Here is a 61,156-nt window from a genome sequence, read left to right on the forward strand (position 1 = left end):
GAAACTCACCTTTAAAGACCTAATATATGGTAGCTTTTTCCCTCTGAACAGCCCCATGAAGCAGGGACTATCATTTCTGTCTTGTAGATGAGGAAACTGAGCCCCAAAGAAGGGAAGAGATTTGCCCAAGTCTTCTTAGCTAGGAACTAGGGGTGCTCAGTTGCAAACTTAAGTCTGTCTGATTTCTAAAACCCTTTATTTATTTGCATACCTCAAATGCATTAATAATAAGATCATATATGGAGTTGATGCTAGTGGGTGAGAAGGGGCCTAAAATTGAGGGAGACCCCACCCACCCACCTCACAGTTTTTTTCTATGAGGTATGTACCTGAGGTCCCAGGCTAACAAAGAGGGGTGGAGATAGACAGTGAATAAAAGGAGGTATGTGGCCCTGAGACCATGGCTGCAGGGTATGGGAGAGTAGGGAGACTTGAGCTCTGAAAAACCTACCAGCTTACCCTGATGACATTACAAACTGAGGTGGGTGACTGGCTTTGGAGCACTAGGAACAGGACAGGTAAGGTCAAGCGGTTAAGTCAGTTATTGGGCCATGGATAATTTTATAAAGCCTGGGGATAATGGTGAGAGAAGAGTTGAGGGTTGAGGCAAGGGTTCTAAACTGGGTGGGGCAGAGATGACGGGAAAAGGTTTAACCTAAAGGGATAGGGAATCCATGGGTTCCAAGGAGGTGCTGGGAATCAAAGGGACTTCTGTATTGAAGTGGTCCTGGGGAATAAACCAGTTGTCCACCAAAGAGGACTTGCCCTGGAAATGACTATTTCCTGCCATCTCTTTGATTTCATTTTACTTGAAATGTTCTTTGTAATGTCACCTCTTTATTTAATCAGTAGATGTCATTCAACATCCATTTCCTGTGTAACTCTGTTGCCTAAGCATAAGGCGTGAGTCTGAGGGGAGATCACGTATAAAGGACTGTGAGGAGGTTGAACTTCATCTAAAAGGCTGACAGGTAGAATTGAGGGCCTGCCCCATGAGACTAATGTCAGAATGCTTAGGGATGATAACTTGACACCACAAAACAACATTCTGCTGACCTAGCAACTGCCAGACCAGAGCCACCTCATTAGTCCACACATTCTGAACTAAGGAAGTTGCCTCTACCAAATTCCCAGTCGTGATATAGGTGGAGTTTATACATTGAAGCACAGATAAATGCAAATGTGGTGTGAAAGTTCATAGCTAAAGTCTAGTTGTGATCCTTTGGAATCCCTGAGCAAGAGGAGGAGATTAGGGAAGGCTTCCCAGAAAGTAGAATTTTGAAGGTCAAGCAGAACAGCATATGCAAAGTCACCAAGCTGTGAAATGGCCTGATGTTTTGGAAACCATCTCTGAGCCCTAAAATGAGATGGAGTAGGAATTGGAAGAATGGGGCCCATCAGTAAAGAGCCTGATGGTAAGGGGTGGGGGGCAAGGGCTGGCATCCAGGCTTTTTGATGTGGGCCCTCAATCTTCCCCCAATATTTGTCACCCACAGACCTGGCATATCCTCCTGCTCATAAAAATAGTTCTGCTCCAATCAATCAAGATGAACCTCATGGACATCACCAAGATTTTCTCCCTCCTGCAGCCTGACAAGGAGGAGGAGGACACCGACATGGGGGAGAAGCAGGCTCTCAATCAAGCAGTGTATGACAACGACTCCTATACCTTGGGCCAGCTTTTGTGCCAGGAGCGTTATAAACGTTTCATCAACAGTAGAAGTGGCTGGGGTGTTCCTGGGACACCCTTGCGCTTGGCTGCTTCTTATGGCCACCTCAGGTGTTTGCAGGTCCTCCTGGCACATGGTGCTGATGTTGACAGTTTGGATGTCAAGGCACAGACGCCACTTTTCACTGCTGTCAGTCATGGCCATCTGGACTGTGTGCGTGTGCTTTTGGAAGCTGGTGCCTGTCCTGGTGGTAGCATCTACAACAACTGTTCTCCCGTACTCACAGCTGCCCGTGATGGTGCTGCTGCCATCCTTCAGGAACTCCTGGGCCATGGTGCAGAGGCCAATGTCAAAGCTAAACTACCAGTCTGGGCATCAAACATAGCTTCATGTTCTGGCCCCCTCTATTTGGCTGCAGTCTATGGGCACCTTGACTGTTTTCGCCTGCTTTTGCTCCATGGGGCAGACCCCAACTACAACTGTACTGACCAGCTCCTATTGGCTCGTGTCCCACGGCCCCGCACCCTCCTCGAAATCTGTCTCCACCATAATTGTGAACCAGAGTACATCCAGCTGTTAATTGATTTTGGTGCTAACATCTACCTTCCATCTCTCTCCCTGGACCTGAACTTGCAAGATGATAAAGGCACCGCATTGTTGCTACAGGCCCGAGGTGAGTTTCAAACAGCTCAGCTCTATGGACCTTCTGGCTTTGAGGTCCAAGGGCCACAAATCACCCCCCAAGCCAATCCTCCTAGGATGATTTGGAGAAACTACCATCTTCCTCCCTCTCCTAGGACCCCAGTGGAGAAAAGTTACAGATTCCTTATTAGGAAAGGGATCACTAAAATAAGGTGGGGGATAGCACTAGCAGAATTTCTGGTTCTGGCTCTGCCAATGACTGTTTTGTGGCCTTGAGCATGCCCTATTTAGGCCTCAGTGTGTTCCCATTGGCACCATGCATTGAGGACAGAGTAGGGGGAGGATTTCTTAGAAGGGAGAAAGCAATTAGGGCTGCAGGAGCCAGGGCAGGGTGGATGCAGGCTTGGATGGGAGAATTACACTGAGAATTGCTTCTTATGACCTGTTTCTCCTTGTAGCCACTCCACGGTCACTACTATCACAGGCCCGTTTAGTCATCCGCAGAGCTCTGCGCCAGGCCAGCCAACCACAAGCCATCAACCAGCTGGATATTCCCCCTGTGTTGATTAGCTACCTCAAACACCAACTGTAACCTTGCAGCCTTACCAGAAACCCACAATGCCTACAAAAACCACCTGGGGATCCAGGTAGCTGGAGGACACTACAGCTCCATCTATTCACCTGGAGCTGCTGTCCTGTATTATCTTCCACAATAAGATACTCATCAAAATAAATCCTGGTGGCTGCTCTCCTGTATTATCCTCCACAATAAAATCCTCATCAAAATAAATCCTGGTGGCTGCTATGACTGCTATGTGTGTGGGGGAGGGAGATTCACTGGGGAAAGGGGTCTGGTTGGCCAAGGGTAAAGATGGTAATTATCTGGCATTTGACAGGCATAGGAGTCCTGGCCACTGAAAGAGAAAAAAAAAAAAAAAGTAACCCAATGGCTTATACTTCCTTCAAGATTCTCAAGGAAATTTAGAACTGTGTTGTCCTTAGAAACAAGGTCCTGAAGAATTCAAGTGGATGGAAGGGTAGCATCTGCTTGCTAAGCCTTGTACCTCCATTCACTTCTTTGGCTGCTACAAGGAACCCTTTCTGGGGCTGTCACCAAACCCCCTATTCCTCCGAGTCAAGTAACTAACAATCCTCCCATTCATTCACCTTTAATCATAGACTGCATTCCCACTAGTCCAGTTTATAGTCAAGATCTAACTGGGAAAACAAACTACCAAATATTTATAGCAGATAATTTAAAGCAGATAAAAAATATGTTACATAGTGGATAGGTTGAGAAGCCAAGCAGGACAGGAATGTAACCCAGAGATTAGTTACAGCAGGATGCCAACACCATCCCTCCTCTGAAAGGGTGAAGGAGGAGGTACGGTCCGAGTTCAGGGACAGAGGTCACCTGATGGAAAGCAGAATCGTAGGCTTGTCCATGGGTGCTAGAACCATAGAAGAAATACACTGTTCAAATCAGAAGAAAGGAAGAAATACCCTCCCCTTTTCCTCATTGCTGCCCTTCAGTCTGTCTCCAATGTCACTCTCATTGGGGGAAACTAGAAGTCAACTAATATGAGAGCCTGGGAAATACAGCCTAGAGGGGTCAGTACCCTTGATGCATAAGGCAGAACAAGGAAGGTGAAGAATAGAGGGGCAGTGGGAAAGAGTGGTATGATCTGAGCCATGAGCTGGGATCACACAGAGGAATTGGAAGTATATTGACATTGGGAGCCACAGAAGAGCCACTGCAGAGACACCACAGAGGCACAAAAGATAGAGGCTAAATACCATGGTTTCTCCATTTTTTCTAATCTCTCACCCAGTGCCTCATTGAACCCAGCCAGATGATTGATGGAGGGGCCTGGGAAATGCATCCTATAATGGTCAGTCCCCCCATGATGTGGAGAAGAACAGGAGAAGGAGGCAGACATGCCCTGGACCAGCACAGATAACCACCAAAATTCAGATCTAGGCATCTACAGTACTCTTTCTCTTGCACAACTGTGGGTGGAGATGTGGACAAATAGTGCAAGAGACACAAGGTGAAGGAGTGGAGGAGGAGAACCCAGATAATCTTTAGATGTTTAGAGCTCTTCCTAGGAGCTGCCTTGACAGTCCCTCTACATCATGATCTCCTATTATGAGGAAATGGAGGCAGGGAATAAGGTCTTAAGCTGACTTGCCTCTCCCCTCCTTACCTCCCCCACTCTCCCTAGTTCCTAGTGCCTGAGAGACTTTAGGAAGGAAGGTAAGAAAATTGAACATCTATCTCCACAATCCTGTTCCACTCAGATTCCAGACTTTCATTCTTGTTTTGGGGAGTAATGCAACTGTTTATCTATAAGGAGCAAAAGAACTGAAGGACTTAGCTGTAAGCACAGACAGAGGGCTTCAGGGAAGACAGCCCTAGCTCTTTTCTACCTTTCTTTCAATCTGGGCTCCTGAGGAATGAACTGTCCAGGACCCCATGCTTGGCTCTGTCCCCCACCCCCTTAGGGCCCTTGGGGATTAGGAGTCAACTTCAGCAGCTCCATCTTCTACAGGCCCCTGGGAAAGTACATCCTTCCAAATGGGGCCTGGCCAGGGTGGCCTCTCCTGTGGCATCTGGGACATGGATTCTCTGGCTGACCCATGAAAGCATGTAGATACTCTGGGCATTTCAAAAAGAATTGCATTTGAGAAGGATGTAAAAGCATACCAAATTCTAGGCAGAAAAGAAGGGCTGGAACTCAGATGAGCAGACTGAGAACCTGACAAAGTCAAGGTCCCATATTGTCCCAGCTCTCCAGACTGCCCCTAGCTGTTATTTTTCCAGTTGCCTGTGTTGCAGGTGAGCAGAGACAACTTCAAAGACAACCCATACCCTCCCCAGGCCTGACCATTCCCATTTGGACAACAGGCTAGGGGTTGGAATGGGTCATCTCAAATTCTGATGATAAATCTTCTGAGGTAACTTTCACTAGGAGGTATGAGGAGGAGGAGGCAGCAGAGATAATGTGTCTGTTCCTGGAGTGAAATCCCCCCTTGGCCTTTAGTTTCTTGTTGGAATTGGCCCCAGGTGATAACCTAGTCTCCTTACCGCCACCACACTCCCACTTCCCCTGACAACAACCACCAGCTTCCAAGAAGCCATATCTTAACCCTTTCAGGAGATTTAGGCCACTTCCCTCCCTTCTTCCCTCCCTCTTTACCTCTTTATCTTCTTTCCTTCCTGACATTGTCATGAATCTGGGGCTGGCTCAGCTCTGCACTTGCAGTTTGTGTTCTCTCCTGCAATGTGAAAATTCTTTTGCTTTATTCAGAAAGGTGGACCTCAAAGACTAGATCCAAAGTAGAAAATGGCCCACTGGACTTCAGACACCAGAGAGGGCCCCTTCAGTTGCTAACAGGGAAAGTCTGATGGAAGAGGTTGTACTTGATCTTGGCCTTGAATGGTGGAAAGAGTTTTAATCAGTAGAGAGGAAAGAAAGGTATGAGTGGAGGGAACTCTGTGAGCAAAGATATAGAAATAGGAAAAAGCAGGCCATTGTTTGGCTAACCAGTTTAGTTTGGTTTGAGTTCAATGTATTTGAACAAGGGTTAGGCTGGGAACTAGACTGGAGAGGGCCCTGAATACTCTGGTATTTTGGACTTAAAGATTTCAATTCTTAGAACAGGGTATGCACAGTCATAGGAATGACTTGTTGCATGAATGGAGAACATGTTCCCTGATTTCCCAGGGAAAATCTGGCATCATTATATTTTTAAATTGAGATATAATTGACACATAACATTTTATTAGTTTCAGATGTACAACATTGCTTCAATATTTGTATATATTATGAAATGATCACCACAACGTCTAGTTAACATCCATAACCATACATAGTTACAAAATCTTTTTTTATGATGAGAACTTCTAAGATCTACTCTCTTAGCAACTTCCAAACATGCAATACAGTATAATTAACTATAGTCACTATGGTGTACATTATATTTCCCCATGAATTATTTATTTTATAAATGGAAGTTTGTACTTTTGGATCTCTTCACCCTTTTCAACCAACTCCCACCTCCCACTTCTGGAAACAACCAATCTTTCCTCTGTACCCTATAAGTTCATTAAAAAAATTAGTTTCTACATATAAGGGAGATCATATGATATTTGTCTTTTTGTGTCTGACTTATTTTACTTAACATAATGCCTTCAAGGTTGCTTCAAATAGCAATATTTCATTCTTCTTTATAGCTGAATTCAGCTATATGTGTTTGTGTGTGTGTGTGTATAATCACATTTTCTTTATTCATCCATCAATGGACATTTAGGTTTCTTCCATGTTTTGACTATTGTAAATAATGCTGCAGTGAACATGGGGGTGCATATATCTTTTCAAGTTTGTGTTTTCTTTTTCTTTGGATGCTCAGAATTGCAATTTCTGGATCATATGTAGTTGTATTTTTAGTTTTTTGTGGAAACTCCATACCATTTTCCATAGTGGCCACAGCATTTACTCACCAACAGTGCATAAGAGTTCCCTTTTCTCTACATCTTTACCAACACTTGTTATTTCTTGCCTTTTTTATAATAGCCATTCTAACAAGGTGTGAGGTGATATCTCATTTTTTTAATTTAAATTCAATTAGTCAAGGTATAGTTTGGTTTTGATTTTCATTTCCCTGATGATTGATGTTGAGCACCTTTTCATGTACCTCTTGGCCATCTGTATGTTTTCTTTTTTTTAATTTAATTTAATTTTTTCCCCTGTGTATTTTTTTTTATTATGTTCAATTAGCTGTCATTAGTTTTTGACGTAGTGTTCAATGATTCATTAGTTGCATATAACACCCAGTGCTCATCACATCACGTGTCCTCCTTAATGCCCATCACCAAGTTACCCCATCCCCCCACCCACCTCCCTTTCTGCAACTCTCAGTTTGTTTCCTGGAGTCGAGAGTCTCATATCGGAAGGGAAGGAAAACTGAAGGGGAAGAAATAAGAGAGGGAGACAAACCATATGAGACTCTGACCATTTTTTAATGATTTTTTTGTGTGGGGTTTTTGTTGTTGTTGTTGTTGTTGTTTCCTATTGAGTTGTATGAGTCCTTTATATATTTTGGCTATTAACCCTTTATCAGTTATACGACTTACAGGTATTTTCTCCCATCTACTAAGATGACTTTTCATTTTGTTGATGGCTTCCTTTGCTGTGCAGAAGCTTTTTAGTTTGATGTAGTCCCACTTATTTATTTTTGTTTTTGTTGACTTTGCTTTTGGTGTCAAATCCAAAAGAGTCACTGCCAAGACTTATGTCAAGGAGCTTACTGCCCATGTTTTCTTCTAGGATTTTTATGGTTTTAGGTCTTATATTCAAGTCTTTAATCCATATTGTGCTAATTTTTGTGTATAGTGTAAGATAGTGGTCTAGTTTCACTCTTTTGTTAGTGGCTGTCCAGTTTTCCCAACACCATTTATTAAAGAAACTGTCCTTTCCCCATTTTATAACTTGGCTCTTTTGTCATAAATTAATTGACCATATATTCCTGGATTTATTCTGGCAGCATTAATTTAGCCATCCTCTTGTAAGCGCAGAGCACTTGACTGCTTACACATTATTTGTGTACTCATCACTTCATTTACTTCTAGAATACTTCCTGAGCTACCTGGGGAAATCCTGGTCTTCCATAGTCAAGCAATCATTCAAGAAGAATGACCATTGGCTTCATCCTGGCACCTTCTAAGCTCTATCCATCGAAGTAGTCACAGAAGACATTAGCTTCCAGACACTAGTCTATTTGATAGCTCCTACTTTGCCAGTTTCCTCCTAGCACAGACTGCCTTCTCCCAATAGAAAAGCAGAGACTGGGCTAATGGCAGGGTCTGGTCCAGTGGCCAGTTCATCTGCAGTTCCTTTACCTCCTTGACTCTTACAACACCATATAACCTCCATTTTACCCCTACTCCCCTGGCCTCACCTGGAAATGCAGGTCCTCCTTTCCAGTCAGAACTGTCTGCTTTTCCAGAAGTGACATTCCTGGAACCCTATGGTTTGACCCCACAAACTCTCCCATTCTTTCACTCAATAAAGATTTATTGAGATCTCATATGTGCCAGGCTCTGAGTTTCAGGTACCACATGATTTCCTACTTTCTCTCCATTTGCCCCTCTCCCTTGTCTTCATGTCCTTCCCTGTCCATCTTTGATTCTGTGTTCATTCAATCACTTCAATCTCTCACCCAGTACCAAACTAACTTTGGATCAAGCCATCATGCTGTTCTAAGCCTGGGCTGGTGAACACCATAGAAGAAATAAAAGTTAAGTAATCATCATAGAAATCCAAAGAGTTAATATACATTTAACACTTACTATGTGCCAAGCAGTGTGCTCAGTAATTGCTAAGCATGGATTAACTTATTTAATTCAATGACCTTATTTTACTCATGTCCACTTTGTAGATGAAGAAACTGAGGCATAGTAAAGTAACTTGCTCAAGGTTACAGCAGGATCTCATGAAACTGAGTGAGATCACAGTACATTCCTGGATGACAAGCCAGCTAGGCCTTTATCAACTTGCCCATTCTCTGTTGTCACTATTTCAAACCTTGTCCAATATTAACAAGCTTCCTTGAACCTACTGCTTTTCCTCTCACTTTGAGGACTATATCTCCCACTTCTCAGAGCACCTAGAGGCATGACATCTTCAACTTGTCATTACAATAGACTCTACTGCATCCACACATCCTTCCCTCTTATCTTGGTCCCTCTTCCTCATCAAGGCCAACTCATCTCTAGGGGCTCTGGATCCCATCCCCCACCTGTATCCAGGGCCTCCTACCTATCAATTATCCTGTCTTCCGTATCTCCAACTTGATTGGTTTTTCCCCTAATCATATAAGTAAACTCACATCCTTCCATCTTGTAAAAACAAATCTGGACTCCAGTGTCCCCTTTAGCCACCATCTCAATAGAAGCCAAACTTCTGGAACAAGAAGGCTACATACATTCTCCCTTTCCTTGCAGACCATTCTCTTGACACTCCACTATAGTCTGGTGTACACCCTCAACCCTGCTCCACAATGGCCTTGCCCACATCATCAGTGACTTCCCAGATAAACACACAAGGTCATCTTTTCTACCTTTGTCTTGCTGGACTTCTGTGCAGCATCTGACACATGCACTCTTAGTAATACCATTTTCCATAAAATCCCCATGTCTTCCTTGGCTTCCGAGAGACCCAGCTCTCCTGGCTCTGGTCTCATCTTGTCAATTCCTTCCTCTCAGGGCTTTGTGAGCTCCTGTTCCTTACTCCTCTCTTTCTCTTACACCCTTCATCTAAGGTGCCATCACCAAGTCTGGCCAGTTCTATCTTCCAAATGCATCCAAAGTTTAACTACTTATCATTTCACTGCCTCCACCCTGGTCTGGGCCACCATTGCCTCTCACCTACATCACTGTAAGAGTTTCTTCACCTCACTGCTTCCTTCCTTGCTATTACAGCTCCCTGGACATTTCACTAAGACCATGCCACTCCTCAGCTCAAAATCCTGCAAAGTCTAAAGTCTTTAAAATGACTCATAAATCCATAGCCATCTGTTTCCCATGTCCTTTCTGACCCCCTCTCCTACCAATTTCCCCCCACACTTACTCTGCTGTAGCTGCACTGGTTGCCTTGTTCCTCTAACATTACAGTATGTTCCCACTTCAGGGTCTTTTTAGTTGCTGTTCCTTTTGCCTAGAATTCTCTTTCTCTAGATATTCTCATAGTTTGCTCCCTCAGTTTCCTCAGATCTTTGCTTGAATGTCACCTTTTTGGTAAGGCCTATCCCAACTGCCTTTTTTAAAATAGCATCCTCCCACCAATGCTTCCTGTACTCCTTTCTTGCTCTATTTTTCTCCATAACATTTATTGCCATCTGATATACTACATATTTTACTTAAATATTTTGTTCGTTGTCAGCCTTCATAGAGATTTCATTATCATGATGGGAAACAGACAATTAAAAGTTGACAATAAATTTCATTCCTTTTATTCTTTTTTATAGTTAATTTTGTATTAAAGTATAATTAGCATGCAGCATTATATTAGTTTCAAGTGTACAATATAATGATTAAACAATTCTATATATTACTAAGTGCTCATCACAATAAGTGTACTCTTAAAACATGGATGGACCTACAGAGTATTATGCTAAGTAAAATAAGTCAGACAAAGACAAATACCATATGATTTCACTTATATATAAAATCTAAAAAAAAACCCCACATGAATAAACAAAATAAAACAGAAACAGACTCATAAATATAGAGAAAAAACTGGTAGTTGCCAGAGGGTGGAGGGTTAGGGGATAAGTGAAATAGGTGAAGGGGATTAAGAGGTACAAACTTCCATTTATAAAATAAATAAGTCATGGGGATGACTTACAGCATAAGGAATATAGTCAATAATATTGTAATAACTTTGATGACAGACAGTAACTAGATTTATCGTCATGATCATTTATTGTGATGATCATGTATATAAATTCAAAATACTATGTTGTGCACCTGAAATTAATATAACACTGTATGTCAACTATATTTCAATTAGAAAAAAGAAAAAAAATGAATTTCTTATTAATAAACTGCTTCAGAGCTTTGGGAAAAATAAAAAATAAAAACTGACAAAAATAAATAACAATAAAAACTCATATGCTAGGAGGTGATATATGTTATGGGTAAGAAAAAAAGGCCAATTAAGGGATTGGAGAGTGAAGGGGGTAGAAATGGAGATTGCTATTTTATATCTTAAGTGTCCAGGGAAAGTCTCATTAATAAGGTGTCATTTGAGCAGACATCTGAAGGAAATGAGAAACAAACCGGGTCAGTATTCAGAGGACAAACACTGTAGACAGAGGGAACAGCAAGTACAAAGCCCTGGAGGTGGGATTTCAGACAAGTCAAACTTAGACTGTCCTAAACAGAATCATTACATTTTCTGACTGACTTATTTCACTTAGCATAATACACTCTAGTCCCATCCATGTTGTTGCATTTTCCTTAATCCCATTCCTATATTTCTCAGTTCAGTGGATGGCAACACTAACCAGCGCCTTGCCTAAGTCAGAAACTGCAGGGCATTGGTCTGATGGGTTATGTGCCTCCTGCATTACACTGGCTGATCTAAGGCCAGAATCTGTGTCTAGTTCACCGTTATGGATGTGGCACCAAATACAGAACCTGACACAGCAGTGTTCAGAGAGTAGAAACATCACTCTGATGGATGCTGGCAATTAAGCTTAATATTAGACCTGAAGATGCCTCATTTGACTATGTTAAACAAATATATGGTGAACATTAAGTTTGTGCTAAATCCTCTGTTGGGTGCTAAGGATACAAAGATGGCCAGAGATCCTCTGCCCTGGGAAACTTGGTCTGGCTCTGTACAATCAAAAGAAACTTCTGGGGGTGCTTACATGGCTCAGTCAGGCGTCTGCTTTTGGCTCAGGTCATGATCTTGGGGTCCTGGGATTGGGCCCTGTGTTGGGCTCCCTGCTCAGCAGGGAGTCTGCTTCTCCCTCTCCTTCTGCCCCTCCCTCCCCTGCTCACAAGCTCACTCTCTCTCTCAAATAAATAAAATTTTTAAAAAAGAAACTTGTGTATAAGAAATCATAGACTCGGGGTGCCTGGGTGGCTCAGTCGTTAAGTGTCTGCCTTCGGCTCAGGTCATGATCCCAGGGTCCTGGGATCGAGCCCCACTTCAGGCTCCCTGCTCAGCGGGAAGCCTGCCTCTCCCTCTCCCACTTCCCCTGCTTGTGTTCCCTCTCTCGCTGTCTCTGTCTGTCAAATAAATAAATCAAATATTAAAAAAAAAAGAAATCATAGACTCATGTGTGTTTATATCAAAAAATGGTTTCAAAGTCATGTAAGTTCTATAACTCTGAAGATCTGTACATTGGATCAGGAGACTAACAATAATAATAACAGCAACAGTAGCTAACATTTATTGAAGGCTTTGGATGTATCGGGTTCTGTGCTAAATACTTAAATTAAATACTTAATTCTTACCCCAGTTCTGTGACATGGGTACTATTATTATTCCCATTTTGCAGAAGAGAAAACTGAGATGCAGAGAGATAGAATAACTTGCTCAGGTCACACCACTCCTAAGTGATGGGGCCAGCATCCCAGCTCAGGCAGTCTAGTAGCAAAGTCACTACACTATTCTGCTTGCTTCACTGAGAAGGACAAACTTAGCTAGCTGAGCCTCAGTCTTTTAGCCAGACAGTCATGGTCTTATACACTTTGGCCCCAGACCTATCTTTTTTAGCCCTAGTTTTCAGTTCTTTCTCTCCCCCTATATCAATATGCACCAGGCCCAGGTGTCCAGAATCCTAGCTCTTGCCCTCTCACATTGATGGGCTTTGAACTGGGCAGAAATCCTTTCCTCACTTTTCCGACTTGATACAATCATCAAGGTCATCCCTCCATAGAACTTTTCTCTGATGCCCCTCCCCACCCTGGGGGGAAGGAAGCTCTTCATTTACAATGCTCCAGATCACTTTTGCCAGACTTCTAGTCTAGCTTTCAGCTCCTCTCAGAACTCCATCCACTGAGTGCCCATTCTCCCAGAGTATTACCACTGTACCCCCTCTTCCCAATGCCTATCACCAGGCCTGGCATAGAGGAGGTAGCCATGGAACATTTAGTAAAGAAAGAAAGAAGCACTGTATTCATGTGGACCAGTCTGTCTACCTGAGTTTATGGAATTGCCTCCATACAGCCTGCACATCTGTTCTCATAAGCTTTTCACTGCAGCCACATGACACCAAGCAGCAGAGGTATTATCTCCATTATGTAGGTGAAGAAACTTAAGACAAGAAAATATTCTTGCTCTCCCATGACTAGGCCCTATAGTGACCAAACAAGTTGACCATGTGTCAGTCAGCATGTGGAAGTGGGGCCTGGAGGACTCCCTCTTTGAGAAGGCATTTTGAGGTAAAAGTTTATGACCACACTTATTCTTCCTATACATTGTCCCTGAAGAAGAGTGGACCATACAAATCAGGATCTGTGCCACCCCACCACCACCCTTTCTTCCTTAATGCACATGTGCATAATCTCATACTGAGACTTAGAAATATCAGGACCAAGAAGAAGGGCACACAGCTGGGAGACATCTTTAGCATGTCAAAGACTACTTTTGTTTTTCTAAAACCCTATATCTTTTGGACCCAGGCCAATGTTCAATATCTGTCCATCCCAAGGCTAACTCGGATGATGGAATGTTTGGCAGCTGGAAAGAGGACATGGAGGACTAGCTCCTGTGACAGGAGTAGCACAGCAGTACCTCCTTGCCTCACGATTATTTCAAGCCCACCACTTGACTGCTTTGCACAGTTCCTCTCTCCCTATTCCCACAGTGGAGACTGCCCTGGCCGTTTTTCCCTGGGCTCCAGATTTGGAAACTGTCTTCTTCAAATTGTAATATTTGGCCTACTTCAGAGAATCAGGGTTCTAGGTGAAACATGAACAAATGGCAGGCAACCAGAGGCACAAGGCAGTTGCAGAAGCATATGGAGGAGGTGCTAGAAAAAAGACACCTCCAAATCAGGTCCAACAAATGAGAATCAGGATTTTGCAAAGCAGGAAAGCACAGCTCCAAGGAAATATTATAGTTCAGACATCCAGATGGGGAAACTAAAGCTAGGGAGGAGAAGGTACTTGCCCAACAAAGTCACACAATGAGCCAGTGGCTCCCGACTACCTGCCATTTACCTAGACCCAGGACCAGAATAGGAGGTCTGATGTTCAAGTTGCTCATTTTGGTTGGAGATGTATAGAATGTCATGGAAGATCATAGAACATCATGGAATATTAGAGAAAGAATTGAGTTCAACTATCAGAGTTGGAAGAGATCAAGGAGCTTGATCAATCTTATACCCTGCTTGTGGAGATGAGGTGATAGACTGTCCCAGAGAGGAAAATGGACTAGTCAAGGTCATACGACAAATCTGAGGTAGAGCTGGAGCCAGATCCCAGCCCTAGCAAGCCATGTCATTTCCTGTGCTCCACACATGGCAGAGGCAACTGTCCTCCTCTTTCCACTCTAGCAGCTGGATCTTTTCAAGGCAGACAGGAATACTCCTTTTGCAATGCAAAAATAGCAGGCATTGTTCTCTAATCTCTTCCCTCTCCTCAACTTTAATCCCCCCACCCTTTTCAGACATTCACAGAGTTTTAGGGTAGGGCCTTCTGGATATTCTTGAGCTAGTGGTAGAACTGGATTCTTTATTGCCTCAGCTCACTAGTTAGTCCTTGGCAGCCACTTACTGCCCTCAGGCTAGTTAAGACCCAAGCTCAGGCTGGCAACCTGCCACATCCCAAACACAGAAGCCAGCAAGGCTGGTACAGGCCTCCTCATTCCACCTTGACCTCCAGTCTGGGCCCAGACAAGATTTTTCTCTCAATTTCTAGACTTTTCAGGGACAGGAAACTGCACAAAGCCTGGCTTACCATGAAAAGGTTGAGGGGCCCTCTAGAGGCCTTGGAGATCCCCTCTGGTTCCATGAAAGTGGGAAATTTGGGTGAGGGTCAAACTACAGGAACAGGTCTCTCCAGAGAAAAATGAAAGCAGCCTAGGACAGGAACCTGGGGTTCTGAATTCCAAATCTGCCCCTGTCGCTGGCAGGCTAGGTGACCTGAGGGAAGTGCCTTCCCTTCTCTGAGCAACAGCAGGCCCTTGGGTAACGGGTGCAAACTGACCTCGATGGTCCCGAAGGGCCCTGGTGTGCCTGAGAGGCCAAAGCTGGGGCATGGACGCTGCAGTTGGCTTTCCTGGCAGGTGAGTCCCCCCTCTGCTTGGCCTGGGGGCGCGCGCCGCGGGGCCCTATCTCTACACCTAAGGTTGGGCCCAGCGAGGCGCCAAGGGGCTTTGCAGTCCCCCAGGTTCCCCAGCCTCTCCGCCCCGCCTCTCCTCGCCCTCCTCTTGCTCTGGAATAAACTGCCGGGTGGCGGCCTGGGCGCCTCAGCACGATTGCATAGCGTCCACGGAAATGGGAGTGTATGCAAAACCGAAACCGAACTCCAGGGCTCCAGCGAGCCCCAGCCGGGCGGGACCGGCCCAGCGAGCTCACTGGGTCTCCCAGCCACGATCCGCCCAGTGTGGGGGCGGGAATGGGGAGTCCCAGCAAGGGGTTCTTCACGCTCTCCGCCTCCTGCAAACACCACGCCCGCGCTTATTTGCATTTAAAGGGCAATGCACCAAGGAAAACAGTGGGCGGGGCAGGACACGCCTTCCCACCGTGGCGATTGGGCCACACTCCTGCCAATCAGGGCGCGGACGCCCCACCCTGTGGCTGTGGAGTCCGTGGGGAGGGGGTATGGGGAAGCTGCCCCAAGCCTGGGGAAGGGGACGCAGTGCAGGAGGTGACTAGAGCCGTGGAGGCGGCGGCGGCGGGAGCAGCGGTGGCGGCGATCTCAGCCACAGCAGCCTAGGCTCGAGCCCCGGCCCGGGCGGCGCAGCAGACAATAACCGGGCTGGAAACCCGACCCGGCCGGGTAAGCGTTGCGCGCAGCCGGGAGCCTCCGCCTGCCCGCCGTCCGGTGCAGTCCCCTGTGCTCCGCTCCGGCCGCCTGAAGAGGGGCTCCAAGGGCTGGGCCAGTGGGCGTCCGGGCCGCTCTCCGTTCCCCCTGGGAACCCGCTTTGAGGACTTGGCTGGTGAGGGGCAAAGCAGAGTCCTCTGGGCGCCGGCGACCGCGGCTAGAGGGGGTTACAGAGGGCGGGCAGGCAAGCAGGCTAGCCTGGGCCATGCCTCCGGGCTCTCGGGAGAGGCGGGGATGAGGCCCCGCACGTGCTACCGCACGGATCCCGGAGGGGAGCCGCCAGCCAGCACCCCCAGCGGTGCATTTGTAGGCCGGGAGCTCTGCAGCTTTGTTGTAGCACATTATTAGCTGGAACAGCTGTGTTACGTGGGTATTGCTCACCCCAGCGGCCCAGCTGCCTCCCCTTCCCTCCCCTGCGCATCCCCTGCCTCCTTCTCCCCTCTGCGGATGGAGGCAGCGCGCTGGCCTGGGCCCAATGGATACTGGCTTTGGCGTGGATTGGGCTGTCCACACTGTCTGCCTCCTCTCCCAGGGAGCTGAGTTGGGCCTGTGTGCTGCCCACTTAGGAACCTCGGCCTTGCGGGCCCCAACCAGCCTCACCCCCTGCTCCTGGGCCTCCAAGCACATCTGGCGCCCGCCCCCGTGGGCAGGCGGGCTGGCAACGGAGTTCTTGCTGGACCTTAGGTTAGAGCTGCAGCTCAAGCTAGTCCTTGGGTTAGATCTGCAAGGCCGCTTTGTCCCCACTCGCCTCACCTCCTCCACTCGGAGAGCACTGGCCGCTTTTTTCTTTCCTGCCTCCCGTTTAAAAATAGCGATAAGCCTCCTGTTGGTGGGGGGGATTTCTGTGCCAGAGGCCAAGGGAGCAATTATTGTAGTAAAGAACTCACCCTTTGGGTCTGTGAGAGAGCTAGAGAGACAGCCAAACCCTCCAACTTCACAGTTACTTAAAATACACAGCCTGCTGAGCTGCTGTCATTGTCTACTGCAGACACCTCTGACACTGGTGACCACCTGACTGCAGGACTTTGCCCAGGTTCCCTGGTGAAGAGGGGCTGTGCCTTCCATGCGCTCCCCAGTCCAGGTGCCCAGGTAGCAGCTGGACTGGCCCTGCAGAGCTGGCCTCGGTTTGGTCAGACTCATCTTGTCATGGCCCACAGGGTCAAGGGGAGCCTCCTCCTACACACAAATATTTCCCTCTGTGGCTCTGTCGGCCTGCTGCATAGGCATGGATATGGGCTAGGTGGAGGGCACTGTGCTATTGGATTCCCTGCCCTACCCGAGGGCATTTTAGCAGAGCCCTCTACCCCCAGTGCAGCTCCCCTCATTCGGCCCCACCCACCGCTCAGTCACTGCACCATGGTTTGCGTCTGGCAATAAACTCTAGGCCTTTCCAAAGAACAGGAGAGAGGGAGTGACCAAGGGGCCTGGCAGGCTCTTCTTGGACCTTTGACAGCTTCTGAGGGTGGAGAACCCTGTGGGCTGCAAAACCTGGGTATTTGAGAGGAGTAAATCCCTCACTTGGGGGAAGGCTAGCTGGGGACCTTTGTGACACCAGCCAGGACTGCAGATAATACACTATAGTCACTTCTTGCCACTTTGACCAGGCACCAAAGGAAACCAACTTTTTGCAGCTGGGTATCTCCACCTCAGGGCTGGACCTGCTGTCTGCCCTGCCTCAGACCAACAGTCTCCTAATATATCTTCCCTATATAACTCCCCTTCTCACACACAAATCCATTCACCCTGCACTGTGCAAATTGTTTTCCCTCTCAGGCCCCAGCTCTGAGCCCACCTTCTCCTGGGTGTCTTTTCTGTCTGTCTCTTGCAACCCATAATGACCTCTTCTTGCTCAGAACTCCTACAAGCTTGCCTGCATCCCTTGGCCATTTGGGGGCTTAAATTTTAATAGGAGGCAAACTATAATTAAGTTTCCCTGCCTCTAATTTGTCTCCTTGATACCATGGATGTCTGGATTCTCTCAGAACCCCTCAGAGGGGTAAATGAAACCTTGAACTCAGCCACAACCCCCTTCAAAGCCTAGCAATGTATAGCAGTTCATGAATGGTCTAGAAAGACTTGCTGTCTTTGTGGAGCTTTCAAGAAGACCTTTACCTCTCCAAGTTGCACTTGTCCCGATCCATATGAAAGTGATTAGAGAAATGATACTCAAGGCTCAGATATTTATTGAGTATGCCTAATGAGAATGGAGAAGGGCGATGGGTTGCAACTACAAGAAAAAAAATTAATCATGATACCTCCCTTCAGCAACAAGCACAAGATCTGTACTGCCCATACCCCAGACTACACATATCTTTGGTTGCTAATTCATGAGCCTAGAGACAACTACTGTGGAGAGAGGAGAAATCTGTATTTGCAGGGTGATCACCCTAGAAGCTTCCAGAAAGTAGAGGGGTTTGGCTAGGCAAAGTAGTGGTATAAGCAAAATTAGGAATTGGAAGGGGTTGTTGGCAGCCAGGCTGAGAAATATGACTTAGTCTTTTCTGGTTGAGATTGTTGGATTTAAGGTAGAGAGGAGGTTAGTGCCCAGTGGTGGGCATTCCCAAATGCTAGGCTATGGAATGGGGGTCTGATCTTGGGAGAATGGGAGAAGGGGCCATTGAAGAATGGAAAATTGGGAGGTTTTGATACTTCTATGTGTGGGTGCAAATATGCGATAATAATATGGAATTTTAGAAAGGGGTCTTAGAGATTGGAAGCATGCTGTAAGTTGGAACTGTAAGAGGTCACCTTTGGATCTGGACATAGAACTGAGGGACAGCTATTTCTGGAGGGAAGTTGTACCATGTTGGCTTCCTTTAAGCCTTGCAGGGGGTGAAGTTGAAGGAGGGTGCCTAGAGTCTACATACCAATGTGGTGGAGGCTAAGCATCCCCCAGGCCTCTGTTGATCCCCATCCTTCCAACTGGACAGGGCTTCAGGGAGCATCAGTTTGGACTCCTGTGCTTACAAGGTGGAAAAACTGAGTCCTGGAAAGCAACAAGGATTTCCTTAAGATCACACAGCATTTAGGGATAGGCTGCTGCCTCCTGTGCAAGGGCTCTTACACTGTGTCCCACTGTCTCCAGTGGCCTCTGTTCAATACAAATCTTATTAACCAACCTCTAACCTTCCTCACCTCTTCCATTCCTCAGGAGTGAGAAGGTGCTGGGTTTAGCTTGGGGGCCCCATCTGGAGAACTCTACCTCCCCTTTCATGTCTATTTTGCTTTTTGGCCTTGGTCTGCAGCCTGTTGGGGGTGAAAGTTTCAGAAGGAGGGGAGGTATCTGGAAGAAGTTGAAAGTCCAATGATTCTCTCTTAGTATAGTGGAAGTGTTAAAAATTCCTCAAGAACTGTTACATTTACACTCTCTGAAAGTGTGTGTATGAGGCATGGGGGCAGCCCTGCTCCCCTGGTCCAGGGGAATAAGGAAATAAATAACAGTAAGCCTGGCAGGTCACTGACTTGCTTGTAGAACCAAAGAGGGAAAAAGGGCTTCCAGTCCCCTCACTTACAGATAGGCTACTTGAGGCTAGAAGAGGGCATGCCCAGTGTTATTCCATCACTTGAATCAGTTATCCAACTTGAATCAATCCAGGCAGATAAACTAGGTGATAAAGGTAAAGCCTCCAGATGAGACATTTCCTCCCTGTGTCACTCATTCCTTGGTCACACATCTCACACTGCCAGGAAGTTCTTTCTCAGGGCTAATCTGAGCCTCTCATGCTATACATAAACCTGTGTGCATGCACATGTGCGTGCGTGCATGAGTGCATGTGTGTGTGTGTGTGTGTGTGTGTAAGTGTTGGGGGGGGTGAGGTTGAGGGCAGCTGGCTATCATTGCTCCCGCTTAACAAACCACTGGAGATTTCATGGGCATTAAATCGTCTCTCCCCACTCCCAACTTCTGTTCTCTGAATTAAATAATCTCAGAGCTTGTCATCTCCTCTCCTTGGTCATATTTTTCAAACCTGTGCATGTGTAAGTGTATCTCCAGGAAGAAAGTTAGGGAAACCAAAACCACTGAGGAGGTGCAGGTGCCATCTGAGTGAGGGTGCATTGCTTCTCCACACCTCCCCTTTTGGGATTAGGGGATAATTATGGACAATGAAAATAATATGAGGGGGCTTGGTGGCAGCAGAGGCAGGCATACTGGTGCTGCAGGGGCATCTGGGACCTTTTGATCTGCAGTTCTTGTTGCAGAGCCTTCAGTGCTTTCATCTCCTACAGTTTTTTTTTTTTTTTTTCCCCTGCTGTGCTTCCAAACAGATACTAACCCAACCCAGCACTCCTCAGCCCTCCCTGCTGGGGGCTACTCAGGGGAGAGAGGGCTGGACCAGACCAGTTCTGGTCCCCCTCCCCTCTGGACATATAGGAAATATTTACTGGCCAGGCCTAGTGCATTTTGAAAAAGTAAAGTGTTGGGCAGGATTCTGTGGAGGGAGGCATGAGAAGTGAGGCTGGGCTGTAGTGCAGTGGTGGACTGAGCCCAACCAGTTAGGCATGCAGGCCTCCCACTGAAGCCTAGGACCCCCAAAATCACATGCCTCCTCTTTCTTTTTTTTTTTTTTTTAGATTTTTTTTTTTTTTTTTTGACAGAGACAGCGAGAGAGGGAACACAAGCGGGGGGAATGGGAGAGGGAGAAGCAGACTGCCCGCTGAGCAGGGAGCCCGATGTGGGGCTCTATCCCAGGGCCCTGGGATCATGACCTGAGCCGAAGGCAGACGCTTAACAACTGAGCCACCCAGGCGCCCCACATGCCTCCTCTTTCTGCAGCCACTAGAAAACTGGGCACAGGACTACCCTTCTCCCAGCTTCTCACACAGCCTGGGGCAAGCAGACCCCCTAGTACAATTTCCCATTTCTAGATAGGGAAACTGAGGCCCTGAACAGGGAGGGGATTTGCTCAAGGTTACACAGGAGCATAAAGTTTTTGCCCCTCAGTTCAAGGTTTCTTCCTCTAAGTACACTGATACACTGATTCTGATCCCCTCCCAAGCTTCAGTTTCCTTACCTGGCCTCTCACATAGGGTATGGTATATATAGGGAAGTGGATACATGGTAAAGTTCAGGATCTCCATTGTTCATTTGGTCCAGCTGTTCCTCTTCAGGCTTTCCTTAGCTGCCTTGTCACATCTGTTTCCCTGAAGTTAGCTCCTCTTATTCATCTGAACTGGGTGGGGGAGGTGGTGCCTGTCTTTGATGTCACCCTTGCTGGGTTAGTATTGACATAGTAGAAGCCTTACTAGGCAGGCATGGCACCCACCTCAGATATATTCTTCTCTAAGGAAGTTTGGGAGCCTGAGAGGGGTGTAGCAAATAGATGGCTTGGCTCCCAGAGCCCCCATCATTCCAGGCAAGCTGGGCAGGGAACTTCAGCAGCCTCAGGAGAAAGTGGGGCATCAAAAAGGCTTACCAGGAAAGCCAATTTCTAGGAAGAAGTGATGTCTGAGTGACCATACCTCCTAGACTGGAGAAGTCCCTATGTATTGGGGGCTAAAGGGTAGAGAAGTGAGGCTAGGAAACCTGCAAGGGGCATGCAGGGAGAGTGAGTCTTGAAGGTCAGGGAAAGGGGTTAGACTCTGACCCTGTAGGTGGTGTGGAGTAATTTGGTAAGTAGAGGAGTGATGCACTGAAATCAGGGTTATAAAAATGAATCTGGCAAGGGTATGGAGGAGATGGAAGAAGGAGAGGGAAGGAGTGGGATTTCAGTGTTGTAGCAGGGAAGGACCAGAGGGAGCTCAGCTAAGAGGCTTGTGTCATCTTCAGAGGACATGGGCGGGCAGCTGAGGAGCTAGAGTAGAGAAGGTGGCTGCAAGAGGCCCCATCACAAGGGTCTTTTATTGAACATCTGCTCAGTAACTAGAGAGCAATTTACCCTTTCCATTTATCATCTCTAATTCTTACAGTGATCCTGCATGATAACATTTTTTTCATTTTCTAGATAAGGTGTTTGAGTCTCAGGGAGATTAGGCCGATTTCTCAAACCCCACCATTTGTAAGGGATGAAGCTGGCATTTTAGTTCTGGGCTGACAAACTCCAGCTGAATTAGATTTCAATTGAACCAATGTTGTTTGAGCTCCTGCTCTGTGCTATATGTAGTGACTATAACATGAAGGAGGGTCCATTTGAGAGAGATGAACAGAAAGACCGAGGCCTGCCAGAATGAATTACCCTAGGATGAGTATGTTAACTCATTTGAGAGGCTGGTGGTGGGCAAATGGGAGCCAAGGCAAGAAGGCCCAATTTAGAGTCTGTGCTGCATCTAGAGGTTATGGGATACCCCCTTGAGAGGAGGTGTTCCTTAATGGTAAGGCTGCAAGTTAGGGGAGATGTGGTTGTAGGAGTAGCTTGGGTAAAGCTCTGCCAGCAGTCTGTATAGCCTCACAAAAGGATGCCAAGCCAGGCGGCCCTTCCTTCAGGCCCTGAACAAATGGTTTTGAGAGTGGACCTTGGCTGTGGGCTTTAGAAATGGGTGATTCCAGTTCCAGATAATCTCATAGGTCATTTCCTTTATTTATTTTTTTAAAGATTTTATTTATTTATTTATTTATTTATTTATTTATTTATTTATTTATTTATCAGAGAGAGAGAGAGCACAAGCAGGGAGAGTGGCAGGCAGAAGGAGAAGCAGGCTCCCCGCTGAGCAAGAAGCCCAATGCAGGACTTGATCCCAGGACACTGGGTTCATGACCTGAGCCAAAGGCAGACACTTAACTGACTGAGCCACCCAGGTGTCCCATAGGTCATTTCCTTTAAATAATAGCTCAAATTCTGCATCTTTGTCCCCAATGGCAAGTTTCTGTTTGAACCTTTTTTGGCCTCTCAAAATTATCTCCCAAGGAAAGGGAGAGTAAAGGAGTGTGTTCCACAATTTGGGAGTGGTGGTGGTGGAGTTGCTGATGAGGAGAGCAGCCACATTCTGGGTTGGCAGCCCTTGTATTCTGAAGTCAGCATGCTTTCTGGAATGTGCTAGATGGGACCAAAACAGTGGCAGCCAAGTGAGGACTGGAAGTGCTTCAGAGAAAGCTCAGCTGGGCTGGGACAGGGGTGCAAGGGGAGGGGGAGATGATGGCTTTCAGGTGTGAGGGGAACCTGTACAGTCCTTGCTCTCAGTCTTCCTCCTTCAATTGGGAGCTATCCCTGTGCAACAAAATGGCATTGGAATGGGGACTCCAGCGGCCTGGGGGCTGGTGTAGCTCTGTCACCATCCCACTGTGTGAACTTAGGTAAAGCCTTTTCCCAAGTCTAGATGGTTTCCTTTTCTGTGACAAGGTGACAAGGAGTTAGCATCTCCCACCAGGACTGATTAATGGATTGCTGGGAATGGCAAATGGGAGGTGAGGGAGTGGGGAGTGTTTTGTAAACTGGTAAGTGCCCCATTGGGTGAAGGGTGTCTATTGACTTGCATTTCCTTTGATGTTGGTACATTTAGGTAAATTTGAATTGTTGACCTTTCTGGCCTAGACTACAGAACATGGCTAGTTGAAATTACCCAGTTAATCCAGAGCTGCTAGCCACTAGCTGACTGGAGGCAACATTTTAGGTCCCTGAATATGAAAGGTGGCTAAAAGAGCAGCTAAAGCCTCCTGTGAGATACCAACATAGTCACCGTCATTTACCATTTGGGGCAACTGAGGCCCAAGGAGTTTTGGTGACTTACACAAACCAAGGAGTTTTGTTGCTGGAAATTGTCCAACTATAGTTTGAAGAAAATATTTTTAAAAATTAGTTGCTATGTTTTTGAGCCTCTGCTATATACTGAATTTTATTTGGTATACATATATACATTGGTTTTGTTCCTTACAATAGTTTTAAGAGGTAGGTACTCTCAATACGCTTATTTTCCAGTTGAGGAAACTGAAAGAACTTGCTAGATTTCCCCCAGGTAGGCAGAACTGATTATAGTGCAGAATTGAGTGCCTCTTGTTGGGGGGAGGGCTCTCTGTCCTCACTGGTGCTTCCTTAGTTACCATGCCCTCATACACAAGGGCAAGATGGGCCCAGAGTAGGCTTGTCCCCAGGAAGACTGCTTGGTGGAGGTCTAGGGAACTATGCCTGGTTGAGGTGATGCCTCTGGAGCTACTGCATAAATCCGCACACTTCTTCCCTGAACTCTAAGTTGGCTGAACTGGCCCCAGGAAGCTGAGCTGGGAGCAAAATATGTAAGGCTCAGGCTGCAGCTGTTTCCTCCTCACTAAGAAGGGTTCCTGGGGCAAGTTTGTGGCTCGTCTCCTGCTTGTGTTTTGAGAGGAAGGGAGGAAAACAAAAGCTCTGCCCTAGTAGCCAGCCTTCCACTGGTCCCAGCATGGCCTGAGGCTGGTCCTGGGAGCAGAGATGGCCACATCCCACTCCCTGCCATGATAGCAGCAGCTGCAACAAACTGCCCCTGCCAGGGACCCCAGAGTAGCTTTAGAGTGTTCCCTTACCCACCAGGCCACCAGAAACTTAGCCACACGTTAAGAAACCCAAGCGTTGAGGGGCCCTGCATTTGGCAGGACCACTTTCTTGGCAGGAACCATGAGGGGACTCAGCTCCAACCTGAAAATGTTGCAGAGTCTGTCCCTTGCAGTCCCCTTTGCCTTCTGCCCCACTTCACTCTCCTGGCCAGTCAATTCTGTGTTCCCAAATGAAGGCACATAGCCCATTGGGGAAGGATAGCACTGGGACCAGGTAGGGTAGCAAGGAGCATGGAGAAGGGATCTGGGCCAGAGGTAGCTAGGTAGGGCTGGGCTAGAGGGATACCAGCTGTGGGTGACCCTGCCACCTCCTGTTCTACTGTCTTGGGAGACATAATAGACATTATGGGTGGCTGTGGGGAGGTACATGGCCCTGGGAAGGACAAGGTAGGGAAATGGGAGACAGCACAGTTTAAAGGCTGGTCTTTGCCAGCAAAGGTGACCCTGGTCCTAGTTAGGAGGAGGGCCTGAAGTTGTGGGAAGAGAATGCCAGTCCCAGAGATACCCCTGCCTAGTTCACCCACTCTCACCACACACACACTTTTAAAACTGCCCTTAAGCAGAAGACTTTGTATAAATTCACACTCTTGCTTTTTTTTTTTTTTTAAAGATTTTATTTATTTATTTGAGAGAGAGAGAATGAGAGAGAGCACATGAGAGGGGGGAGAGTCAGAGGGAGAAGCAGACTCCCTGCCAAGCAGGGAGCCCGATGCGGGACTCAATCCAGGGACTCCAGGATCATGACCTGAGCTGAAGGCAGTCGCTTAACCAACTGAGCCACCCAGGCGCCCCACACTCTTGCTTTTAAAATCCCCTCACACCTGGCTTTTCCTCAGCATGGCCAAGGCAGCTGGTCCCTTGGGCTCCCCACAGTGAATGCCTTTCCCAAATAAGTGGCCTTTTACACATGGTCTGCTACTGCCTAAGAAACTGGGATTTGACTTGGAAGGTGCTAAGAATAACAGTAATGTTAATCTTTCTCATTTGCACTGCACTTTACAGTTTACAAAGTGTGTTTGGTGTCCATTATCTCATCTAATTCTCACACCACTCTAGTGATCTCCATTTCATAAGTGCTCAAGCCTAAGAAGGGTGCCTTGGCTTGTTCAGGGTCCCCTAGCATGGCCTAGAACCCAACCCTGCAGCTCACGGCTCCTTCCACAACACACTTCAGATTCCTGTGGCAGGGAGGGGGACAATGTAGAAAGTAGTGGGCTGGCTTTTACCCCAGTGGAGCACAGGAGCAAGGGAAAGAGAAGGCCCATAGGAACTGCCTTCCAGCCAGGGTATCAAGGTTCTGGAAAGCAACCCTAAGATTCAATTTGCCTAATCCCTCTGTTCATAGGAACTCCATCCCCAAACCCAGCAGGGGAATTCAGCCTTCTATCCACAAGGATGTTTAGGCCCATGAGGTTTTTCACTTGGCCCTTGGTCTTCCTGATGCCCAGCCATACTTACTAGTCTCACTCATCCCTTCCCCTAAATCATTGCCATTTCTACTAACTCCTGTCTGACAAGGCCCAGATTGAATGCCTTCTCCTCAAGGCAGCTTTTCTGAACCTAGGGGGTGTCTTTCTGCTTTTCAGATTTATCCTGGGATATGATAACAAGGTATGAAGAATGATACTCCACCATGCATCTTAAGATGGGGGCTCCTCTTTAAGACTTGTATTATGATGTGTCCTATATATAGGATCCTCTCCCTATTAGGCTAGGCACTCCCCCAAAAGCACTAGCTGGGGTTCCCCCTTCTTGGCCTACCTTGTAGAACTGAGTTTAATGTCCATCACTTACCAAATGTTCAGGAGAGGTTTGTTTCATAAATTCCACAGAGGGGAATATAATTTCATAAACAACTCCACTACTGCTATCCCATCTCTCCCATGTCTAGCACCATAAATGACAACACTGTCAATATTTTCAGGGTTGAAATGAAAACATCTCTGTTTTGAAAAGTGGGGAATTCAGATAGATGATAGGGCCCCTATTCCCATCTGATCCCGAGGAGAGGACTCTGAGTGGTTATGTGTGTGTGCATGATTGTGTATTTCAGGGTGGTGGTGGCACTGTTTACTGTAGGGATAACTCTTGTGGGGGAGGGGGAGCTGAGTTGGAAAAATACCATGTAAAAATATGTCATCCAGAAAAAAAAGAAAAACCTAGCCTGAGCAAATGACATTACATATCTCTGCAGAGAAGGGATCAGATGATATCTTTTCTCTTTTATTTTCTGGATAACCAGCCATTATCTTGCTCCAAGTTTAATATTCAGTTATGCAGAGTGCTCCTGATGGAAGCCTGGTCACACTGATGATTCAAGTGTCAAGCCAAGCAAGGCACAAGGCACAAAATTAATGTTTGCAGAGCAGGATCAGGGGCTCCAGGAAGGTTCCTCCAATTAGGTCAGGGGCTAGTTAGCTGCCAGTCTCTCTCCACCCCCAGTACTGGTCCATAATCTTCCACTGCGAGTGAATATGTGTCTTATTACTATTGTAACCAATTATAGGGTTGATGTGCTGGCAAACTACTCCAGGGACACCAGCAGGGTTTGTCTGTCTCTTTCTGGCTCCCAGCAGTTGTTTTTCCTCCTTTCTGTACCCTAGCTCCCTGTCTGCTGGTGGCTACCCTACAGAGAGGGGCCACAGTGGTGAGGAACTTTCCAGGGATAGGTCATCAGGTTTTAGCAGGCTGGTCACTGATCCATCTGTCAACCAACTGGAGTCACTAGAATGAATATATCAGACTTGGGGTGGAGGACATGTGTTGGGGTGGGTGATGGATAGTCATTTTTATTCCATCTCTGTAGCATTTGGATGTTTGGAGGATTGGAAGCCTAAACCAGAAGGGTGTGCTTTGTACCAGGTTTATAATTTAATAGCTGTTGAGAGCCTAACTTCTAGGCCAGGAACATGAATCATGTGGAGTTATGCCTTCAGGGAGCTCTCTTTCTAGATAGGGAGCTAGATGGGGGCCAAAATAATGAGAAGAAATAGTTTGCCTCACAGTTCTAAAGTGGAACATGGGGGTTCCAGTTGCCAAGAGCCACATTAAAAAATTTTCCCAGCAAAACAGTCAAGAGTCTGACCTAGACCTACCCCTCACATAACCACTAGAGGGGGAAGTATTGCTAGGCCTCTTGGACCAAGGATACTGAAGTCTAGAGAGTGCCTTGCCCCAAGGCCACCATGTGCTTTTAGCAGATCCTGGATTGCAGCTTTGCAATGTGGATCTGTGAGGCTCCTATTCTGGGCTTCTGAAGGTCTGAGCATGTGCAGATAGGCAATCTAGGGAGCCTGTGGGGAAGAGATGAAACTTCGGATCTACTTTTCTTTCTAGCCCCAGGAAAAATGTCAGTGAGAACCCAGACTAATTTGAAATTGAGGCTTGGATCTTGCAGAGCCCAGTGAGGACTCAGTGGGCTGTTTTGCCAGATGATTTTCAGAAATTCTGTGTCATCGGAGCTGACCTCCCTGCTGCCTTTCTTGCCTCCCCCTACCTTAACCACTTTGATAATTCCTCCTGTAGTCAGTAGCACAACTGGGCATTTCCCACATCTGCAGTTCCCCCTGCCCAGTGTTCTGACCTAGGGTGTGCTACTGAAGGGAGTGAACCCAATGAGGGGCTGGGGTGATGGCTGTCTATTGTTCAATGTAGGGTTTTGTTGCCTTGGGGCCCAGAGGAGACTGGCCCAGCAAGCCAACCATATGGAATGCATTAAGGTTTTCCCTACATTTTCTTTTACTTTCTTTCTGGTTCCACTCAAGCCTGAAATAACAGACACCTGTGAAAACAAACCCAGCCTGGCTTCTTGCTTATCAGTATGCTCTATCTTTGTTTCTCTCATCTCCTCTAGACCCAACTGGGATGCTTCCTGACTGATGATGTTATAACAGTGCTTGGAAGCCAGAAGGCTGCTTTTTCAGCTGAACATACCTGAGTTGTCCCCATCACTATGGAGAGTGGAAAGGATGAAGCTTCTCAGGCCAAGGGAGCAGTAGCCTCTATGGACACCCAGGACCAAGGGGCAGAGAAAGGAGCCAAGAACAAGGCAGCTGAGATAACAGAAGGGCCAGTGTCAGAGCCACCCTCATCTGGCCCAGGTAGGCTGAGGAAAACTGCCATGAAACTTTTTGGTGGCAAGAAGGGCATCTGTACCCTGCCTAGTTTCTTTGGAGGGGGCCGAAGCAAAAGTTCTGGGAAAAGCATCTCCAAGAAGGGTCTTAGCAAGAGCAAGACCCACGATGGCCTGACTGAAGCAGCCTGTGGCCCTGAAGACATTGTCAGTGAAGGAACCAGCTTTGCCTTACTCTTGCCTGAATCACCCTGCCAACTTCCCAGTTCCCAGAGTGCCCATGGGGTTTTGGAGACCGGCTCCAGATGCAAGACATCTGCGTCTGGAGCCACAGAGAAAGCTGGGGCTGAGAAGGCTCCCTCTGTGCCCAAGCCAAAGAAAGGCCTGAAAGGTTTTTTCAGCAGTATCCGCCGTCACCGGAAAAGCAAGGTCTCTGGGGTTGAACAAAGTGAGCTAGGGCCCAAGGGGCCTGAAGGGACCAGAGCCAGGCCTCATGAATATGTGAGCTCAGCCATTCTGCCCCATACTGAGGATATCCTCCAAGCCCCCAGAAAAGAAAATGCCAAACCCCAAGATGCTCCTAGGCCAAAAGTTTCTTTAGTACCAGAGCCTTCTCCAGTAGTCACTGAGAAGACAGCCTGTAAAGATCCAGAAAAACCCAAGGAGGCCTATGCCTCAGCAATTCTGCAGCCCAAGCCTGCCTCTGAAGCCAGTGGCCCAGAGGACCCCCACAGTCCAGAAACAGGGGAGAAGGTGGTGGCAGAAGAGGTAAATCCACCAAATGGCCCTGTTGGGGACCAGCTAAGCCTCTTGTTTGGGGATGTCACATCCCTGAAAAGTTTTGACTCACTGACAGGTTGTGGTGACATTATAGCAGAGCAGGACATGGACAGTATGACAGACAGCATGGCCTCTGGAGGCCAGAGGGCCAATCGAGATGGGACCAAGCGAAGTTCCTGCCTGGTGACCTACCAAGGAGGTGGGGAGGAGATGGCTTTGCCAGATGATGATGATGAGGAAGAGGAGGAGGAGGAGGTGGAATTAGAGGAGGAAGAAGAGGATGTCAAGGAGGAAGAAGAATATGACTTAGAATATCTGTGGGCAAGTGCCCAGATGTACCCAAGGTCCAATCTGAATTTGGGCTACCATCCCATCACATCTCCAGGCCACCATGGCTACATGCTTCTTGACTCAGTTCGATCTTATCCTGGCTTAGCCCCTGGGGACCTTTTGACTCCTCAGAGTGACCAGCAAGAGTCTGCCCCCAATAGTGATGAGGGTTATTATGATTCTACAACACCTGGATTTGAGGATGATTCAGGTGAAGCCTTGGGGCTTGTCCGCAGGGAGTGCCTGCCCCGAGACAGCTACAGTGGAGATGCCCTGTATGAGTTCTATGAGCCAGATGATAGTCTTGAGACCTCCCCACCTGTAGATGACTGTCTTTATGACCTCCATGGTCACAACTCTGAGATATTTGATCCCTTCTTGAACTTTGACCCCTTTTCTTCCTCTCGGCCACCTGGGGCAATGGAGACAGAGGAAGAACGGCTAGTGACCATCCAGAAACAGTTGTTGTATTGGGAACTTCGGCGAGAGCAGCTTGAGGCCCGAGAGGCGCAGGAGGCACGTGCCCGAGAAACTCACACCAGGGAGGCCTATACCCAAGAAACTCATGCCAGGGAGACCCATGCCCGAGAAGTTCATGTCAGAGAGGCCCAAGTCCGAGAGGCCTATGCCAGGGAAGCCCAGGCCCGAGAGGACCATGCTCAAGAGGCTCAAGTCCGAGAGGTTCAGACCTGGCAAGAGAAGCCCATCATGGAATATCAGATGAGGCCCTTAGGCCCATCAGTGATGGGCCTGGTAGCAGGGGTATCAGGGGCCTCTCAGACTTCCCACCGGGGAACCACCTCAGCTTTCCCTGCCACTGCAAGCAGTGAGCCAGACTGGAGGGACTTCCGTCCTCTGGAGAAGCGTTTTGAGGGAATCTGCTCCAAGAAGGATCAAAGTACCTGTCTGATGCAGCTCTTCCAAAGTGATGCTATGTTTGAGCCAGACATGCAAGAAGCAAACTTTGGAGGATCTCCCAGGAGGGCCTACCCTACTTATTCACCACCTGAGGAGCCAGAGGAAGAGGAGGTTGAGAAGGAAGGGAATGCCACTGTGAGTTTCTCACAGGCCCTTGTGGAGTTCACCAGCAGTGGGAACCTCTTCTCCAGCATGTCCTGCAGCTCTGACTCTGACTCATCCTTCACTCAAAACCTCCCTGAACTGCCCCCTATGGTGACTTTTGATATCGCTGATGTGGAACGGGATGGGGAAGGCAAGTGTGAAGAGAATCCTGAGTTCCACAATGATGAAGACCTTGCAGCCTCCTTGGAAGCTTTTGAGCTGGGCTACTACCAGAAACACACATTCAACAACTACCACAGTCGATTCTACCAAGGTCTGCCCTGGGGTGTGAGCAGTCTCCCTCGCTACTTGGGACTGCCTGGCATGCACCCTCGGCCTCCACCTGCTGCTATGGCCCTCAACAGGAGGAGTCGCTCCCTGGACACTGCGGAAACCTTGGAACTGGAGCTCTCCAATTCCCACCTTGCCCAGGAATACACAGTGTCTGATGAGCTTCAGGCTCAGCAGGAAGATTCAAATGAAGAAGAGGAGGAGGAAGAATGGGGCCGAGACAGTCCTTTGTCCCTTTATACTGAACCACCAGGGGCCTATGACTGGCCTGCCTGGGCTCCCTGTCCTCTTTCAGTGGGGCCAGGCCCTGCCTGGATAAGTCCCAGCCAGTTGGATTGGTCTTCTGGCCAGTCTCCATATGGGCAGACAGCCTGTTGCATACCTCCTGTGGCCATGTCAATGTTGCTGTCAGTACCAGGTCCAGAGCCAAGGGTACCTGGGATATCCAGGCCTCAGTTATCTCGGCCTTCACACCTACCCCTGCCCATGGTCCCTTGTTATAACTTGCAGCCACAGGCTTCTCAGAGTGTGAGGGCCAGGCCTCAAGATATGCTGCTGCCTGTTGATGAGCCCAGTTGCTCCTCCAGTTCTGGAGGCTTCAGCCCCAGTCCTCTGTCCCAGGCCAAGCCTGTGGGCATCACTCATGGCATCCCTCAGCTGCCCAGGGTCCAGCCTGATCCCCAGCAGCCTCAACCCATTCACTACAGGGCTTCCAGCCTTGACCTGTCAAAGGAGATGGCTGAGCAAGGTGCCTCTCTCCCCCTCCCCACCAGCTACTCCTCCACTGCTGTGAATGGAAAGCTAGCTGAGTAGTCATCTATGCTGGAGTAGGGGCATGGGGCCTGAGCATGTGAATGGGGATCAGGGGTTGGGCAGAGGGGTGGGGGGATGGGGGTTGCTATTTAACTTGAAAATCCTTTTGGCCAAGGAAAGATCCTATGAGTTTTTGCCTTTGTTTTCCCACTTCCCTCTTCTGCTAATCTGTGGTCACATTCGGCTTGAGTACATCTGCCCCAGGAGGCTGCTGCTGCTCTGTTGCTCCAGCTTTTACTTTTGGGTTTTCTTGTTACCCACACAGGGTTTGGGATGCTGTACTTTTGTGCCTATTCCAGTTCCCCAGTTAGTGATTATATATATAGCATGCCTCCTTGACACAGGCTGAACCCTTAGTACCCCTGCCACACCCCTACACACAGTGAATAATGAACCACTGATGAACAGCCAGGTCTGCACTGCTTCCCACTTGAGGACAGGGGGCTTGTTTGCTGTTAACAATGTGAAATAATGGTACAGATCCTCCCCATCCCCACTCCCTTCAGTCTTGGCATAGCTGTCACCATTACATCAGATGATTATAATCCATTCACCCCAGCTAACTGTCCTTAGGATCAAGTAGCTTGTGTCTCACTGCCTATTGCTGTGGACTTTGGCATTGTAACCAGATGGGGGCCCTTTAACCTGGTCTGCCATAGCTTGGGTTAAAGACAAAAATGCTGTCCCCTTAATGGCATGATCAAATTCATTCTGTTGCAAACAGAAGACAAAATAGAGTTCTATTGTAGATACTGCCATAAGGCTTGAGTTGTGGAATGATAGAGTTTTTTCCTTCTTCCTCTCTTAAGCTTGTGACGTCTGAGTTACAGACACTTTTGAATTTTTCTTTTACTCCAAAGGAAACTTTCACAATCTCATCACAAGGAACATATTCTTTTAATTGAGATACAGGAAGAGAAGCAGCCTAAATTAGGCTTGGCTATAGGGGATCAGGGTTTTTGCGGGTTGCAGGGGAAGGATAGGAGAGAGTTCCATTTGTCCCTGATGGCAGGAGAGAATTTTAGACATTGCATAGCTCAAAGTAACCCAGCTTCTTAGAAGAGAAAATTGTTTCTTCCCCCAAAGCAAAAAGTTCCTAATCCTTGCCCACCCCTCCATTTGGATGCTGTAAAGAGCCTCCAGAGACACCAGGCTAGCACTCCCAAGAGACAGGATACCAAAGGCATCTAGGCTGCTGTTCTGGTTCTCTAAAGAGCTTTCATCTTCTCATTAGCCAAGTCCTTAGCATCCTCAAAGGACCAGCCTTCTTGAGAGGACAGTCTGTGACCTGCCCTCACTCTGCCAAGCTGCAGGATTCTGATTGCATGGCAGTTGCAGCCCTTTATGGAGTGAATGGTACACTCACTTCTCCAACCACAGTTTTCATGTTAAACTAGCTTGGAAATACTGGTGAAGAACAGTTGCTGTCAGGAAGACATTGCAACAGGCTAATCTAACCTGGCTCAACCTCTCATGAATCACCAATAAGAGAGGGTTCCTTTTAATTTCTTTATTGGAAATAGAATATGGAACATTTTTTGCCTGGGTGTGTTGACCCAAATTATAAACTTTGCCTTCCTGCCCCTGTCCCTTACCCCACTTATCTCCATGCCTGTCAAGAGAAGAGGTCAACAGGGCTCTTGGGAACAGAGGCTGTTGGCTCTCTGAGTCAAGGGGGCAAACTTTATGGCAAACTTCCTCTTGGCCAGAGTATGTATCTGTGCTGGTTTTTATCACCATTTCTCAGATTGGGGTTGGCAGTGATCCTTCCCACAAAGAGCAAACCTGTCTGATAAAAGCTTCACCCCTGGAAGTACCACATGAGTTTGTGTGACACTAACACCACTGTTCAAGGGACCCAGACCAACTCTCCAGGCTAATTCTGTCTGCATTGTGAAGAAATACATAAGTCATGGAGTTGGAGAAAGAAAGAGCATGAGGAAGGCCCTCCTCACCCCAAGCACAGCATTCCAGGAGAGAAGTGCCCAAATTCCGACCATCTGGCCTCTTACCAAAGCTGCCCTGGGAGGGTGGGACTGAAATAGGCCTGGCTGTTTGGCAGGAAGTAAACACCAAATGCCTTTACAACAGGGGAAACCCCACTACTTGCCTCCTCTCTCTCTGCTTGTCCTTCAGGGCAGTTCAAGCTCCTATCTGTATATGGACTGTGCCAGCCACAGCAGGTAGTAGAGCCATCACCAGCCTCCAGAGCCTGCTGGGCCTCCAGCCTATCTGAGAAGAGAAAAACTAGATGGTCAGCCTTTGGCCAAGGGCAGAGGGCTGCTCTCAGTGAAAAGAAGGCAATAAGAGAGGTGCTGCCCCTGAGGGGAAGTCATCAATCATCCTAATACACTTTGCTGGGCTTTGGAAGGTCAAATACAGAGTAAGGCCTAGAACTGAGCAACATCTCATGGTTTGGGCAACATTGCTGCCTGCAAGTTCTTTCAATGTCCTTGCCAGCCCAAGGACAGGATCCTCACCACCAGAAGTGGGACAGTCAGGGTGAATGGCTACAGAAGCCGGGCTCCTTTGAGTCTCACTCTATATCCAAGCAGTTGATGGCCGAATCCCACCAGCAGCCTGGAAGAGGAAGGAAGATCTAGCTGGGGACATGTGTTGATGGCAGCACAGGCTGACACTGGAGAGCCAACTAATCTCCAGGCCTCTCCCCAAAGATAGCCAGTGCTTGCTTGGCTGGCACCAGATATGCCCCGGACTACTAAAGGTATTGATGTCAAGCCCACATATCTTAGGCTGTGACCAGATGAGCACCATGTCTGCATTGCAGGGTGTTGGAATAATGCTTGTGGATGTGATTTCAAGGGAAGATATGACTTGAAAGGGGGTGTCTGCTGTCATCTTGCTACCCAGCAGGCTTATTCAGTGCCAGACAGCTCTGATCCTGAGAATTCTCAGATGAGACCGGTCTGTGGGGAACCAGTGACTGTGGATAGAGAAGGCCAACTAGCGGGCTTCTTTCAGGGCTACCAGTTTCTCAGTGCTTTAGCACCTTCAAGGAAGCCCTGCCTTGGGGCACTCAGCTTGGGCACCTGTTCATAAGCCTCCTGGGCCAAAGGCTTTGGTCAACACTATTCTCTCTTCCACCTCAATGCTGTACCAAGCAGGGAATTAGCTTCCTACACCCAGGGTGTATTCCTCTCATCCTGTTGCCAGCAACTTTCCCACCCTTGCCAGTGCCACCGCCCCACCCACCCTCGGCCCCTGGGCCCAGTTGCTAGAGGGAGGCATGGGGGATTTAGCAGGGAGACTTCAAGTTTACCCATGTGTATGTTACATCCAAGTTGTTTTTAATATATATATATATATATATATATCAAAAGTCAATTATCTATTTTTGTATTGTTTGCATTTTATATTCATGGAAAACAATGTTTATCAATTGTTCTTTTCTGATATATTTTATTTTTAAGTGGTGCTGTTTATAGTTTTAAACAAAACAAAGATGACACAAAAATTGCTGCTGCTTGTGCAGAGGGCTGGCATCTCAACCACCTAGGGTCCTCACTCTTTCCCCTCTCCTCACCCCAATGTATCTTACTGTCCATCCCCTCCCTCCATGATAGGGACAGCAAAAGATGCCCAGGTACTATGACAAATGCCAGGTGACTCAGGCATGGAGAACCTGGTAGATAGCATGTTGTTTATGGCTTTATTTTTTCTTTTGGACCCTGCCCCTTCCCCATGTGTAGACCTTCTGGAAGTACCCATCTCTCCTCTCTCCCTCCCCCCCTCCTTTTCATGTTTTGTGCTTTCATTTTGAAATGAGTCCCCATGTTGTGCTATTTGTCATTCTGAGTTTCTCCAAAGGAGCATTTTGGGGACATTCTCCACCCAGTGGGGAGGACATGGAGTTTCTATCATGCCCCTTTTCCCTAAGAAGCTGAAGAGACAGATAGTGATGCTTCAGCCACCATGAATTGGCCATCTCATTGGGGAAACCCTTGCATGGGACTTTCCAAGAACTCAGTTGACATTTGCCCAGAAGAGATGTTGGAGAACTCCTTGACCCCTCTTGCTGCTTTGGGGGTATCTCTCCCCCTACCGCCCTTTCCCCTGCCTTGTCCTGCTCCCGTTCACATACGAATGGTATTATGGGGGAACAGTGACTATCAGGGTAATGTCTTGCTGGTCTGATTCCCACTTTTCTATCCTGCAGTCACTCCTAAGAAGAAAATCCACATGGCATGTATATGTGTGAGGGTTGGGCCTACTGAGAGGCGGGGCTTTAATTATTATTCTTGTTACTATTGGTGCTTGTTTTCCCTGCTGTATATGGGGGCGGGGTGGAGAAGAAACGAAGAATGTATATTTAGCTCATTAAATAAAATGGCTGGAGGACAGAGGGAAGAAATCGGTAACTGCAGTACATACCCACCCCAGGTGTAAGAGTTTTCTCTCTCCCAGTGTAAAATGGGGAGCGTGGTCCCTGGATGTGCCCTAGCTTCCCCTTCCTTATCCCTGAGACATCACATAATTGTCCAATCCTAGCTCTCACCGGATATCTTGATGCATTGCCTATTTGTTACAACATATATTTCTTTTGCTGAATGCTAATAAACTGGGTTCAAGAAGGACCCCTCCCCCCGTCACAAAAGTGTACTCTTGTGGTTTGTTCCACAGCAGCATGCCTGTGACCCATGGTTGTTGGGTTTGCCCTTGAAGGAAAATGGAGAAAGCAAGGAGGTTGGCAGGGGCTGGGGATCACCCGCTGGGGAAACAGAAGCCAGAGCTGAAAGTAAAGTAGAGGAAACTTCAGTTCTTCATCCAAGTCATGCCCTGCATCTGTCTGATGCAGTGTTGGTAAACTCTCCATCACACTTTTCACATTTTGAGAACTGCCAGGGGCTGGTTAGCACTTCTAAACTTAGCCTCAGTTCATTCAAGTGTGCTGACATCCCCACCAGCCAGGAGGCAGAGGTGTGGACCTCCTACTGATGGCTCCATCTAAAGGATAGTACTGATAGTGGGACTCTCCAGCCAAGCTGCAGGAATGGCATTCTTCACCCAGGTTTATGGGCAGAGATGCTTCCTGGGCAGCTTACTGCTCCACCTATTCAGCTGTGGGGTTGAGTGGGAAACATGTGTTTTACCCTTGGCTCCTGATAAGCAAGGGCTTCTAACACCTGCTAGTGGGCTCCCTTGAGTTCTTCCCAATTGCCATGCCCAAGCCAGAAGGCCTGAAATAGTAGCTGCTTGAAACTGCTATAGACTGTAGACAGTACTGCCACAGACACATAGGTAAACTCCCTGGGGTTCCTTCCCAGATTAGCAAAGAAGTTTGGTGGCCCCCAACACCGCATGAATCAAGCAAAGCCAAAATAAAAGCAATTTAATGAGAGAGAAAAGAGAGAAGCTCCTGGGAGGGGAGTTAATAATTCATAGATGTTGAATTGTCTGCCAGGGACTGCTCATGGAAGGAAGAGGGTCATGGTTACTCAGAGAGCTTTTGGAGCAAGACCTTCTAGGAAGGTCTTATTACATCCATTGGGAATTCAAGGGGTTGTATAGTATGGGAGGCCTAGATTTCTACCCTAATTTTCATCCCTCATTAATCAGTTGGGCTTGGGAAAATCCCTTCTTCTGAGTTTCAGTTTCTGCATCAATAATATATGGGTGGCATGGGCATAGATTTGACTAGACTAGTTTCCATATGCAAGTCAGAAGACTGGGCTACCACAGAGTAACCCTTGGAACTTTTTCAGCTGCCTAAATCCAGCACTCCCCACCCCTTTCTGACTCAGTTGGCCTGGGGTGGAGTTCTTTTCTGTGGTGTGGATCCCACATGACTGGTGCATTGTACCTGCTGGATAAGATGAGTGGTAAGAGCTCTTCCTATTCTGCTGTGACTGATGGCTGCCTTCACTGTGACCCTCTGGGGAGTCCTTTGCAATACTGGAAGGGGATGTTAGTAGAGGGAACCTCCTAAGACTTTCCTTAGATCACCAAGGAAACCACTTTGGTTAGCTCCAGTCCTGTTCTCTGGTCTGCTTAAGGACTGGGGTTGTGCCTGGTGAACAGGCTGCCTTTGTTCCCAGTGTCTGTTTAGAGCAGAAGTAAACACGACAGATAAGATACCTTTGTACAGATCTTTTGGAGGATGCTGTGGGTAAGCTGCTAGCTCCCCACTGCCCCCACCCTCACTGGGCTCTGGGCCTTACCAACCATGTTCTTTCTCTGGATAATTCCTACACTTTAGCTGGGCTGCATGGCTTCTGGGATCCCTACCTGGCCAATAAAAGCAAGTGACGTGAGGGTAGCACTCTCTAGTCTGCAACCTCCTTCCATCTCCACTATCTTTTAAAAGGCCTCTGAAGCAGGTGGGTAGAGCAGATGATCTTATCCCCACTTTACAGAGGTGGGAAAGGAGCCATGGAAAAGTGAAACGACTTGCTCATGGTAATACAGAACATTGACTGTAAGTCAAAGTGAGAAAGAGAGTGGGCAGGTAGGGGTGGAAGATGTGGTGGAAGAGAAAGAGTACTGCTAATAATTCCTCAAGCCCTGAATGAAAAATATCATTGATATGTGCAGGCACTAGACACTTTAACCACATTATCTTGTGTAATCCTTACCTTAACTCTACGAGGTTAACGTTGTTATGTACATTTTAAGATGAGAAAACCGAGCCTCAGAAAGGTTAAGACCCTTGCCAAAGTTCACACAGACAGATAAGTGGACTCCAAATCTCCTGCATTTTTCTATCATACTAGTAGTGAAGCTTCTGGTTAGTTGCACATTAGGGATGCTAACAGTAAATCCCAGCAATGACCCCAGCAGCAGGCCCAAAATGAGAGCATCCTAAAACTAAAAAGGAACTGTGGCCGCCTCCTTATTCCACTGGGCCCAGCCCACTCTCCCAGCCCCAAGCCCAGATCAGAGGCCCTTGTCAGCCCAGGGAAGGACTTCCTTCCCCCACTTCCACCCCCAGCCTTGGATCTCTGGGAATTGTTCCCAGCCAGGTAGGCCCACTTAATCCTGCTAATAAGTGGCCTGGGAAACATGATGAATAGCAGAGTGAGTCAATAAACATGAGCACTTATATGCCTGGAGAACAGGCCTCCCACCACTCAGACCATCAACTGGAGCACCGCCTCATGAAGAGGTACTTAATTGTAAATCACTTAATAGCCACAGTGGGAAACAGTCTCATTCTCTGGGAGAATAACTGCTGTCTGATGGGCTCTTGAAGGCTGCTTTCCTCGGCTCCTTCAGTTTCTTTCCTGCTTTTCCACTTTCTCTGGATGCCTGAGCATATTTTCCACATTGTTCTCCCAGGACATAGAGCATCTGATGAGGTTTTCCCAGAGCTCCTGTGCTTAACAGGAAGTGGATGCTCTGCCTGGCCACAAATGCTATGATTAAAATTAATGTTATGTTCTTCAAGAAAACAAAAATGGAATGGGCATCTATCTCTGTCCACAAATTCAGATGTGGGTATGTAATAAATAGTCCTTTTTTGTTTTGTTTTGTAACTAAATTCTGACTTCAAGCCCCCCATCCTAACACAGAAGCAAAAATTCCATGTCAGTCATGACTGGGGGCCCCCTTCAAGGGGGGCACTGGAATTCAGGGGACACTATGGTACACAGAAATTAGGGCAAGGGCAACTAATCTCTAACCTATTCCAGTCACCACTAACACCCTCATTTTCCATGCCAGCAGTGGGAGAGGGAAAGCTGAGAGCCTAGGGACTTAAATTCTACCTCCCTCTAGGTATCTTAGAGCCGTCTCCTCCCCATCCTTAAGGATCTGCCCTCAAGCAGTGCTTCAGTTCCTACTGCCCCAGACTCAGGAACTCTTCCTTTCTAGGTGGGGCTGGGAGAGATAAGGATCTCTCTTATTTTTTTTCTCTTTGGGCTTTCCAGTGCCTCTTCCTTTTCCTTTATGACAGTATGTAATAAATGGGATTTTCAGGCTTTTATAAGAGAATGATAGATTTGGTCACTTCAGGCTGCTTCTGCTTTCTGCACTGTGAAATCCCTCTTGCAAGAGGTCTGTCAAGGGCTTGGTTACCTCCAAGAAGCAGGGGAATGGGGAAGGACCTAGAAGGACAACAAACACAAACAAATGTGAATATTTCTAGAAATCACCCTGCCACAAAAATACAGCCTTATTGAAAAAAAAAATCACTGTCCTAAAATGCAGGACACCATGATATTAGTCCCTGCTCTGCCTGCAACTGATGGAAATTTGGGTGATTTCTCAGAGCCTCAGTTTATTCATCTGTAAATGAGGAGGCTGGAGAACAGAATCTCAAGCTGCAGTCCTTTTCTTAACCTTCCGCTTTTGATGCTTAAATTCTTCCTACACCATCTGTCCTTTTCCTACTCACCTCCACGGGCATAGATTCCTGGTAGTTTTAATGCCCAAGATGTGCCTTCTTTTTTGAATTAATTTTTCTTTATTTGATTATAGTTGACCCACAATGTTAGTTTCAGGTATAAACATAGCAATTCAACATCTTTATATGTTATGCTATGCTCGCCACAAGTGTAACTACCATTTGTTGCCATACAACACTATCACAATATCATTGACTATATTCCCTATGCTATAACTTTTATTCCCATGCCTCATTTATTCCAAACTGGAAGCCTTATCTCCCACTCCTCTTCACCCATTTTACCCATTCTCCTACCCATTTTCCCTCTTGCAGCCATCAGTTTGTTCTGTATATTTACTGGTCTGATTCTGTTTTTTGTTTTTTAACTAATTTGTTTTTGTTTTTTTTAGATTCCACATATAAGTAAAATTGTATGGTATTTGTCTTAGTCTGACTTATTTCACTTAACATAATACCCTCTAGGTCCATCCACGTTGTCACAAATGGCAAGAACTCATCCTTTTTTTGTGGTTGCATAATATCCCATTGTATATATATACAATGCATCTTTATCCATTTATCTATCAGTGACATATAAGTTACTTCCTTATCTTGGCTATTGTAAATAATACTGCAATAAACATGGAGGTGCATAAAACTTCTCAAATTAGAGTTTTAATTTTCTTTTGCTAAATATCTAGTACTACAATTACTGGATCATATGATTTCTCTTTTTTTAATTTTTGAGGAACCTCTATACTGTTTCCACAGTGGCTGTACCAATTTATATTCCCACCAACAGTGCACAAGAGCTCCTTTTTCTCTATATCCTCTCCAACACTTGTTATTTCTTGTGTTGTTGATTTAAGCCATTATGACAGGTGTGAGGTGATATCTCATTGTGGTTTTGTTTGCAATTCCCTGATGATGAGTGATGTCGAACATCTTTTCATGTGTCTGTTAGCCATCTGTATGTCTTCTTTGGGGAAAAAAAAAGTCTATTCATTCTTCTGCCCATTTTTTAATTGGATTGCTTGTTTTCTGGTGTTGAGTTGTGAAAGTTCTTTATATTTTGGGGATATTAACCCCTTATTGGATATATCATTTGTAAATATCCTCTCCCATTCAGTATACTGATTGCCTTTTGTTTTGTTGATGGTTTCTTTCTCTGTGCAAAAGTTTTTTTCTTTATTATTTTGACACAGTCCCAATAGTTTAGTTTTGCTTTTGTTTCCCTTGCCTTAAGAGATATATCTAGAGAAAGGTTGCTATGGCCAGTGTTAGAAATTACTGCCTATGCTCTCTTCTAGGATTTTTGTGGTTTCAGGTCTCACATTTAGGTATTTAATCCATTTTGAGTTTATTTTTATGTATGGTGTTAAAAAGTGGTCCAGTTTCATTCTTTTTTATGTAATCATCCACTAAGATGTTCTTTAAGCTGCTATTGACCTATCTTAGTTCCTTGAAACCACATGGATCATTTCTGCTCTCTACTCTCTGTCCTATAACAACCCTTCCAGATCTGAAGGCAAAGATGGTGTTCTTTGGTTCAGCAAACACTGAGTATCTACTATATTCCAGGTTCTGTTCTAGGTGCTGAGTGTGCATCAGTGAGCAAGAAAGTGAGGCATAGCCATTTTGCAGGAGGGTGGGCAGACAAAAAACCAAATAAATAAACAAAACATATAGTATGTCAGATGGTGATAGGTACACTAGAGAGAAATAGAGGGGGAGAGACAGGAGGTTGCAATTTAAAATAAAGTGGTCAAGAGAGGACTCACTGAACGGGTCACATTTGAGAGAGGAGATAATAAAGTCCTGAGGCAAGAGCAGATAACGTATACCAGGAGCAGCCAGGAGTCCAGTGTGGATAAAATGGAATTAGTCAGGAGAATATCATGGGAGATGAGGTCACAGAGGTAATGTTGGGGTTGGGGAGATGGGAAAGGGCCTTGTAGACTATCATAAAGACTTTGGCTCTTATCCTGAGTTAGATGGGAGTGGAGAATGACATGACCTGTCTTATGTCACCCGAAGTCCACTCATTCCAGGCTAAACAGTTCCAGGTCCTTCCAACTTTCCTCTGTGTTCTGGGTCTCAGCCCCCTCCCCAGCCTTCTCACTCCCTCCTGGTCACACTCCAGTGTTTGTGGCCCTCTTCAAGTGTGGGTCCCAGAACAAGACACAATCACTCAAGGGTGGCCTAACCTGGGCAGAGGGGTGTGGAGCCATTGCCTTCCTTGATGTCCTCTAATATTCTCTTAACACTGACAATATTTTAGGAATAAAATCTTTAACAGAGATTAAAAAGTTATCACCATAGATCAGGTAATTCCATTCATTTTAACTTGCCAAGTATGAACACTTTGGACAAATTAACAGGCCCTTTGTCATTACTCTTGGAAATCTGTTAGAGGCTGAGTGGTATTATGAGTTTTGAAGTCAAACAGATCTGGGTCCTATTCTTAGCTCCAGACCTACCAGCTATGTGACCTTGGATAAGTGAGATGTTCTAAGCTTCAGTATCTTCATCTGTAAAATGGGAAAAAGTAATTTGTACCTTGTGGGAATTAGCAATGATATGTATAAAGCCTCTCTGTCCAGTGTCTGGCCCATGCAGATGATGGACAATCTTAGCTGTCATTGTGCCTTGATAGTATCCCTGGCACATAGGCAGCCTCACTTTGGATTCTTAGTAGGTGTGGACCCTGTAGTGGGAGAAAATCCAGTCAACCTGGTATCCCTGTGTAGAGGACCTCAGCAACTGGGGAAGCCCCGTCATGATTTTCTCACTGAGCTATGTGATTGCCTGTTAGTGGCTGCACACAAGAATTCCAGGAGAGCCAAAGCTGTCAGCATCCAGGCTTGCGGTCCAATGTTTCACCCCAGGAAGAAGTGGGAATGGAGACTTCAAAGAGAATGGGTGGCAAGTGTTTCTTTTATCAGAAATTGGAAACATCTGGAAACAGGATACCTGTATCAGTCTGTACCTGGACAAGCAGGTTAAGGTCTGAGATGCATAATCAGGAGTAAAACCATCATCTAAGTAAGGAGCCTAAAGTGCTATGAGAAGCCCAGGTGCAAAGTGACGAGGAAAGTGAGGAACAGTGGGATCAAACAAATGAGTGGAAAAGAGATAACAGTGGCTCATCCTTGGTGTCTGGCTGGGCTTTTATGAGTTTCCAGCAACTTTTTGTGTTGGTAAGTGAGATTTATCTGCCTACAAGTTGCAAAAAGAGGACTCATCAAATTCTTTCCTCAGGGTCCCCACCTTGAGGGATGCTTTCAGGGTAGCCCAGCCTTAAAGCCAAGCATTTTTAGGGTATTTATAATGTCATTTCTGGGGCAAGGCTTAGTGGTAGGCTAGGCTGAAAAGGAACTCTACTCACCTGGAAGTTGAAAAAATGGCTTGGGGCAGGCCTGTGCTGGGAGCAGCCAATGTGTAACAGGCAAGTTTTTATAACCTGGATTGGTCTGTCCCCAGCCCTGAGCATATTTGCTCACCCGCTAATTGGGACCAGTAATACCTACTCAGCCTCCCTCCCACCAATCCTGTGCTCCAATGGAGACCATCTTCATTTTTCCTACTAGAAAATTCAGTAAATACTAGATGTGAGAGTACTTTTTAAAAATCGTAAAAGGCTATAGAAATGCAAGGTGGTAGTATTACTCAAATGCTTTAGCACTGGTTGTCCGCCAAGTCCCTGTCAAAAGCCATTTTTATTTGCCAACAGCAAGACTCTACACTGTGACAACCCAGCTATTAGACACAGTGACTTTAGAGTTTTATTTTTGATGTGTGTATGTGTTTTAGGATTTTTAAAAATTGCCATACTTAAAGGAATTCACTCTTTTAATCCTCCCAGCTCATCAATCTCAGTTTCTCTCTCTCAATCTCTCAATCTTTTGATCTCTTTCTCTCTGTTGGCCTTTCTCTCTCTTTCTCTTTCTCTCTCTCTCTCTTTCTTTCTTAATACCAAGGCTGAGCATGTTCCTGGCCTTGGCAGAGGACCATACAGAGTACAGATGGCTTCATGTGGCTTCCTCCTTATCTGGTTATGGTCATGGCAGCAACAATAATTCAGAGTAATTGTGGCCGGCTGATAGAAATGGTCTGTAGTCTTCCATCCCCTGGCTCAAGAATCAGGGAGTATTTTCTCTATAGCTCAAAGTGGACCTGAGCTTCAGCGAGTAGAGTCCAGCAGTAGTCCAGTCCAGGGTGTCTGCCTGCCCTCCTGGGAGTTATATCAGAGACCTGCCTTTCTGGTTTTTGGCCTGCTGATGACTGTGTGACCTTGGGCATTCCCCTCAATTCTCAGCCTTAGCTTCTTCATCCATCAGGTAAGAATATGAATTTCTGCCCTGTATCACTTCTGTGAAATGGATATAAAAATATTTGGAAAACTGTAAAGGTAGGTGGCAAAATGGTTGCCATTATTACTGCCATTCTCTGTGCAGCTTGGACTCTTCAGAAGTAGGTTGTACCTTCAAATTGACAAAGAATTACCGCCCTCATGCTAGTCTGAGATTCTGCATTTAGTGCTGTAGGGGAAGTAGAGATAAGCAGTGGTTTGCTAGAGCCAGCGTTTGCTAGAGCCAGCTTGTACCAGCTTTCAAGAGCCAGTTGTGCACATCTCTTTTCAACTCCACATTCAGTGACATCACATTGGTAGACAAAACTGGCAATGGTGAGAGTAATTCCCACCATGGAAAATCAGCAAACACTGCAAATCTGCCTTTTCTTTCTCAGATATTCAGAACTGTTTCAGCCGTAAAGGAGCTGCCAATCTACCAGCGGGGTGTGTATGTGTGTGTGTGTGTGCATGTGTGTGTGTGCATGCACATGCATACATGCTATGGAAACGTGTTAAGTAAGCAAACACATGATTATAATAGATAAAAGTACTAAGTTGAACCATGTGATATTGCTATTTGTGCCAGTCAAAATAGCCAAGTATTAACAATTTCATAAGGTTGAACCTAATGGAATGTTATCTGTAGCAGGAAAGAGTACCTGGAATGGAAAAGGATTTCCCAAATCCCCTTAGATGATATAAGACTGAGATAGAGTTAGGCCCCAAAACTACTAGGTCCTTGTCTTAACCCTAAAGGCTCCAAAACCACTTTATTGCCTCTGATTCCTTATCAAAACAGATAAAACTCTGACATGAGAACCATAGTATAGATGGGGTAAGATAGCCACAGGTCTTTCATCTTATTGTCTTCTCTCAGTTAAAGGTTAAAGTTCAGGCCATATCCTTATGCTGTGGCCTCACTGTCTGAGCATACTTTCTCTTTCCTTCACTCTGGCTCTCTTTCTCTCCAATCCTGTGGGAATTCATAATGCCTGGCTAGATAAGATTTAATAAATATATGCCTCCCTGGGTGAGACTAATTGAAAAGCAACGAAGACATGTCTGGAAAACTGGGCCTCCTTTGCAGTTTCTGGGTTGAAAACAGCTGGATCCTTGTTGCAGCTCAGTGCACTCATCTGGGGAGTAGATGCTTAGGAGAAACATTTATCTTTGGTGGTCACGTACTCCCTGCCTGCACTTGAGTCACAAGCATAGCTTGTTCTAATCACAGTATACCCTCTATGTTACTGTCCTGATTATTAAAACTTCACACTCCTTTTTGTTTTTCTCATTCCTTTGATGAATTGATAACGTTCACAATAAAAGTGGAGGCAGAGCTTGGCTCTGGACCTTTCTCCACTAGAGCATCTGGTCCCCACACCCTCTCCTTTCTCCTACTAAGGTGTCTGGAGTAATCTTTTCATTCACCACCTTGGGGTTTGCTGACCAAACCCAACAACTCCGCCCTCACCACTCTGTATCTTGCATTCTGAAAGTGACAGAAATTAGAACATGTCCAGAAGAGAGCAAAAGAAAATGATTGTAACAGTTGGAAATAAAATCAATGAGGAAAGGTGGAAGGAATTTTGCCGTGAGAAAATAAATTTGCCTGTCAAAAGAATAATAGTATTCATGTCTCAAGAGATTGATATGCAGAGGATGCTATACTGCCTTTTTCCATTTCCTGAAGCCAGAAGAATTCAACCTTTTAGTTAATGGCATTACCAGCCAGCCAGGCTCCTAAATGGAGTTGTCATTGACTCTTTACTCTTGCTCAGAATCTACATCTAATCAGTTGCCGAATTCTATTGATTCTATCTCTTTAATATCTCTTGAACCATCCCCTCCTACCCATCTCAGCTGCCATGGTCCCAGATCAGGCCTTCATCCCTAGCCTCCACTGAACTCCATGCCTCCTCTCTCAGCTGAAGCCACCAGAATGTTCTTTAGAAATCACCCAACTGCTCAGGCTATGCCTCTCGTGAAGTCACTATTGTCTACGAAATCAAGGCTAATTTTCTCAACCTGGCATTCAAAGCCTTATATCTTATGGCTCCAACCTTTTCTTAGTCCCAGTTCTCACCACTCTATGTACTAGATGTTTTAACTGTTTCCTTGGCAGGCCATTGAGTATGATGTTAGCTGGGTTTTTGCTAGACACCCTTTATATCATGTTGAGAAAGTCTCTTTCTATTCCTAATTCATTGAATATTTTTTTCATGAAAGAGTATTGGATTTTGTCAGTTTTTTTTCTGTGTCTATTGAGATGATCATTTGATAGCTTTTGTCCTTTATTATATAGTATATTGCATTGACTGATTTTTGTATGTTAAACTAACCCCTTGTTTCTAGAATAAATTCCACTTTTGTCATGATGTCTAAACCTTTTTATAAGCTGCTAGATTTTGCTTGCTAGTATTTTTTTTAAAGATTTTATTTATTTATTTGACAGAGAGAGAGATAGCTAGAGCTAGAGCAGGAACACAAGCAGGGGGAGTGGGAGAGGGAGAGGCAGGCTTCCTGCCGAGCAGGGAGCCCGATGTGGGACTCGATCCCAGGACCCCAGGATCATGACCTGAGCCAAAGGCAGACGCTTAACGACTGAGCCACCCAGGCGCCCTGCTTGCTAGTATTTTGATGAGAATTTTTGTGTTTATTTTCATAAGAGAAATTCATCTGTATTTGTATTTTCTTGTGATGTCTTTATCTAGGTTTTGTGTCATAGTAGTATTGGCCTCATAAAATGAGTTGAGGGGGGTCCCCTTCCATTTTTTGGAAGAGTTTTTGAAGGACTGAGGTTAATTTTTCTTTAAACTTTTGGTAGAATTCACTAAGGAAGTCATATCATTCCAGGCTTTTCTTTGTAATAAGACTTTAGATTATTAATTCAATCTCTTTACATGTCTATTAGGATTTTCTATTTTTTTTGAGCCATTTTCAGTACTTTGTGTCTTCATGGAAATTTGTCCATTTCATCTAGGTCATCTAATTTTTTGGCATACATTTTTTCATAGTATTCCCTTATAATTCTTTTTATTTCTGTAAAATTGGTATTAATGTCCCCTCTTTTATTCCTAATTTTAGTAATTTGAGTTTTCTCTTTTTCTTAGTCACTTGAGGTAAAGGTTTGCCAATTTTCTTGAACTTTTCAAGGAACAACCTTTTGGTTTTGTTGATTTCCACTATTGATTTTGTTTATGTTTCATTTATTTATGCTGTATTCTTTATTTGAGCAGAAAGACATTAAAATGCCTTAATCTCTCACTTTGGCTGACTTTGAGGCTTTTCACAAGCTGAACATGAAAACTAAGGCAGAACTGAAAACTGCCTGCCTAAGTGTTGATGGCTCCCTCCAACATATACACTGAGATCCTTGGCAACAGCTGGAAAACAAATTAGTTCCAGGCATTTAAGGAAATCTCTATCCAATAATTAGCTGACCATTAAGTTAGCCATGCAGAGACTTCAATGGCCATGTATATCAAAGAAGTTAGTTGAGGAAAGCCAGTTAAAACAACAACAACAAAAAAACACAACAACTATAACAACAAACCCTAGAGAAGAGAGAAAATCTGATTTCCAGAGTTGCCACATTGTATTAGTTAAAAGGCCATTTTTTTGACAAAAAAATTATGACTCATGCAGAAAAAAAAAAAAGAAAAAGCAAAAAACAAAAATACCAAAAAGACCAAGTATGATCTATACAAAGAAAAAAGTGTTTAATAGAAATTGTCCCTGAGGAAGAACTTTGGACTCATTAGGCAAATAATTAAAATAAGCTATTTTAAATATGTTCAAATAACTCAAAAAAAATGTATTAGAACAATGTCTCACTAAATAGAGACTATTGATAAAGAGAATGAAAGTCTAATAAGGAACCAAATAAAAATTCTGGAGTTGAAAAGTTATATAACTGAAATGAAAAATGTATTAGTGGTGTTGAGTTATGTTCTCTCTATACCTAATATGTTGAGTTTTTATAATGAACAAATATTGAATTTTGTCAGGTGCTTTTTCTGCCTACTTTGATGATCATATGGGTTTTATTATTCCATTTTTTTAGTGTGATGTATCACATTGATTGATTTGCATATGTTGGACCATCCTTGCATCAGCTACATAAGTCCCACTTGATCATGGTAGATGATCCTTTTAATGGGCTGCTGAATTTAGTAAACTAGTATTTTATTGAGAATTTTTACATCTATATTCATCAGGGATATTGTTGTATAGTTTTGTTTTCTGCTAGTGCCCTTGTGTAATTTTGGTATCAGGGTGACACTGTCCTCATAAAATCTGATTTTGATTTTGATTTTGTTGGAAGAATTTGTGAAGGATAGGTAGTAACTCTTTTTTAAATGTTTGGTAAAATTCACCAGTGTAGCCATCTGGTCCTGGGCTGTTCTTTTTTGGGAGGTCCCTACTTATAATTTATTTATTCAGACTTTCTATTTTTCCCTGATTCAGTTTGTATGTTTCTAAGATTTTTTTTTTTTGGTTTCTAAGAATTTTTCCATTTTTCTAGGTTGTCCAGTTTGTTGGTGTATAGTAGTTTATAGCTTTAGATGAGGGCCTGATGGGTACTGGGAGAATCAATATCTCATGTGGTGACTTGAGGGATTAAAGGCAAGATGAGAGAAAGAAAGAGAGGGAAGAAAGGACATAGAGTCCTCATCTAGTGTTTGCCCTCCACCAGACACTGTAGCAGAATACTTCAAAAGACTTCTGTCCTACTTCTTTTCTTTTTTTAAAGATTTTATTTATTTATTTGACAGAGAGGGACACAGGAGAGAGGGAACACAAGCAGGGGGAGTGGGAGAGGGAGAAGCAGGCTTCTGGCCGAGCAGGGAGCCTGATGCAGGGCTCGATCCCAGGACCCTGGGATCATAACCTGTGCCAAAGACAGACGCTTAATGATGGAGCCACCCAGGCACCCTTGTCCTGTCTACTTCTTACTGCCAACTTTGCAAGCTAAAATGTATGTGGATGCCCACTGTAATGTAGGATAGCAAAAAAGACATGAAGAGATAGGCACTCTTGGCCAACATCTAGATGTGTACCCTTGGGCCTCAGCTTCCCTAACTGACCCCAAAGAGCTTGGAGTATATGCCCTTTGAAGACTCATTTGAGGATTTGGCCTGTGAATGGAAGTAGCAACTATCATTGTTGTGGTTATTTACCTTGTCCCTTTAGCTCATGAGGTTTCCCTGGTGACTGGGCTTTTGAAAACATGTAGTATTCTTTATCTATTGCTGTGTTACAAAATACCTTAAAAGTACTACAAAAGTGAGATAAACATTTTTATCTCACACAATTTGTGTGGATCAGGAATTCAGTAGTGACTTAGTTGGGTGGTTCTGTTTTGGGGCCTGTAATGAAGTTTCAGTCAAGACTTTGGCCAGGGCTTTAGTCATCTGAAGCTTTATTAGAGCTGGAAGATCTGCTTCCAAGATGGTTCTCCCACTTGACTAGCAAACTAATGTTAGTTGTTTTTCGGAGCTCTCAGTTTTTCACCATGTGGGCCTCTTTTTGGGGCTACTTGAGTGTCTTCATGACACAGCACCTGGATTTTCAGAGAAAGTGACCCAAAAGAGAACCATGACAGAAACTGTAATGTCTTTTATGATCTAGCCTCAGAAGTCACTTTTTCCACATTATCCTATTTGTTAAAAAGGTCAGCATTGCACAAGATTGGGACTACAGAAGGGTACAAATACCAGGAGGAAAAAATTATTGGGGGCTTTCTTGGATGCTGACTACCACATATACCATGCCGGTTTCATGACTATTTGTGTCTTTCTAGTGTCTGTCCTTCTGCTCTTTAATACAGGATCATTATACATATTTGTGTTGTTGGGCTCCTGACTAAGTGGAAAAGAGGGTGATGAGATAGATCCTGAGCTCCAGTTACCAAGTTTTGTACTTGCAGGGTTGCTTTATCCCAAAGGATGTGTGCCTTTATCTAATTTTCATTAGGGTACCATCTGAGATATTTGAGCCAAATATCACTCAGACTTGCCTACCTAATTCTATCAAAAACCTTGCTTTGACCTGCCCTTGACCACATCCCATTCTCACCCCTAGTTCTTACTTCAGACTGCCAGTTTTGCTGTTTGTCTTCTCTCCCAAACATCCCATTGTTCACCTTTCCCCAGTGAAGCTTCTGGTTTGTTATCCAGAGTCCTGTGCTTCTCAAACTCTTATTTGCCTAGGAATCCCTGGAAATCTTGTTTAAATGAAAATTTGGTTTCAGCCTGTCTTCATTCCTACCATGCCCATCTGTTGGTCCATAGATCACACTTTGAGTAGCAAGAATCTAGAGCCTGCCATGGGCTTCCTGCAGCTCTGCCCACTTTGGGACAGAGAATAACAGTAACAACAATAATGATAATAATAGGAACTTCCTGATGATGTCAGGAACTTTTAAAAACATGATACAAAGACTAACTCATTTAATTCTGAAAATAACCCCGTGAGATATGTCTGTTGTCTTAACTCCCATTTTATATAAGAGAAAACTGAGGCACAGAACAGCCAAGCTCTTTTATGGGGAAATACGCAGTGGCTTCTCCAAGGACATACAGCTAGTGAATGGTAGAGCCAAGATTCTAATCCAGGTGTTCTGGCACCAGAGTCCTTCCTTCAAACTTCATCATTACATTGTCTCTTGTTTAATCACCTACATTTGCCTGGACTGTGTTAGGGGTTTTCTACATAGTCTCTCATTTAATCACTATGAGCTAGGCAATGTTGTTCCATTTTATAAATATGCTTAAGTAATTTACTCAAGATCACATAGCCCAGAAAATTGCCACAGGAATCAAATCCATAGCTGTATGACTCCAAAGCTCACGCATGAATTTGTTTCAGAACATCTCCCTTAGCTACTTGTCAAGGTGCCAGAGATTTGAGACTTTTTAGTCACTCAAGGCCCCTTACTCAAAGTAATTCCCCTCATGGGAGAACAAACAGTTTATGCTCTCAACTGAATGAATATACAATGCTGCTTAGAGAAGCCAGTGCTTGCTTGCTTTATTTATTTATTTATTTATTTATTTATTTATTTATTTATTCACTTACTTACTTACTTACTTAATTTATTATGTTGTGTTAGTCACCACACAGTATTTCATTAGTTTTTGATGTAGTGTTCCCTGATTCTTTGTGAATAACACCCAGTGCTCATTGCAATATGTGCCCTCCTTAATACCCATCACCGTGCTAACCCATCCCCCGACCCCCTCCCCTCTGAAACCCTTAGTTTGTTTCCCAGAGTCCATAATCTCTCATGGTTTGTCTCCCCCTCTGATTTACCCCCCTTCATTTTTCCCTTCCTTCTCCTAAAGCCAGTGCTTTCTAAGAGTGAGGGGGATGGTCCTGAGGATCCAGGGCCCAGGCCTTGCATACAGAGGTGGAGTGAATGGTTTGGAAAGAAGCAGAATAAATGTCATTGGCAAACTGTGAAGTCTTTACAGTTTTTCTATGTCCTTTGAAGCTCCTGGGAGGGTGTGGGATTATGGAGAAAATAGTGTTGTATGGGCCTCTTTGAAGACACATTGTTATTTGGGGGAAGTGAGTCAGAGCCCTGCCAGGCAATGTTTTCCTAGCCTGGTCAGGAAGGTGAACTGACATCCTGTGGTGGAGACTAAAAAGCCCAAGGACACTCCCTTGAGCATCTCAACAGAAAGCATCTTGAGATACCCTAAGATACCCTGGAGGCTCCTTGTACCCACTGCCCCCCAGATTGAGTGCCCAAAATCTCCCTCATCCACATCTCCCTTCCTTAGACCTGGCAGAACTCTTGATTCTTTGCCTCAGCTCTTAAAAGTTAGTCTCCCTTATCTGCCCCCACCCTTCCCACCAGGCTGAAATCACACCACTCTTCTCAACTCTTGATGTTCCTTCCCTTGTTTACTGAGACCTGCAAATTTTTCAGGGGGGAGCTAGACCTTATTTCCACAGAAAAGAATCAGAATGCTAAATTCACAGAATGTAGAATGCTGAACCCTCTGGGTGAGAAAACATGAAGACTGACATTTCCTTCTATTCCCGCCAAGGAACAAGTAACAGGGGTCTCTATGGGAGGAACATAGCAGTGGGAGGCAGAAGGCCTGGGAATATTTCCTGGTTCTCCCACTACTAGGCTGTGTGAGTTTAGGTGCATTCCTTCTCATCTCTGAGCCTCAATTTCCCCATCTGAAGCCTGAAAGAATGGGGCTAGATGGTGTCTGAGAGCTAATGCTGCTCTCACATTCTGTGCCTTATATTTCCTGGGAGATGTAAGTCACTGAGAACAATAACAGCAACAGTAAGAATAACTAACATTAATTGAGCACTTAATATGTGCTAGGCACTGTTATAAATGCTTTAAATATATATTTATTGAATTCTTAATTAGTATTAGTAAACTTAATAGTGAGGATTCTATTCTATGGGGTAGATATTATTATCACCATTTTACACATATGTAAACTAAGGCACAGAGAAATTAAATGATCAACATGACACAGGTAGTGAGAAGAGGATATCCTAGCACAATAATTGTACTGAAGGCCCAGAAAGGGAAGTTCCAGGAAGAGGCTGTGCCTCCTTTTATCACCCACCTTCTTTAGTTTCAGTTTCTTTTTCATTCTCTTTTGTAGTATGCTTTGGTCTACCTCAGACCCCAATAGCCAAAGACCAAATCAGTCAACATTCTTTACACTTAAGAGTCCAGTAAACCCCAAGGACTTGGAGAGAAGGCGATTGCATGACAGGAGGTAGTTCCTCCCATCTATCACAGTACCAGATGGTCTTCCTTTAGAACAGAGGAGCTAGGGATTAGAATCATGGAGGTCTGGGAAAACAAGGCCAAGAAAAAAGGGACGTGCAGATTCTGGTGTTCTGGCATTTGCCCTTAACACTGAGGAAGATGATGGTTTTTTGTATAACTGGACATTCTTAAAAAAACATATGGCCACTTCCCACAGGAGCCATTGTCTATACACTGAGCTGAGCTTCAGTTTTGCTTCCTTTACTTTTTATGGTAGCATCAAACCCAGCAGAGGAAGAAAGTGCTTGGGGAGAGTAGTGTTCCCAAGTAATAACAAGCTTCGGGGTCTAAGGATGGCAATCCTTCCACCCTTATCTCTGTCCCAGTCTGGAGGACTTCTAGGAACTGGGTCTATTGAGGCTACTGTAGGGCATATTTGTGTTCACCCCTATGGATGGGGCCTGTTTAGTCTGTTCAGATTACCTTAACAGGATACCATAAACTGCGTGGCTTTTAAATAACACACATTTATTTCTTACAATCTTGGATCCTGAGAAGTCCAAGGTCAGGGCACCAACAGATTTGGTGTCTGATGAGAGCTCACTTCCTGGTTTATAAATGGCAATCTTTTCTCTGTATTCTTACATGGTGAAGGGGCAAGAGAGCTCTCTGGGGTTTCCTGTATAAGGGCATGAATACCATTCATTTGGACTCCACTGCCAAAACCTCATAAAGGCCCCACCTCAAAATACCATTATATTGAGAATTAGTTTTAACATATTAATTTTGGAAGAACACAGATAGCTCTAGTTCTATTGATTAAAAAAAAATAGATGTTTTCTGAGCATCTGACCTGTGACAAGCTTTGGACATCAGGGATGTAGATATCACAGTTATTTCCCTTCAGGGAATCAGTTTATACCCCATCAGAAAAATAATAAAACACCATGATTAGTGGTTTAACAGAAGGGGAGCAAAGTGCTCTGGCAGCACAGAAGAAATAGAGATTAATTCTGAAAGTCTCTGTAGTAATAGAGGGCTTCTCAGAAGAGGGGACATTTTAGAGAAATCCTAAAACATAACTAGTATTTTGACAAGAATAAAAGTGGAAGGTATTGCTGGAAAGACAGCATGAACCAGGCCCTGGAGACATGAAGGTACATAGCATGTTTGAAGACTAGAGTCATGCAGAGTGGCTAGAATATGAGATAAAAGTATAGGAAAGGGAATGAAAAGAGATGGGCCTGAAGTAGAAAAGGGCCAGATTACAAAGTTTCTTGGATGAAGATTTTTTTAATCACAAGAGATTTTTAAAATCTAGTTTGGAGGCAACTGAAGCTGAGGAAAAGTTTTAAGCAAAAGAACAAATGGATAATATAGTAATAATAATAATAAGTACTTATTAAAAGATAATTACATGCCAGGACTTGTGCTAAGTACTTTATGCATATTTTGTGTTATTTAATACCACAACTACCTTATGAGATGTATAGAATGAGAGACTGGTTCCATTTTGTGACTGAGGGCACAGAGCAGTTTAGGTAACTGTGTAAGTTAAACTGTGTTCAGTTTTGGAGCTTTCCATATATCCACTGCCCTTATGAATGGTCTGAGGCCAGTGCCAGGAAACTCATAAAACCTCAGCTCATCTTCCTTTGGTTTTCCTCTCTGGGCATCAAATGAGAGTGTCTGAGAAAGTCAAGATCTTGCTAGGATCTGGGATAGAGGGGCCCTGCCTGGTCCAATTCAGGTTTTCATGCTTGCTCCAGGCCTGAGTGCCAGAACTTGGCTGTTGTGGAAGACTCCCCTGAGGGTTAGAGGGCATGCTCTGTAGTCTTACCTCTGCCACTCACCTGGGCACACCTCCTACACTCTCCAGGCCTCAGTCTCATCACTTGTGATCAATAGGAGGGGGGGATTCATTCTTTCAGTAAGTGTTTACTTAGCACCTACTATGTGCCATGCACTGTTCTGGGAGCTGGAGGTATAGTGGTGAATAAGGCTAACATTCTAGTGGTGAAAAAATAAACAAATAAATGATGATTTTAAATGGTGATGAGGACAATAAAGAAAGCAAAATGCGTGATGTGATTACAGTGTAACTAGGCAAAGGAGGCAGCACTGGTAGACTGAACGGGGAGGGCTTCTATAAAGAGGTAACACTTCAGCTGACACCTGAAGGAAGAAAAAAAAATCCAGTGGTTCATAGTAAAGACAGAACATCCCAGGTAATGAAAACAGCAAATACAAAGTCCCAGCAGTAGGAACTACCTTTGTGTGTTTGAAAGAGAGAAGGACGGTGGGTTTGGTATGTAGTTAAGCATGTAAAACTTGAGTGTAAAATTAAGTCAAGGAAGAGACAGGGACTAGATCACATGTGGATTTCTAAGCCACAAAATGGAGTTTGGATTCATTCTAAATGTGATCGGAAACTATTAGGGGGTTTTAAGTAAAGGCATGACATAATCTGATGCAGGTTTTTAAACATGATGTCTCTGGTTGTAGGATGGAGAATGCTTGTAGCAGTGGAAGTGCTATGATGAAGCTATCATACTAATCCATATGAGATATGATTGGTAGTTCAGACTAGGGTTAGTGGAGGAAGAGATGCATGATTGGATTTGGGATATGTTCTGGAGACAGAATTGCTAGGATTTGTTGATGGCTTAGAAATTGGGAGAGAGCTGAGAGAAAGAGATAAATCAAAGATAACTCTTAGGTTTGGGATTTTTGTGCAGTAAGACTGATGTATGTGTTATTTCCTGAAATGAGAAAAAAAAAAAAAAAACTTGGTAAGGAAGCAGTGTAACCAATGGACTCTGGATCCAGGCTGCCTAACTTCAAATCTCAATGCTGTAGTTTGTAGCCTTGCACAAGTTATTTAACCTCTCTGGACCAGTTTCCCCATCTGCTATGAACAATGGGGTATAGGTGCCCCATATTTTCACTACACTTGCATCTTTCGGGTACATACCCAGTAGTGCAATTGTTGGGTAACTGGGTAACTCTATTTTTAACTTTCTGAGGAACCTCCATACTGTTTTCCAGAGTGGCTGTATCAGCTTGCATTCCCACCAACAGTGTAAGAGGGCTCCCCTTTCTCCACATCCTCACCAACATTTGCTGTTACCTGTTTTGTTAATATTAGCCATTCTGACTGGTGTAAGGTGGTATCTCTTTGAGTTTTTGATTTGTATTTCCCTGATGGCAAGTGATGTGGAGCATTTTTTCATGTGTCTGTTGGCCATTTGTATATCTTCCTTGGAGAAATATTAGTTCATGTCTTCTGCCCAATTCTTGACTGGATTATTTGTTTTTTGGGTGTTGAATTTGAGTTCTTTATAGATCCTGGATACCAGCCTTTTATCTGTTATGTCATTTGCAAATATCTTCTCCTATCCTGTAGCTTGCCTTTTAGTTTTATTGACTGTTTCCTTTGCCATGCAGAAGCTTTTTATCTTGATGAAGTCCCAATAGTTCATTTTTGCTTTTAGAGACATGTCTTGCAAGAAGTTGCTATGGCCTAGGTTGAAGAGGTTATTGCCTTTGTTCTTCTCTAGGATTTTGATGAATTCCTTCTCACATTTAGGTCTCTCATCCATTTTGAGTTTATCTTTGTGTATGGTGTAAGAGAATGGTCCAGTTTCATTCTTCTACAAGTGGCTATCCAATTTTCCCAGCACCATGTATTGAAGGCCTGTCTTTTTTCCATTGGATATTCTTTCCTGCTTTGTCAAGATTAGTTGACCATAGAGTTAAGGGTCCTTTTCTGGGCTCTCTATTCTGTTCCACTGACCTATGTGTGTGTTTTTGTGCCAGTACCATGCTGTCTTGATGATCACAGCTTTGTATTATAGCTTGAAGTCAGGCATTGCGATACCCCTATCTTTGGTTTTCTTTTTCATCATTCCTCTGGCAATTTGGGGTCTTGTTCTATACAAATTTTAGGATTGTTTTCTCCAGCTCTGTGAAAGATGTCAGTGGTATTTTGATAGAGATTGTACTGAATGTGTAGATTGCTCTGGGCAGCATAGACATTTTCAAAATGCTTAATCTTCCAATCCATGAACATGGAATATTTTTCCATTTCTTTGTGTCTTCCTCAATTTCTTTCATAAATGTTCTGTAGTTTACAGAGTATAGATCCTCTATCTCTTTAGTTAGGTTTATTCTTAGGTATCTAATGGGTTTTGGTCCTATTGTAAATGGAATTGATTCCTTAATTTCTCTTTCTTCAATTACATTGTTAGTGTATAGAAATGCAACTGATTTCTGTGCATTGATTTTGTATCCTGCCACATTGCTTAATTGTTATATGAGTTCTAGCTATTTGGTTTGGAGTCTTTTGGGTTTTCCATATAAAGTAACATGTCATCTGTGAAAAGAGAGAGTTTGACTTCTTCTTTGCCAGTTGGATGCCTTTTATTTCTTTTTGTTGTCTGATTGCTAAGACTAGGACTTCTAGTACTATGTTGACCAACAGTGGTGAGAGTGGGCATCCCTGTCGTGTTCCTGACCTTAAGGGAAAAGCTCAGTTTTTCCCCATTGAGGATGATAATCACTGTGGGATTTTCGTAGATGACTTTTATGCTATTGAGGTATGTTTCCTCTATCCCTACACTCTGAGGTGTTTTAATCAGGAAAGGATGCTGTATTTTGTCAAATGCTTTTTCTACATCAATTGAGAGGATCATATGGTTCTTGTCATTTCTTTTATTAGTGTGATGTATCACGTTGATTGATTTGTGAATGTTGAAACACCCTTGCATCCCAGGAATGAATCCCACCTGGTTGTGGTGAATAATCCTTTTAATGTACTGTTGGATCCTATTGGCTAGGATCTTGTTGAGTATTTTGGCATCCATGTTCATCGGGGTATTGGTCTGTGATTCTCCTTTTGGATGGGGTCTTTGGATTTGGGATCAAGGTAATGGTTGCCTCATAGAACAAGTTTGGAAGTTTTCCTTCCATTTCTATTTTTTTAAATTTTATTTTATTATGTTATGTTAGTCACCATACAATACATCATTAGTTTTTGATATAGTGATCCACGATTCATTGTTTTCATATAATACGCAGTGCTCCATGCAGTATGTGCCCTCCTTAATATGTATCACTGGGCTAACCCACCCCCCACCCCCTTCCTCTCTAAAACCCTGTTTGTTTCTCAGAGTCCATAGTCTCTCATGGTTCATCTCTCCCTCTAATTTACCCCCTGCCTTCATTTTTCCCTTCCTTCTCCTAATGTCCTCCATGCTATTCCTGATGTTCCACAAATAAGTGAAACCCGATGATAATTGACTTTCTCTGCTTGACTGATTTCATTTAGCATAACCTCCTCCAGTCCCATCCATGTTGATATAAAAGTTGTGTATTCCTCCTTTCTGATGGCTGAGTAATATTCCATTGTATATATGGACCACATCTTCTTTATTCATTCATCTGTTGAAAAGCATCTTGGCTCTTTCCACAGTTTGGCTATTGCGGACATTGCTGCTATGAACATTGGGGTAAATACCCAGGAATGCAATTGCTGGGTCATAGGGTAGCTCTATTTTTAATTTTTTGAGGAACGTCCACACTGTTTTCCAAAGTGGCTGTACCATCTTGCATTCCCACCAACAGTGTAAGAGGGTTCCCCTTTCTCCACAACCTCTCCAACATTTGCTGTTTCTTGCCCTGTCCATTTTTGCCATTCTAACTGGTGTAAGGTGGTATCACAATGTGGTTTTGATTTGAATTTCCCTGATGGCTAATGATGATGAACATCTTTTCATGTGTCTGTTAGCCATTTGTATGTCTTCTTCAGAGAAGTGTCTTTTCACATGTCTGCCCACTTTCTGACTTAATTATTTGTTTTTTAGGTGTTGAGTTTGAGAAGTTCTTAATAGATCTTGGATACTAGCCCTTTGTCTGTAGTGTCATTTGCAAATATCTTCTCCCATTCTGTGGGTTGCCTCTTTGTTTTGTTGACCTTTTCCTTTGCTGTGCAGGAGCTTTTTATCTTGATGAAGTCCCAGAAGTTCATTTTTGCTTTTGTTTCACTGGCCTTTGGAGATGTATCTTGAAAGAAGTTGCTGTGGTTGATGTCAAAGAGGTTACTGCTTATGTTTTGCTCTAGGATTTTGATGGATTCCTGTCTCACATTGAGGTCTTTCATCCATTTGGTGTTTATCTTTGTGTATGGTGTTAGAGAATGGTCCAGTTTCATTCTTCTGCATGTGGCTGTCCAATTTTCCCAGCACCATTTATTATATTTTTTAAACAACTTTAGTAGAATAGGTATTATTTCTTCTTTATTTTTTTAAATTTTATTATGTTATGTTAGTCACCATACAATACATCATTAGTTTTTGATGTGGTGATCCACGATCTATTGTTTTCGTATAACACCCAGTGCTCCATGCAGTACATGCCTTCCTTAATACCCATCACTGGGCTAACCAATCCCCCTCCCCCTTCCCCTCTAAAACCCTGTTAGTTTCTCAGAGTCCATAGTCTCTCATGGTTCACCTCTCCCTCTGATTCCCGCCCCCCTTCATTTTTTAAATGTTTGGTAGAATTACCCTTGGAAGCCATCTGGCCCTGGACTTGTTTTATGGGGAGGTTTTTGATTACTGCTTCAATTTCCTCACTGGTTATTGGTCTTTTCATTTTCTACCTCTTCCTGTTTCAGTCTTGGTAGTTCATAAGTTTCTAGGAATGCACCCATTTCTTCCAGATTGCCTAATTTTTTGGCATATAGTTGCTCACAACATGTTCTAACAATTGTATTTCCTTGTTATTGGTCATGATCTCTCCCCTTTCTTTCATGATTTTGTTAATCTGTGTCCTTTCTCTTTTCTTTTGGATAAGTCTGGCCAGAGGTTTATAAATCTTATTAATTCTTTCAAAGATCCAGCATTGATCTGTTCTACTGTTATTCTGTTTTCTATTTTATTGATTTCTGCTCTAATCTTATTATTTCTCTTCTGCTTGGTTTAGGCTTTATTTGTTTTTCTTTCTCCAGATCCTTTAGGTGTAAGCTTAGTTTGTGTATTTGTGATTTTTCTCATTTTTTGTAAGAGGCTTGGATTGTTATGTACTTCCATCTTAGGACCGACTTTGCTGTATCCCATAAGTTTTGGACCAATGTGTTTTCATTCTCATTAGTTTCCAAGAATTGTTTAAGTTCTTCTTTAATTTCCTGGTTGACCCATTCATTCTTTAGTAGGATGCTCTTTAACCTCCATGTGTTTGAATTCCTTCCAAATTTCCTCTTGTGATTGAATTCATTTCAAAGCATTGTGGTCTGAAAATATTCAGGGAATAATCTTAATCTTTTCATATTGGTTGAGACCTTAATGTGACCCAGTATGTCATCTATTCTGGATAAAGTTCCGTGTGAACTCTAGAAGAATGAGTATTCTGGTGATTTAGGATGGAATGTTCTGTATATATCTGCGAAGTCCATCTGGTTCAGTGTGTCATTCAAATCCGTTGTTTCCTTGTTGATCTCCTGCTTAGATGATCTGTCTATTGCTGTGAGAGGTGTGTTGAAGTCCCCTATTATTAATGTCTTATTATTCATAGGTTTCTTTATTTTGGTTATTATTGTTTTATATAATTGGTGCACCCACATTGGGGGCATAGATATTTATAATTGTTATATCTTCCTTTTGGATAGACCCTTTAAGAATGACATAGTGTCCGGGCACCTGGGTGGCTCAGTTGGTTAAGCGACTGCCTTCGGCTCAGGTCATGATCCTGGAGTCCCGGGATCGAGTCCCGCATCAGGCTCCCTGCTCCGCAGGGAGCCTGCTTCTCCCTCTGACCCTCCCCTCTCTCATGTGCTCTCTGTCTCTTTCATTCTCTCTGTCTCAGATAAATAAATAAAATCTTAAAAAAAAAAAAGAATGACATAGTGTCCTTCTACATCTCTTATTACAGTCTTTGGTTTAAAATGTAAGTTGTTTGATAGGAGGATTGCTACTCTGTCAACGTCTAGTGCGTTGGGGTCCCTGGGTAAGGGTCTACGAAAT

The 61,156-nt window shown here is 44.7% G+C and overlaps 2 protein-coding genes across 5 annotated transcripts in view; both read left to right on the forward strand.

Moving 5' to 3' along the window:
* The window catches only part of ASB12 (ankyrin repeat and SOCS box containing 12), a 6,564-nt gene extending 3,462 nt beyond the window's left edge, over positions 1–3,102 (forward strand). For all 4 annotated transcript variants that reach the window (XM_035004169.1, XM_035004253.1, XM_035004329.1 and 1 more), the window contains 2 exons: positions 1,497–2,343; positions 2,771–3,102. In XM_035004169.1, coding sequence (XP_034860060.1) covers positions 1,548–2,343; positions 2,771–2,904 — 930 coding nt within the window. In that variant the 5' untranslated portion in view covers positions 1,497–1,547 and the 3' untranslated portion in view covers positions 2,905–3,102. The remainder of the gene's footprint in view (positions 1–1,496; positions 2,344–2,770) is intronic.
* A 12,537-nt stretch (positions 3,103–15,639) lies between these two features.
* Positions 15,640–36,288, forward strand: AMER1 (APC membrane recruitment protein 1). Its single transcript, XM_035004696.1, has 2 exons — positions 15,640–15,834; positions 28,191–36,288. The coding sequence occupies exon 2, from the start codon at positions 28,290–28,292 to the stop codon at positions 31,683–31,685; it is 3,396 nt and encodes a 1,131-aa protein (XP_034860587.1). The 5' UTR covers positions 15,640–15,834; positions 28,191–28,289; the 3' UTR covers positions 31,686–36,288.
* The last annotated feature ends 24,868 nt before the right edge of the window (positions 36,289–61,156 follow it).

The sequence above is a fragment of the Mirounga leonina genome, unplaced genomic scaffold (assembly GCF_011800145.1).
Source record: "Mirounga leonina isolate KUSES-001 unplaced genomic scaffold, KU_Mleo_1.0 Mir_101097, whole genome shotgun sequence".
NCBI classification, from domain to species: domain Eukaryota; kingdom Metazoa; phylum Chordata; class Mammalia; order Carnivora; family Phocidae; genus Mirounga; species Mirounga leonina.

Bases quoted from the DNA above. Each gene is read 5' to 3' on its own strand.
- AMER1 (XM_035004696.1), top strand. From the start codon at position 28,290: ATGGAGAGTGGAAAGGATGAAGCTTCTCAGGCCAAGGGAGCAGTAGCC.